Source organism: Melanerpes formicivorus, unplaced genomic scaffold (genome assembly GCF_026170545.1).
Source record: "Melanerpes formicivorus ecotype bairdi unplaced genomic scaffold, bMelFor1.0.p_v2 SCAF_37, whole genome shotgun sequence".
NCBI classification, from domain to species: domain Eukaryota; kingdom Metazoa; phylum Chordata; class Aves; order Piciformes; family Picidae; genus Melanerpes; species Melanerpes formicivorus.
Window position 1 is genome coordinate 7,380,028 of NW_027142389.1, and position 65,057 is coordinate 7,445,084.

General features: G+C 50.8%; 2 long non-coding RNA genes across 3 annotated transcripts; both read left to right on the forward strand.

Annotated features, from left to right (window-relative positions):
• The first annotated feature begins 15,527 nt into the window (after positions 1-15,527).
• LOC137450684 (uncharacterized) lies at positions 15,528-17,252 on the forward strand. 2 transcript variants are annotated; one of them, XR_010989620.1, is made up of 4 exons: positions 15,528-15,555; positions 16,036-16,168; positions 16,271-16,438; positions 17,106-17,252. It is a non-coding gene; the product is annotated as an uncharacterized lncRNA (long non-coding RNA). The 2 variants fall into 2 exon arrangements; XR_010989619.1 differs by having other exon boundaries at positions 16,036-16,438.
• Positions 17,253-23,503: 6,251 nt separating this feature from the next.
• On the forward strand, positions 23,504-25,561 carry LOC137450782 (uncharacterized). The gene is made up of 4 exons (XR_010989637.1): positions 23,504-24,290; positions 24,415-24,656; positions 24,768-25,036; positions 25,317-25,561. It is a non-coding gene; the product is annotated as an uncharacterized lncRNA (long non-coding RNA).
• The last annotated feature ends 39,496 nt before the right edge of the window (positions 25,562-65,057 follow it).

The following is a 65,057-nucleotide window of genomic DNA, read 5'->3' on the forward strand; positions in this document are numbered from 1 at the left end:
TACTGTATGCCTTAATTACATGTACGCCAGTAGAAAATGCCCAATTGAGATGTGCCAAGTGTGCCTTCTGATTAGACTATATAACTTTGCTGTATAATGTAATAAATGTCTTCAGCTGCTTACATCTGGCCCAAAAAGCACTGCTCGAAGTAAAACATCGATACTACAACAAATGGTCACCCCGGACAGAGGTAAGCGACAGGGGAAACTGAGGGTCGGTGCCTCCTGTTGAGGAGCACGTATGGGTAATCAAAGAACAAAAGAAGATAACTTGATACTCAGAGTCATTTACTTACATCTTGGAGGGAAAAAAAAAGTAGAATGAAAAGACATGGGAGCAGGGAGGGATGGCATCGTTCAGGGCAGCAACAAAAGTAAACAAAATTGTTACATCTTCCCTTACAACACAGGGACTAATTAAAGATTCTTTAGATCAATTAGCAGAGCATTATAAAGCTGTTACAATAGTAATGCCATTTCACCAGAACAAAGCTCTTTGACATCTACGCCCCCCAGCCCCGCTCCCCCACCATGGCCACTAAGCTCACCTGCTCCCGTGGAGCTGCAGTCACTGGCACCTGGCCAATAGCAACAGCAGCCCACTCCCCCCCTGCTGCTGGACACCCCCCCACTAACTCTTAAAAGTTTTTCCATGTGTTTTAATTGTTGTGGCCGGTTGACGCTGCCCCCTTAAGAAAGGGAATATGGTGGATGGAAGTTGGTAAACGGAAGGAATAGTCTAAACTAATTTCATTGGAAGAGTGGGAGGAAGCACCTTCTGAACAGGGAGTGAACTGGACATTTCCAGGACTTTTCTATGTCTTGCTTCCGCCTTTCCACGGTGCAGCAGCTCTCTGTCTCTGTGCTGGGCTTTCTGCCAAGGCCTAGGCCTTGAAGTCCAGATACCAGGCCTGTATTAACTCCTTTCCAATTAACACAAACTGCTTCTAACATTTTTTTTTTCTCCTCTCTTTTCTCTCTCTTTCTATCCCACTCTGGGAAGGGGGGGGGAGAGAGGGGAGAGCGGAGGTGGGGAACCCCCTCTCTGCCGAGGGGGGTTACTCTCATTTCTGTGTTACTCTGTTGTATATCTTTGTATATATTGTAGATATTGTAAATTTGTAAACATTCCCCTGCATACCTTACATTGCTTTGTAAATATAGCTCCACTGCTTTGCTAATTCAGCTTGTGAGTTTTTTTTTCCTTTCCCTTCAATTTTTTTTTCCCTTTTACCTTACAAGGGGGAAGGGAGGAGGCTTCTCGGCCTTACCCTTCCAAACCCACTACATTTTTTTATTGGCGTACCCAACGTGCGGCAGATAATTAGTTTAATTTATTACTTGATTGATTTAGTGTTTTCTAGCTGAATTAGCAAACATGAAGGTATTGTGGTTTGTGGAGCGATTATTCTTTTCAATTTTTGGGGCTCTGGTTTACAGATATTGTTTGGGTTTGATTTTGGATTACCTGGGCAAATATTTGGTGCGGACAATTTATATGTGGGTTATGTATAGAGTTAAATTATGGTATGGAAAATGTATTAATTTCCTATGGCCAGTGAGATACAGGAATGTTACCTCCACCACTCTCCCACTTGAGATAAAGGGTTTTAAGATTCCACCGTAGGAAAGAGTAACTTTAGGTGATGCCTGGGATCCAAAGGTGATTTATTTCATGTGTATAATTCTGCTGCTGGTGATAACTAATGTGTATTCTCTGTATTCCTGGTGTCGGGAGAGAAAGGTGTCCAGAGCTTGTTTTGTTATTAAAACTAGATCAAAAAGAAAACGCCGTGGCTCTCGATCAGTCCCAGAGTCATCTAGTGACGAGGACTGTGGAGAATCTGTGTCAGCTAAAAAGAAGGCTAAAAAGTTAATTGGTAAAGCAGCTCTAAATGACTTTGCTGATTCTAGCAAGCAGCCAAGGGCATCGGCTGGTATCAACATGGCACCTACTCCTTCTCCTTCTTCTTCTTCTCCGTCGGCCATTAACGGAGCAACATCACTTCCGCCCACTCCCTCGGTGGGACCGGAAGTCACTGCCCCATCAGCTGATTTATCTCAGGACCTGTCAGCTTCTATTAAGGTGGCTGTAAATTCAAACACAGCTCCAGTTAAGGTGGCTCCTTTAAAGACTAGAGGTGGAAAGGCCAAAGATGGAGAAGAAGAGGAGGAGACTGATCCTGGTGAGGGGCCCTCTACTCTAAAAGATCCTGCTCAGGAGGAAGAGAAGGTTTGTTTTAAAGATCTAGCTAACCTAGTGAGATCAAAGCAGGATAGAGATGAAGTTAGGAAGGCAGCTGGCAAAGGTGGTTCTCAGCTTAAAGAGATCCTTAGGAGAATGACAGCAGGATTATATGGACAAAGAATTCAGGGAGATGAGGAACAAGATGATATTACAGACTGTTCATCACCACGGGAGGAATTGCGAAATGTCCGTAAAGATTTCACCAGGGCAGATAAGGAGCCAGTTCTAGCTTGGCTTAGTAGGTGTTATGATACAGGTGCTTCAGCTCTAACAGTTGGAGACAAGTCAGCAGCTCAGTTAGGAACTCTCTCAAGGGACAATGGAATAGATAGACATCTAGGCGAAGCTCTCGGTAAGGTTAATCTGTGGATACGCCTTTTAATGGCGGTTGCCCTGAGATACCCTTCCCGCGATGACCTTCCATGGAACCCTAAACCCTGGACTACCATAGATGAGGGAATTAAGCGCTTGAGAGAATTTGCTGTTAGAGAGCTACTCTATGGTGAACATGAAACTCTGAATCCTGATGACATTCCTGTGGGTATTGGTCTTGCTAAAAAGATCATCAAACTTGCTCCTTCTAATTATACAAACATTCTGGCAAGCAGAATTGTGTCAAGAAGTTATGGTGGAGCTTCTCCTACGGTTGGCCAATTCAGTGATCAAATGAGACAATTGGAGGATAGCATGACACGTGGTTCTTTGGTTTCAGCCATTGAAACTCTGTCTGGAAAAATTGAGAATTGCATGAAGGATCTGAAAGATTCCATATACCAATTGGCACAGAAGGATAATTTCAATTCTTCCTCCAGGTGGATACAACTTTCATCTGTGAGGAATACACGTCCTCCAAGGAGGTCATTCCAAAACAGGTTATTCCAAAACAGGTCATTCCAAAACAGACCACCAAGGCAATCACGTAGAACTATTTGGATAACTCTGCGTGATCAGTTTGGTGAGAACATGAACCGCTGGGATGGCCAACCAACTTCTAATCTTTTCAGGAGACTGAGGGAATTGCAAAGTGGCAGAACCCGAGGTAGTAATACCAGAAGGGTAGCTGTTACTTCCACAGTTCCCCAGAACGACTCTTATGGCTCCAACAGTGGCTCCAGTTATAACATGCAAAGTTATAACCCTGCAAACTATGTGCAATGCACATGTGCGCATGTTCCCCATAACTAGGGGTGCCCTGCCTCCCGCCAGGGGGAGGAGAGGGATAACAGAGATAATAGAATCTATTGGGATGTGTACATCCAGTGGCCTGGCACTTCACAATTTCAGAAGTACAGGGCCTTGGTTGACACAGGAGCTCAGTGCACCATAATACCATCAAATTATCAGGGATCAGAGTCTATAACTATTCTGGGAGTCACTGGTGGATCTCAAGAGTTAAGTAAGGTAGAGGTTAACATAAGTTTAACTGGTAAACAATGGAGGAAGCATACAGTTGTGACCGGACCTGACGCACCTTGTATTTTGGGAATTGATTTTCTGAGAGAAGGGCGTTTCAAAGACCCTAGAGGTTACAAATGGGCTTTTGGAGTAGCTTCTATAGAAATTGATGGACAAAAATTGAAGCTGTCTGCCAGACCTGAACTTTCTGATGAATCTGCAGTTGTGGGACAACATAAGATACAGGACATTAAATTGCCGGTTGCTTCTCAGACTGTGCATCACAGACAATACAGAACCAACCGTGACTCTTTGTTGCCCATTCAGAATCTGATTCGTCAGTTGGAGAGTCAGAAAGTCGTCAGCAAAACTCATTCGCCTTTCAACAGTCCAGTGTGGCCTGTGCGGAAGCAGAATGGAGACTGGCGTCTGACGGTAGACTACCGAGCCCTGAATGAAGTGACACCACCTATGAGTGCAGCAGTACCAGACATGATGGAGCTACAGTATGAGCTGGAATCCAAAGAGGCCAAATGGTATGCTACCATAGACATTGCTAATGCATTTTTCTCTATTCCCATAGCAGAAGAATGCAGGCCTCAGTTTGCTTTCACCTGGAGAGGAATCCAGTACACTTTCAACAGGCTGCCAATGGGCTGGATCCACAGCTCAAGCATCTGTCATGCAGTGATCCACGATGCTCTGGAGAAAGGCGGTGCTCCAGAACACATCCAGTTCATCGATGATATCATCGTCTGGGGTAAAACTGCTGAGGAAGTCTTCGAGAAAGGTAACAAAGTCATTGACATTCTTCTGAATGCAGGTTTTGCCATCAAGCGAGACAAGGTGAAAGGACCTACCACAGAGATTCAGTTTCTGGGAGAGCGCTGGCAGGATGGACGTCGACACATTCCAGTGGATGTGGTAAATAGAGTCTCCACCATGGCAAGTCCCACAAACAAGCAAGAGACCCTACGTTTCTTAGGGATAGTGGGATTTTGGAGACTGCACATTCCTGGATACAGTCAGATTGTGAAACCTCTGTATGATGTGACTCGAAAGAGAAACCATTTCCACTGGGGACCTGAACAACAAGCAGCCTTTGACCAGATAAAGCAAGAGGTGATTCAAGCAATGGGTCTGGGACCCGTCCGAGATGGTCCAGACATTAAGAACATTTTGTACACGGCTGCAAGTGACAATGGTCCAACCTGGTGCTTGTGGCAAAAAGCTCCAGGTGAGACACGTGGACGACCTCTTGGTTTCTGGAGTCGAGGTTACAGAGGTTCAGAGGCTAACTATACTCCAACAGAGAAAGAAATTTTAGCTGCCTATGAAGGAGTGAAAGCATCTTCTGAAGTGATTGGAACTGAATCACAACTTCTCTTAGCTCCCAGATTACCAGTTTTGAATTGGATGTTCAAAGGCAAAGGCTCCACACCACATCATGCCACAGACTCAACATGGTCTAAGTGGATGGCTCTGATAACACAGAGAGCTCGAATGGGAAATCTTGAAAGACCTGGTCTAGTGGAGGTGATCTCAAGTTGGCCTGAAGGTATCAACTGTGCTAAACCTCCGGAGGAGAAAGTAACTCGTGCTGAGGAAGCTCCTCCTTACAATGACCTCTCTGATGACGAAAAGAAATACGCTTTGTTCACAGACAGTTCCTGTCGTCTTGTTGGAAACAATCGAAGGTGGAAGTCTGCAGTGTGGAGTCCAACACGCCGAGTTGCAGAAGCAAAAGATGGAGAAGGAGAATCCAGTCAGTTCGCAGAGGTAAAAGCTGTCCAGCTAGCTCTCGACGTAGGTCAACGTGAGAGATGGCCAAAGCTTTATCTCTACACCGACTCATGGATGGTAGCCAATGCTCTATGGGTTTGGCTAAAGAACTGGAAGAAGAGTGGTTGGCAGAGAAAAGGAAAACCCATTTGGGCAGCCAACCTGTGGCAGGACATTGCTGATCGAATCGAGAGAATTCCAGTGAAAGTGAGACACATCGATGCTCACATTCCTAAGAGCAAAGCTACTGAGGAACAGCAACACAACCATCAGGCAGATCTAGCTGCAAGAGTTTCTCAAGTAGACATGGACTCTAATCTTGATCTCGACTGGAAACACCGAGGTGAGATATTCTTAGCTCGGTGGGCTCACGATTCGTCAGGACATGAAGGCAGAGATGCGACATACCAATGGGCTCGTGACAGATCCATAGACATTTCCATGGATGCTATCACACAAGTCATCCATGACTGTGACATTTGTGCCGCTATTAAGCAGGCAAAACGACTTAAGCCCTTGTGGTATGGTGACAGATGGTCCAAGTACAAGTATGGTGAAGCTTGGCAGATTGACTACATCACTCTACCACATTCTCGTTCTGGTAAGCAATACGTGCTTACTATGGTAGAGGCAAACACTGGATGGTTGGAAACTTATCCAGTTCCACATGCAACTGCACACAACACCATTCTCGGTCTGGAGAGACAGATCCTGTGGAGACACGGAACTCCGGAGAGGATCGAGTCAGACAACGGAACTCATTTCAAGAACAACCTTGTAAAGAGCTGGGCAAAAGAGCACGGTATTGAGTGGATATTCCACATTCCCTACTATGCACCAGCTTCAGGGAAGATTGAACGCTACAACGGTTTGTTGAAGACCACTCTTAAAGCCATGGGGGGTGGATCTTTGAAAAACCGGGAAAAACATTTAGCACAAGCAACCTGGCTGGTAAATAGTAGAGGTTCAGTGAACCGAGCTGGACCTGCACATTCAGATTTGCTACGGAAAGTAGAAGGTGATAGAGTTCCTGTTGTTAGAGAAAAGAATCTGTTAGGTAAAACTGTTTGGGTATTTTCACCCTCAGGAGAGGCTAAACCTGTCCGAGGGGTGGTTTCAGCTGAAGGTCCGGGTCACACTTATTGGGTAATGCAAGAGAATGGTGAAATTCAGTGTATTCCACAAAGAAATTTAACTTTAGCTGAAAGAGGTTAATTTCAAACTGTTGTACAGCTACATTGCGTCCAAAGGAAGAATCAACGAGGAATCTACGGTGCACAAACCCTGAGATCCCTGAGAGCCCTGAGTCAACTAAGAGACCCTGAGAATCCCCGTTTCCCTTTTCTTCGCTTCATCGGTGAAGAAATGAACTGTTTTCCATTTTTCTCATTTTCTGATTTTCTTGGACTTTTGAATCATCTACATCTGAGCATAGCCGGAATGGACTATGAACTTTACTCACGAACTGTAAATATCATTTTGGATTGGATGGACAGTGTGAACAGCCAATGAAATTGTTTAGAAGGGGTGGACTGTGGCCGGTTGACGCTGCCCCCTTAAGAAAGGGAATATGGTGGACGGAAGTTGGTAAACGGAAGGAATAGTCTAAACTAATTTCATTGGAAGAGTGGGAGGAAGCACCTTCTGAACTGGGAGTGAACTGGACATTTCCAGGACTTTTCTATCAGTCTTGCTTCCGCCTTTCCACGGTGCAGCAGCTCTCTGTCTCTGTGCTGGGCTTTCTGCCAAGGCCTCGGCCTTGAAGTCCAGATACCAGGCCTGTATTAACTCCTTTCCAATTAACACAAACTGCTTCTAACATTTTTTTTTTCCTCTCTTTTCTCTCTCTTTCTATCCCACTCTGGGAAGGGGGGGGGAGAGAGGGGAGAGCGGAGGTGGGGAACCCCCTCTCTGCCGAGGGGGGTTACTCTCATTTCTGTGTTACTCTGTTGTATATCTTTGTATATATTGTAGATATTGTAAATTTGTAAACATTCCCCTGCATACCTTACATTGCTTTGTAAATATAGCTCCACTGCTTTGCTAATTCAGCTTGTGATGTTTTTTTTCCTTTCCCTTCAATTTTTTTTTCCCTTTTACCTTACAAGGGGGAAGGGAGGAGGCTTCTCGGCCTTACCCTTCCAAACCCACCACAATTGTGGACAGAAGGGACACTTTAGGCAAAAAGCATGACTTGGGAGAAGATGACTGTCCTAGAAGCCTGTAAGAAACACTGATTGCCAGATACTTTTGTGTACTTTAGGAACTGCTGCTGTAAGTTGTATGCACTGACATCCAGCAATATGGAGTGGAGAAGAGACAGTGGCATCTGTTACAAGCACCTCGAGTTTTAGGCTCAAAAACATCAATGTAGCTCAAAATTGCTGCTATCACCTCCTATGGAAGTCTCCATGCCTTCAGGGAATCCTACATTTGACCTCGAGGCTGCCTGGAAGGGCAGCTGGTGTGAATTCGGTGGCTTTCTTCCCACCCCCCTTTTCCCCCCCTCTCTTTGTCCCTATGGTGCCTTTGCTAGCCAGCCACCTCCCCCCCCCCATTTCTCCCCCCCCCCCTTCTGATAACCTCTCTAGTCTATGAAAGTTGTGTTCTGATTTAAAGCAACAATGATTATTTCATTATTTCATTATTTCTGATTGTGATGTGTTTTAGAGATTTTGTTTTTTCTGTTTTCAATAGTTGTTTTACCTGTAAGCATAATGAATAGTAAGTATTTAGTATTTATAAGTATTAAGTAATTAGTGATTGTACTAAGGTATAAGCATTTAGTAATGAGCTCAAACTTTCGTTTTTCTGTGAGTTCAAATTTTAACTTTTGGTTCAAACCTTTTTTTTTTTTTTTCGTGCTATGGCATTTTGAAAGAGCTCTAACTTTTTATTAGTTTCTTTTTAGACATTGATTTGATAATTTAATTTTAACATAGTTCTTTCAGTTCTTTAGAGATTTTTGGTGTTAGCATAAGAGTTTGATATAGGGATATTATAGAATGAGATTTTTTTTTTTTGTTTGTATTCAAAATCGTTTTAAGAGAGGGATTATATATTAAAACAAAAAGGATGCATATTTTATAACTAAGGTTTTAGTAATGCCAGCAAAAAATAGCTAACCCATGTCAACACCCGGGAACATCACTTCTGCAACGCAGTACCGCAATCATCTCAACAAACAACAGCACAAGAATCACAAGGATGGGACAAATAGCATTTCACATGAAGCTGAAAATCAGCAGACCTACCTAACACAGGTCACAATGTCTGTTACGATAATCTGAGATCAAAAGCATCAATCGGGAGAATGTACCATAAAGCTATGTGTATTAGGACTGAATATCACAATTGCTTAATTGTTGTGTGGTTAGAGAATATGTTGTCATGGACTTGTATGTTAACTCACCAGTTTGTATTAATTTTAAATAGTTAGTCTGATTATAACACAAAATACATTTGCATTTTAGGTTATAAAAAACAAGGGAGAATTCAGGTGTTACATCCCCCCCAAAAAAATGGCTAAAGTATACTACATTCTCAAACTTTCATTTCATGTGCGGTTTCAAGCGTGATTTAACAAAGTTTATGGAGGATATAAGAATTCTGGAAGTTTTAGCTAGGAGAAATTTGAAAGAAGAACAAACAACATTAGGCCAAAGATAGTATCTATAGGACTCGGTGCCTTAGCAAAACCAAAGTATCAAAAGAGCAGCATTGTTAGGATGAGTAAGGATGGATTGTTAGGTTACGGTCAATTTTATACCGGGCAGAACCGTGAATAGTCAAGATGTCACCTTTGACCCGGCAAAGAAGCCTTTTCACTTTTGCTGTTTACGTGCAAGATTTTTCTTTACTTATGGAGATGGAGCCTGGCCAGCTTTATCTTTATAGATCAAGGAGAATCTTGCTAACATAAAACAACTTAGGATTTTTGAGCGTCTTAGACAAGAGAAGATGTAACATACCTTTAAAGCATATTGTAAAAGACAGTGGTGCGGATAGGGTTTGCTGTGTTTGTAGATCATTGTGTCTTGATCCTTGTGTATGACGTATTTGGGCCTGATGAAGTCATCTCTGTTGGTAAGAGGAGTGAAGTGTGAAAACTTGAACTAGTAAGATCTAAGTCGTTGACAGATTAAGCAGTTAACAAAGAAGTAAGTTCTTTGAAGTAAGGGAGTAAGTAGGATGAAACTTTGAAAAAAGCAACTGTTCTGTTGGGTTAGGGTGGGGGGTTGGGGTTGGGGTTAGGGTTGGGGTTAATGGTTAGGGGGTTAGGGTAGGGTTGGGGGGGTTAGGGTTAGGGGGTTAGGGGTTAGGCTTAGGGGTTAGGGAGTTAGGGTGGGGGGTTAGGGGCAGGGCTTGGGGGTGGGGTTAGTACCTGAGGGTTAGGGGTTAGGGTTTAGGGGGTTAGGGGGTTGGGGTTAGGACCAGTGCTCCCAGTCCCCCCTCCCCACCCCCCCAGGGGCTCCCAGTCCCCCCCCAGTCCCCCTCCCAGCACTCCCAGTCCCCCTGATCCCCCTCCCAGCCCATCCCTGTACCTCCCAGCGGCTCCCAGTGCCTCGAACTGGTGCCGGTGAATGAGGGGGGCGGGGGGCAGGAAGGGGAGGGGCCAGGAGCTAGGGGGCAGGGCCAGGAACTAGGGGGCGGGGATCCGTGGGGCAGGGTCCCCGTGGGGTGGGGCAGGGGTGCAGGCCCTGGGGTTCTCCCATTGGCTCGCTGGCTGCAGCGGACCCCTGAGGACCCCAGCGAGGGGAGGGGCAGGGGGATGGTTTTTGGGGGGGGGGGCGCGGGGGAGGGTCAAAAGGGTTTGAGGGGGTCCAGGAGGGGCTCCTAAGGGTTGGGGAGGGGTCCCAGGAGGGTCTGAAGGGGATCCCAGAAGGGCAGAAAAAGGTGGGATGGGAATTGGGGGGAGGGGCTGGGTCTGGGGGGGCTCTGGGAGGTCCGTAAGGGTCTGCAGGGGTCCGCCAGACTCCGCGGGGGTCCCCAGGGGTCTGGAATGGTCCTTAAGAGTCCATAGGGGTCCGCGGGGGTCTCTTACGGGCCCCTGCAGACCCTTGGGGACCCCCACATATCCCTCCAGACCCTAGGGGACCCCTGCAGACCCCCCCAGAACCCTGCGGACCCCCCCCCCGAACCCTGCGGACAGCCAAGGACCCTGACAGACCCTTGGGGACCCCTCAGGACCCCCACGGTCCTTTAGGGACCCCCAAAAGGGAGAGGGCAGAGGGGGGGAGGTGGGATGGGCACTGCTCCCGGGGATGCCGGCGCCGGGGTCCCGGGGGCGTGAAAGGGGAATTGGGGGGGGCCCTCTGGAGGGTCCCAAAGGAGCTGGGGAGGGGCTGTGAGGGTTAGGGGTCTCTGGGGTTTGAGGTTTTGGGGTCCTGCAGGATTCGGGGAGGTCTCACTGTGGTTTTCGGCGTCCCTGCAGCCCCGGGACCCCCCCCGGGACCCCTCTCTCCCCCTGGGCCCCCCCCAGCCACATCGTGAGCGGTTAGCAGCGCAGCTGTGCCGCCACCCGGTGGCTCAGTGCTGTCCCCGCGCGTCACGGTCGGCACTGCAGATGGGCAGCGGCGAGTGCTGCCTCCAGGAGGCCGAGGGCTGAGCCGCGCCGGGGGGGCTCTGCGCTCCTAGCAGCGACAGCTTCCCCCAGAGGAGCTCTGAGGCCAGCTCCAAGGTTCGGTTTGGGTTCTCCTGGGGATCTCAGACCCCACTGCTCTGATTTCACAGCTGTGTTTCCTTCCCTGCCTAGGGGACAGGATGCCCTCACTCCTGGAGAGAGAGAGGCACAGCCTGAGAGGCCTGGAGCTGTGTGGGCTGTAGATGCTCTTCACCAGCTGGGAGCCATCCCCCCAGGAGTCTTCCACCAGAGAGCCTTCTGCGGGGTGCCACGGTAAGCAGGGTGCAGGTGAAGGGGTCCAGAGCAGGGCAGCAGGGCTGGGCAGGGGGCTGGGGCACAGAGCCCTGGGCAGGGGGCTGGGGCACAGAGTCCTGTGAGGAGAGGCTGAGGAAGCTGGGGTTGCTTAGCCAGGAGAAGAGGAGGCTCAGGGGAGACCTTCTTGCTCTCTACACCTACCTGAAGGGAGGTTGTAGACAGGTGGGGGTTGGGCTCTCCTCCCAGGCACCCAGCACCAGAACAAGAGGACACAGCCTCAAGCTGTGCCAGGGGAGGTTTAGGCTGGAGGTGAGGAGGAAGTTCTTCCCAGCAAGAGAGGTTGGCCCTGGGGATGTGCTGCCCAGGGGGGTGTGGTGGAGTCTCCCTCCCTGGAGATGTCCAGGAGGGGCCTGGGTGGGGCCCTTGGTGCCATGGTCGAGTTGATCAGATGGGGCTGGGTGGGAGGTTGGACTCGAGGACCTCTGAGGCCTTTTCCAACCTCATTAATTCTCTTCCCATCCTATTTCATCTTCCCCTGGGTGGGAGGTTGGACCTGACGCTCCCCGAGGCCCGTCCCAGCCTGGTTCGTGCTGCTTCTGCGTGTTCAGGACAGGGATTCCCTGCTCAGTCTCTCTGCTCAGGGATTCCTCCTCTTCAGAGGTGTGAGAGAGGCTTCCCAGCCAGCCTGAACTATTTCCCCCTCTGCATTTGCCCCCCTGAACAGAAGCACAGGGGGGGAGATGCAGTCCTGTCCTGGCTGTTCTCGCCGGCATTGTGCTTCTCCCTGCCCACCCTGCCCCTTCCTGGGGGCTGCCTGCTCAGAGCTGACAGGTGAGGGGAAGCAGTTCCAGATCTGCCTCACGGCTGTTCCCTCCTTCCCTTCTTTCTGGAGGGAGGCAGTGAGGGGGAGGAGAGGCTCTGCAGATGAGGCACAGCAGCAGCAGAGGGCTATGGAGGGAGGAGAGCAGACTCCAGGGGCCTCCAGGTCAGAGCCGTGCGGTTAGCATCACAGCTCCTGCTCCATCACCACCACCACCACTTGTGCCCCCAGCCCAGCACCAGGGGCAAGGCCCTCACCAGCCAGGACACCACCCAGAGGAGCTCAGCCCCAGCAGGAAGCCCCAGCCAGCACCCCTGGATGGGATTGGGGCGGTCATCACCCCTGGCCCTGACAGCCAGGGGGCTGCCAGGACCCCAACCTTCTGTCACCACCACCATCACTCAGCGTGCACCAGAGACACTCACCAGGGATGCAAGGAGGATCCTCAGCCCAGGCAGGCTCATCCTAGGGGAGCTGCTCTTCCTGGGGGAGGAGATTAAATAGGGGAGTGGGTGGGAGGGGCCAGGTGGCCACACCTGGGGTGGGAGGAGACTCCAGCTGAGCCCAGGTGCCGATGGTTTGAGGGGATGAAGAGGGGAAGTGGGGCAGGTGAGGGACTTCAAGGGTGTCAGGGAGTGACAGGGCTGGGGGGCATGGAACAAAACCCAGAAGGGGGGAGGTTCCGATTGGATGCCAGGAGGAAGCTCTTCCCCATCAGGGTGGTGAGGCTCTGGCACAGGTTGCCCAGGGAGGTGGTGGTAGCCTCACCCATGGGCGATTTGGAGGCCAGGCTGGAGGTGGCTCTGGGCAGCCCGATCCAGGGTGAGGCATCCCTGCCCATGGCAGGGGGGTTGGAACTGGCCGATCCCTGAGGCCCCCTCCCCTCCCCTCCCTTCCCCTCTTCTCCTCTCCCTTCCCCTTTCCTTCTCAGAGCCCAGGCCTGGACGCCTGGCAGGCTGCTGAGCAGCCCTGATGCCTGCAAGCCGCCGTCCGCTCTGGGGGGAAAGAGACGCTCTCGCTCTCCTTGGCCAAGGCTGGTTCTCTTTCTGGCTCACACAAGGACTCCACAGGTCAGGTGATGAGGTGAGATGGATCTGAGACACGTCGTGGAGCCACTTGTGTAAGCATCTTGAGTCTTGCCGAGAGGTTGTTGCTTGTTCCTGCAGAGAAAGGAGTGCTGGGTGTGTTGCGGTGCATCTTCCATCCAGCTGTGCTCTACAGTCTCTCTGGGACCGAGCGCCGGCTCTGTGCAGTGCCTCCGGGGGAGGGGTGAAGGGCACTGGGAGCGTAGGAAAGCAGAAAGGGTCCCAGGAGGGTTTCAGGACAAGGGAGAACAACAGGCTGCTGATACTGGAAGGATGGCCTGGTGATAAAAAAGAGCGGACTGCAGTACACAGCCTGAAGCGTGAGGCAGGGGGACGCTTGCCTCCCTGCTGGAGAAGATCAACCTGATACGGGATGAAGATAACGATGGAGCAAACTCAGAGAGCAGCAGTGGTGCAGGAGTGCCAGGGAAGTGCTCGGGCTGCTGGATTTCCCCTCTGTAAACTGCCTGTTCTGTACCAATAAATGATTCCTGCTGCAGCAATAAATGATTCCTGCTGCACCAGTAAATGATTCCTGCTGCACCAGTAAGTGATTCCTGCTGCACCAATAAGTGATTCCTGCTGCAGCAATAAATGATTCCTGCTGCACCAATAAATGATTCCTGCTGCACCAATAAATGATTCTTGCTGCACCAGTAAGTGATTCCTGCTGCACCAATAAATGATTCCTGCTGCACCAATAAATGATTCCTGCTGCACCAGTAAGTGATTCCTGCTGCACCAATAAATGATTCCTGCTGCACCAGTAAATGATTCCTGCTGCACCAATAAATGATTCCTGCTGCACCAATAAATGATTCCTGCTGCACCAGTAAGTGATTCCTGCTGCACCAGTAAGTGATTCCTGCTGCACCAATAAGTGATTCCTGCTGCAGCAATAAATGATTCCTGCTGCACCAATAAATGATTCCTGCTGCACCAGTAAGTGATTCCTGCTGCACCAGTAAGTGATTCCTGTTGCACCAATAAATGATTCCTGCTGCACCAGTAAATGATTCCTGCTGCACCAGTAAGTGATTCCTGCTGCACCAATAAATGATTCCTGCTGCACCAGGGGGGTCCCTGCATGCATTCCCACACGGGAGTCTCCTGTGCCTAGCAGGAGAAAACTCTGCTCTCTTTCTGCTCCATGTCAGTCTAGGAAGTAGCTTTCGGGGTAGCCTGTGGGGCACCGGAGCACCGCAGCAGGCCGCATGGCTTCAGGAGGATCCAAGGGCGGCTGCGTCTGAGGCACAAAGGCAGCAGCGAGGAACCTGCCTGCGGCCTCCGATGGAGGCCTCGGGTGGAGCATCGCTGCCCAGGGGTCCAACCCAAACTGGGTGTGAGAGACATCGACCTCTGGCACATTCCCCACTGTGGGGGCAGCCACCAGCCGGCAGCACGGGGGCTGGAGTAGCTGCAGCTGTTTGTGGGGGACCCTTCCCTGCCCCCCTTCATTGCTGCAGCAGAGCTCCCCTTCGGGGGGAGAGGGGATGTGTACACAACTGACTAGGAAAGGACCGAGCTGCTGGCTGGGCAGTTTGCTTCACATTCTGCCTTTTGGGGGGGAGAATCAAAGGGAGCGGGGGGATTCTGGGCGGACATGGGGCAGGGGGATGCTGCAGCAGAGGAGCAGGTGAGGGCTGGGGGCACCCCCCTAAACCGCTGACAAGTCTCGGAGGGGACCACAGAACATTTCACAGCGTCAGTGCCGTGAGAGGCGATGCGGAGCAGACCCTCTCCAGCTGGAGAGGGAGGAGTTGGAGCGACTGCTGTGTCACAAAACTTTGGAAACGACCCCCCGTCTCCCCTCTCTGTTTTAAAGGCTGTGAGAATCGTAATGAAGTCACACAGGGGCTTGAGCTATAAGCACAGCCTGCGGCCGTACCCATCATAAACAGAGGCTTTTACCTGCGCGCGGTGTAGGGTTTCGATTTAAATGCCAAAACATCCCGAACGGGGCCGGGCCGAGCTGCTGCCCACGCCCAGGGCAGTGCTCAGGGCCGCCCCCGCGTGCGTCACGGGCGGCACCGCCGCCGTGCCGCGGCGCGTGCCGCCCCGAGGGCGCTCAGCGCTGCAGCGAACCGCGCTGAACGCTTGAAATGCTGGAAAGTTGTTAGGGGGAGAAGGGAAAAGGGAGAGAGAGCCTGACTCGATCGCTGACATGGGTACAACTCCTGCGCCGCAGCGAGGCTCCAGTCCCGCCAGGGCGATAGCGTCGCGATCGTTGCCATGGGTTCAGCGCATGCGTCGCAGCGAGGGTTGTTCGCGCGCACGGGGCTGGCGGCTTTAAAACGGCGCTCACTGGGCCGCCGGGGCTATCGGGTTCCTGCTCGCTCCGTGCTAGGTGAGTGCCTGCCTCCACAGCTCTCCGGGGCTTTCCTCTGGCAGCTGCAGGACCGCACTCTGGCTTTGCTTGCAGGGGGGTTCCCGGAGCCGAGCCGGGACCGTTTGGGAGCCGCGACGGGGCAGGGGACTCGCGCACTACCGGCCGGGGCTGGGGCCGGGGCGAGCGGGCGGGGCGGGCCGGCCGGGGCGAGCGGGCGGGGCGGGGCGGGCCGGCCGGGGCGAGCGGGCGGGGCGGGGCGGGCCGGCCGGGGCGAGCGGGCGGGGCGGGGCGGGCCGGCCGGGGCGAGCGGGCGGGGCGGGCGGGCCGGGGCGAGCGAGCGGGCGGGCGGGCCGGGGCGAGCGAGCGAGCGGGAGGGCCGGGGCGAGCAGCAGTCAGGAAGAGTCAGGAGGGGTCTTTTCCCGGTAATAGTAAGTGCTCTTCTAGCGTGGCACCTGTCGTCTTTGTGTTCCTCCCCGTAACTCCAAGTTCCCTTCCTAGTGCTCTCACTGCCTTTCCAAGTCTCCCAGTAACTCCCCCACAGCTCTGCGAGTTAAATGAATGCCAGAGAAAAATGAGATGCCTGTGCAGTGTTTTTCTAGGGTGCAGGGAAACCTACTCACAGCTTTACAACGTGAGTAACTGAGAGCTAAGCTTTGCTTTTTGCTCCACTCCTTACCGTTTGACTCTTTGCTTTCCACTTGGTCGACCAAGCAAGGCTGATGTCACTTCACAGTCGCTACCCCGTTGGTGCCTGCCTGCGAGTGCCAGGACCCTTCCTGGAACCACAGGACAGAAGGAGGGTTTGTCTCTCTTGCGGTGCCCTGAGCAGGAGTCGTACCAACACAGGCTCAGAAAGCTGAAACCATCGAAAGATTGAATTAGAGAGCAACAGGCATTAGAGGTTGGTTGATGGCCAGGGAGAAATGCACCGACTGCAAGGCAATGGGGGCGTAGTAAATCCTGGGGAACAGGGAACACGCTCGGAGACGCAGAGCCACGCAACAGCTCTCACAGAGAGGCGCAGCAAAAACTCAGCTGCGTCCCGAAGGCGCAAACCCTACCAAGAAGGGCGTCCGTGGGTCGGGGCTATCAGAAGCAGGGCAGCCCCTCAGCTGTCTCTGTCTTTCCTACCGCGATGCCACGTGGGGGTGGGCGATTGTGGGGGGGTTACAGACCATTGCAAAAACAGGGCGGAGGGCTTGCCAGCGCCGGGCAAACCAACCCCAGGGGCGGCTGCTGCCAAGAGGCCTGGTCACACCTAGCGGAGCATGTTGGAAACTGGGGACATTCAGCGTATCCCGCAGCAGAATGTGACTCCGGCTGAGAGAGGATGAACTCAGAGGGGGCAACACACATCAATGCATTATAGTCACTGTGCGAATAGTTAGAAGTCAGTCTAACCTCTTTCCCTCCTGGCTTAACACCAGCCTGGCGTCCAGGACTCAACATACGCACTGCACAGCAACCCACAGAGCTCCTGGGTCATCCCACCTGTACTTGTTCCTGCTGTCCCTGCAGCAATGGACTGTTCCTGATTTTTTTTTTTTTTTCCTCTTTTCCTTTCAAAGTCAGACTGATTCCTGATTCTTCTCCACATCCCTGCCCAGTTCCAGCACCAGAGAGACTGCCCTGAGAGAGAACGAGCCGGGATAACCAGGGACTCGCCTCGAGGAGTCGAATACCACGTGCCAAGAGTGGATGACAGGGCTGTGACAGGGGAGCGGGAGGGGAACGGAGGGGTGGCTTGTGGCGGGTGAAGGCCCATTCTGAAGACAGGGTGGAGGGCTTGCGAGTGTTCTACTAAACTCTCTGCTTCCCAGCTGACTCCAAATTATTTCTTGCTGGATTTGGTCCTTTCCTTTTTTTTTTTCCCCCCTCTGTTGGGAGGGAGGAGGGGGGGAGCAGGAGAGAGATTCTCAGCCTCGACACCATCCAAGCTCTGAGCTCCCAGGTAAGGGTCAAATCGCTGCAGCGACGACACAGCCGAGGAGCGGGCGAGCGAGGGGCGGGGGCAGCCTCTCCCAAACGCTGCCGGCGGACTGCTTGCCCGAACGTTCCCGGGGGGGACGGAAACCCATGACAAAACGTAAGTATTAGCGTGAGGTATTGTAGCGGAGGAAAAGCCATGCTGTTCCTCCAGAGGTTGCAGAGCAGTAGTAACGTGTACGCCAAAAGGTTTCCAATGGCCCTGAGCGGCAAATTAAAACCGCACAACACACACAAAGGAGACCCCACTGGTTTTATATTCAGTTGTTTAATTTGAATGGAAAGGCCTCTGAAGAGAGGCCAGCTGAGTCGCTCCCCACGCACCCGGAGGAGATGCCCCCCCCGACCGGTCAGCGTCCCCCCCCCACTTCAGGGGGTTTGTGGGCATCTATGGTGGGTGTGGGGGGTATCAAAGAGGAATTCAGGGACATGTGGGAGCCAATGGAGGGTCACCTGGGGGCACTTCAGTTGGATGGTTAGGGTTAGTTGGGGGGGGGGAGTGGGGGCTGGCTTGCTGGCAGCCTCTGGTGTGTGTGGGGGGTTGGCCAGCTTGGCAGCGGCGGCCTCTGTTATTGGGCGGGGGGGTTGGCTGGCTTGGCGGCGGCAGCAGTGTCTGTTGTTGGTTGGGGGGTTGGCCGGCTTGGCAGCGGCGGCTTCTGTTGGGTGGGGGGCGGGATGCGTGGCTGGCTTGGCCACAGCCTTTGTTGTTGGGTGGGGGGGTGTTGGCTGGTTTGGTGGCAGCCCATGATTTTGGGTGTGTGTGGGGGGGTGGCTGGCTTTTTGGCGGCAGCTTCTGTTATTGGGTGGGGTGTGTGGGGGGGGGCTTGGCCTGGCGGTGGCCTCTGTTATTGGTTGGGGGGGTGGGATGCGTGGCTGGTTTGGCGGTGGCCTCTGTTATTGGGTGGGGATGGGGGGGGTCGCTGGCTTGGCGGCGTCACCCTCCATTTTTTTGGGGGGTTGGGGGGTGGCTGGCTGCAGCAGCTTCTGTTGCTGGGGGGTATGGGGGGATTCGCTGGTGCGGCGGCGGCCTCTGTTTTTTTGGGGGCTTTGGGGGCGCCTGGCTTGGGGGCGGCAGCTTCTCTTGCTGGGGTGGGGGGGGTTGACTGGCTTGGCGGCAGCGGCTTATGTGGTTGGTTGGGGAGGGTGGCTGGCTTTTTGGCGGCGGTCTCTGTTGGTGTTGGGTGGGTGGGGGGGTGGCTGGCTTGGTGGTGGCAGTGTCTGTTGTTGTTTGGGGGGTTGGCTGGCATGGCAGTGGCAGCCTCTGTTGGGTGGGGGGTGGGATGTGTGGCTGCCTCGGCAGCGGCCTCTGTTGTGTGTGTGGGGTAGGGGTGTTGGCTGGTTTGGCGGCAGCCCATGTTTTTGGGTGTGGGGGTGTGGCTGGCTTTTTGGCGGTGGCCTCTGTTATTGGGTGGGGGTAGGCTTGGTGGCAGCGCCCTCTGGTTTTTGGGGGGGTTAGGGGGTGGCCGGCTTGGTGGCGGCAGCTTCTGTTGCAGGGCTGGGGGGTGGCTGGCTTGGCAGCGGCGGCCTCTGTTGTGACTGGGGTGGGTGGGATGCGTGGCTGGCTTGTCAGCCGCCTCTGTGTTTTGGGGGGTGTGGGGGGGTGGCCAGCTTGGCGAAGGCAGCTTCTGTTGCTGGGGTGGGATGCGTCGCTGGCTTGGCGGCAGCTTCTGTTGCTGGGGGGCATGGGGTGGTTGCTTGTCTTGGCGGCGGCCTATGTGGCTAGGTGGGGGGGCTGTGGCTGGCTTGGTGGCGGCCTCTGTAGTTTGGGGGGGTTGAGGGGTGGCTGGCGCGGCGGCGGCAGCTTCTGTTGCTGGGGGGCATGAGGGGATTTGCTGGCTTGGCGGCAGCGTCCTCTGTGGTTGGGGGGGTGGCTGGCTTTTTGGCGGCGGCCTCTGTTGGTGTTGGGTGGGTGGGGGGGTGGCTGGCTTTGCAGCGACGGCCTCTGTTATGGGGTGGTGGGCAGGCTGCCTTGGCGGCGGCAGTGTCTTGTTGGTTGGGGGTTTGGCTGGCTTGGCAGCGGCAGCCTCTGTTGGGCAGGGGGTGGGATGCGTGGCTGCCTTGGCAGCGGCCTCTGTTGTTGGGTGGGGGGGTAGGAGTGTTGGCTGGTTTGGTGGCAGCCCATGTGTTTGGGTGTGTGTGGGGTGGCTGGCTTTTTGGCGGCAGCCTCTGTTACTGGGTGGGCTGTGGGGGGGGGGGCTGGCTTGGCTTGGTGGCTGTGGCCTTTGTGGTTGGGGGGGGGGCTGGCTTGGCGGCGGTGGCCTGTGTTGGGAGGGGGGGGGGACTGGCTTGGTGGCAGCGGCCTCTGTTGTGACTGGGGTGGGTGGGATGCGTGGCTGGTTTGGCGGCGGCCTCTGTTATTGGGTGGGGGTTGGGGGGGTGGCTGGCATGGTGGCGGCGCCCTCTGTGGTTTGGGGGGGTTGGGGGGTGGCTGGCGCGGCGGCGGCAGCTTCTGTTGCTGGGGGTCATGAGGGGATTTGCTGGCTTGGCGGCAGCGTCCTCTGTGGTTGGGGGGGTGGCTGGCTTTTTGGCGGCGGCCTCTGTTGGCGTTGGGTGGGTGGGGGGGGTGGCTGGCTTTGCAGCGACGGCCTCTGTTATGGGGTGGTGGGCAGGCTGCCTTGGCGGCGGCAGCGTCTGTTGTTGGTTGGGGGTTTGGCTGGCTTGGCAGCGGCGGCCTCTGTTGGGTGGGGGGTGGGATGCGTGGCTGCCTTGGCAGTGGCCTCTGTTGTTGGGTGGGGGGTAGGGGTGTTGGCTGGTTTGGTGGCAGCCCTTGTTTTTGGGTGTGTGTGGGGTGGCTGGCTTTTTGGCGGTTGCCTCTGTTACTGGGTGGGCCGTGGGGGGGTGCTGGCTTGGCTTGGTGGCGGTGGCCTCTGTTGTGACTGGGGTGGGTGGGTGGGATGCGTGGCTGGTTTGGCGGCGGCCATTGTTATTGGGTGGGAGTTTGGGGGGCAGGCTTGGTGGCAGCGCCCTCTGTTTTTTGGGGGGGTTAGTGGGTGGCCGGCTTGGCGGCGGCAGCTTCTGTTCCTGGGGGGTGTGGGGCAATTTGCTGGCTTGGTGGCAGCGGCCTCTGTTTTTTGGGGGGCTTAGGGGATGGCCGGCTTGGTGGCGGCAGCTTCTGTTGCGGGGCTGGGGGGTGGCTGGCTTGGCAGCAGCGGCCTCTGTTGTGACTGGGGTGGGTGGGATGCGTGGCTGGCTTGTCAGTGGCCTCTGTTTTTTGGGGGGTGTGGGGGGTGGCCAGCTTGGTGACGGCAGCTTCTGTTGCTGGGGGGCATGGGGTGGTTGCTTGTCTTGGCAGCGGCCTGTGTGGCTGGGTGGGGGGGCTGTGTCTGGCTTGGTGGCGGCGGCCTCTGCTGTGACTGGGGTGGGTGGGATGCGTGGCTGGTTTGGTGGCGGCCTCTGTTATTGGGTGGGGGTTGGGGGGGTGGCTGGTGTGGTGGCAGCGCCCTCTGTGGTTTGGGGGGGTTGAGGGGTGGCTGGTGCAGCAGCGGCAGCTTCTGTTGCTGGGGTGGTGTGGGGGTTGGCTGGCTTGGTGGCAGCGGCCTATGTGGTTGGTTGGGGGGGTGGCTGGCTTTTTGGCGGCGGCCTCTGTTGGTTGTGGGTGGGTAGGGGGGTGGCTGGCTTTTTGGCAGTGGTCTCTGTTACTGGGTGGGCCGTGGGGGGGGGCTGGCTTGGCTTGGCGGCGGCCCCTGTTATTGGGTGGGGGTGTGGGGGAGTGGGGGGGTGTCTGTCTTGGCGGCGGCGGCCTATGTGGTTGGGTGGGGGGGCTGTGGCTGACTTGGTGGCGGCGGCCTCTGTGTTTTGGGGGGCTTGGGGGCTGCCTGGCTTGGCAGCGTCCGCTTCTGTTGCTGGGGTGGGGGGGGTTGGCTGGCTTGGCGGCAGCTTCTGTTGCTGGGGGGCATGAGGGGATTTGCTGGCTTGGCGGCAGCGTCCTCTGTGGTTGGGGGGGGTGGCTGGCTTTTTGGCGGCAGCCTCTGTTGGTGTTGGGTGGGTGGGGGGGGTGGCTGGCTTTGCAGCGACAGCCTCTGTTATGGGGTGGTGGGCCGGCTGCCTTGGCGGCGGCAGCGTCTGTTGTTGGTTGGGGGTTTGGCTGGCTTGGCAGCCGCGGCCTCTGTTGGGTGGGGGGTGGGATGCGTGGCTGCCTTGGCAGTGGCCTCTGTTGTTGGGTACGGGGTAGGGGTGTTGGCTGGTTTGGTGGCAGCCCATGTTTTTGGGTGTGTGTGGGGTGGCTGGCTTTTTGGCGGTGGCCTCTGTTACTGGGTGGGCCGTGGGGGGGTGCTGGCTTGGCTTGGTGGCTGTGCCCTCTGTGGTTGGGGGGGGGGGGGGCTGGCTTGGCGGTGGTGGCCTGTGTTGGGTGTGGGGGGACTGGCTTGGTGGCGGCGGCCTCTGTGACTGGGGTGGGTGGGATGCGTGGCTGGTTTGGCGGCGGCCTCTGTTATTGGGTGGGGGTTGGGGGGGTGGCTGGCATGGTGGTGGCGCCCTCTGGTTTTTGGGGGGGTTAGTGGATGGCCGGCTTGGCGGCGGCAGCTTCTGTTGCTGGGGGGTGTGGGGCAATTTGCTGGCTTGGTGGCAGCGGCCTCTGTTTTTTGGGGGGGTTAGGGGATGGCCGGCTTGGTGGCGGCAGCTTCTGTTGCTGGGGTGGGATGCGTCGCTGGCTTGGCAGCAGCTTCTGTTGCTGGGGGGTATGGGGTGGTTGCTTGTCTTGGCGGCGGCCTATGTGGCTGGGTGGGGGGGCTGTGGCTGGCGCGGCGGCGGCCTCTGTTGTGACTGGGGTGGGTGGGATGCGTGGCTGGTTTGGTGTCAGCATCTGTTATTGGGTGGGGGTTGGGGGGGTGGCTGGCGTGGTGGCGGTGCCCTCTGTGGTTTGGGGGGGTTGAGGGGTGGCTGGTGCGGCAGTGGCAGCTTCTGTTGCTGGGGTGGGGGGGGGGTTGGCTGGCTTGGCGGCAGCAGCCTCTGTGGTTGGTTGGGGGGGTGGCTGGCTTTTTGGCGGTGGGCTCTGTTGGTTGTGGGTGGGTAGGGGGGTGGCTGGCTTTTTGGCAGTGGCCTCTGTTACTGGGTGGGCCGTGGGGTGGGGGCTGGCTTGGCTTGGCGGCGGCCCCTGTTATTGGGTGGTGGAGTGGGGGGGTGGCTGGCTTGGCAGCAGCGGCCTCTGTTATGGGGTGGTGGGCTGGCTGCCTGGCGGCAGCAGCATTTTTTGTTGGTTGGGGGTTTGGCTGGCTTGGCAGCAGCGGCCTCTGTTGGGCGGGGAGTGGGATGCGTGGCTGCCTTGGCAGCGGCCTCTGTTGTTGGGTGGGGGATAGGGGTGGTGGCTGATTTGGCGGCAGCCCATGTTTTTGGGTGTGTGGGGGGTGGCTGGCTTTTTGGCAGCGGCCTCTGTTACTGGGTGGGCCGTGGAGGGGGGCTGGCTTGGCTTGGTGGCGGTGGCCTCTGTGGTTGGGGGGGGGGCTGGCTTGGCGGCGGTGGCCTCTGTGGTTGGGGGGGGGGCTGGCTTGGCGGTGGTGGCCTGTGTTGGGAGGGGGGGGGACTGGCTTGGTGGCGGCGGCCTCTGTTGTGACTGGGGTGGGTGGGATGCGTGGCTGGTTTGGCGGCGGCCTCTGTTATTGGGTGGGGGTTGGGGGTGGCTGGCTTGGTGGTGGCGCCCTCTGTGGTTTGGGGGGGGTTGGGGGGTGGCCGGCTTGGCGGCAGCAGCTTCTGTTGCTGGGGTGGGGGTTTGGCTGGCTTGGCGGCAGCTTCTGTTGCTGGGGGGGGGGGTGGGGGGGTTGCTTGTCTTGCCGGCGGCCTATGTGTTTGGGTGGGTGGGGGGGCTGGCTTGGCGGCGGCCTCAGTTTGGGGGGCGTGGCTTGGTGGCGGTGGCCTCAGTTGGATCCAACTGAAAGGTCCTTTTGGAGCCCCTCCAGAGCCTCCCCATATACCTCTCTGTGTGCCCGAATTCCCCTTTGATACCCGCAGATCCACCTTAGATGCTAGCAGGCCCCTTAAGAGCGGGGGCAGCACTGACCAGGTAGGGGATTCTCACCCCTGTGTGTGGGGGGAGGCTTCACTGGGCTCTCCTCAGAGGTTACTTCCATTCAAATTAAAGAGACCAAAACCCAAAGAAACCTCAGGACAAAGAATAAAGGCAAAAGAAACAAAGGATCCCCCCCCCAACACACACTGAGGAGGGTTCCCCCTCTTTAATTCCTTGAGACCCATTTCGTAGTTCTGTTTTCAAACTGCTTTGCTCTGCTTGCAATCGGCTTCTACCTGCTAGCAGCCTTTGTGTGTAACGGAAGAGACGCAGCGGGGGTGAGTTCAGAGCCTTGTTACCTGGCACTTAGTGCCAGTCCTGACTACCTATATGAACAGGAGAGATTGGCAGTCTTAGGGCGAGTCGGCTCGGCTCTCTGTGAAGCCGGAGGATTTCCTTCCCCCGAACAGACGGCGGCTCCGCCCAGCCGGGCTGCCTCTCACCAGGCGCGCCGGGGCTCGGCTCCCCCGGGCGCCAGCCGGCTCCGCCGAGGTCTGCTCTCAGCTCGTCTTCCTTTAGCTTCCGTGGGTTCCCTTCGTCTGGCTGAGCTCCGCACCAGGTTAGTGCCAGCCTCTGTCGCTGTCCGCGGTTCCCGTGTAGGTGCTCCGAAGGTTCGATACGCCTGAATGTTCTAGGAGGGGATTAAAAGCCCTAAGACTTCACATAAGTCGCTGGTAAGAAAAGGAGGAAAACTATCTGCAGAAACCAGGAAAACGTGCAGCAGACTTCTGGGAAATAGTCCAACCTCCTCTTTCACAGAAGTAAGGTGAGTTTGTGAAACCGCTCGGCTCCGAGACCTTTAGGAGAGATCCCACAGCCGTCCAGGGCTGTAGCGAGCCCTATAGAACTCCGGCAGTTACCCGAGCCGTGGCGTTCGTCTTTTCCCCCAGATCGGTTTCCGAGGACCGCGGCGGGACCCCTCTCCGTCGGGCCGCGGGGCCCGCCGAGGTGCAGGACCTCTCCGGGCGCCCCCTTAGAGGCTTCTCAGGCAGAGCTCTTTTAACTCAGTCAGATCACCCCAGGAAGAGACAAGAGCCTTCAGGCAGGAAAAGGACTGCTGGCAAGGGAAAGGGGTAACGTGTAAGCCCTAAGGGGGCGTCCCACAAGGGAGAAAGGCAAATCGCTGCCACAGGTAAGAGCCCTCGGGGTGGAACCAGGGGGTTCCACTAAGCATTCCAATGGGGGAGACTGCAAAGGTTTTCATATAGCAATTGACCCTCTTCTTTACTATCCATGTAAACAGGAAAGTTTCAGTTTTAGGGTGAGTCGGCGTAGCGCTTTCAGCGAAGGAAAAGATTTTTCCTCGCCTCAGCCGGCGGCGACTCAAACTCCCCGCGGCAGCTCACCCGCGGGGCCCCCCGAGACGAGGAGAGGCGAACCGAGGCGAACGGAACCGGACGGAACCGGCGCGGGGCTCCCCGAGGCGAGGCGGAAGGAACCGGCACGTTGGGGGCTTGGCGGGGCTCAGCTCCTCGCTCAGATTCTTCCCGGTTTCCTCGGGCTCCCTTCCAGGTAAGCGCCAGCCTCTGCCGCTCTCGGGGGTTCTTACGTAGCAGCTCATTGGAAACGCTTGCACGTTCTCGGAGGGGATTAAAATCCCTAAGAGGCCAGCTAACCCTGACACCCCTCTCTTGCAACTTCATAGCTCTGCTGTTTAACTAGGCGCAGCAGTCTGGTATTAATTTGTCTGAAAAGAGGCTTTGAAATGCGCTGCATGGGGTTCTGAAAGACGTAAACTTACAGTGCGTATCTCTAGTACACAACAGCTCACGGATTTTCCTTTGCGTTGTAGGGTTTTTGAACACTCACCGGTTTCGGCGTCGGGTTGGTTTTTCTCGGAACGGAAAACCTTCCGAGCGGAGGCCGGCGGGGCGCTTCCCACGCGCGGCGGCAAGAGACGCCCCCCCGACCGCTCAGCGTAAGTCCGCCGCTTTCAATCGATTCCCCTTTGGTAGGTACGTTGCCAAAATTGGCTTTGCTCTACGCGCAAATCGCTTTTCCGTTCCGGCATCACTTGCATCTCAGAGAGGAGATCCGGTGGGGGGGGGGGGGTAACTTCAGAGCCTCTTTACCGTCGCAATGAATACCATTCCTGAATATCTCTATAGAGAGGAGAGGATTGTAGTTGGATTTATAGTCTCGGGGCGAGTCGCCTCGGCGCTCTCAGGCAAACGAGAGGGTTTTCTTCCCCTAAAAGGGCGGCTCGGCGCGGCTCGGCGGCTCGGCTCGGCGCGGCTCGGCGGCTCGGCTCGGCGCGGCTCGGCGGCTCGGCTCGGCGCGGCTCGGCGGCTCGGCTCGGCGCGGCTCGGCGGCTCGGCTCGGCGCGGCTCGGCGGCTCGGCTCGGCGCGGCTCGGCGGCTCGGCGCGGCTCGGCGGCTCGGCGCGGCTCGGCGGCTCGGCGCGGCTCGGCGGCTCGGCGGCTCGGCTCGGCGCGGCGCGGCTCGGCGGCTCGGCTCGGCGCGGCTCGGCGGCTCGGCGCGGCTCGGCGGCTCGGCTCGGCTCGGCTCGGCGGCTCGGCTCGGCGGCTCGGCTCGGCGGCTCGGCTCGGCGGCTCGGCGCGGCTCGGCGGCTCGGCTCGGCGCGGCTCGGCGGCTCGGCTCGGCGCGGCTCGGCGGCTCGGCTCGGCGGCTCGGCTCGGCGCGGCTCGGCGGCTCGGCGCGGCTCGGCGGCTCGGCTCGGCGCGGCTCGGCGCGGCTCGGCGGCTCGGCGCGGCTCGGCGCGGCTCGGCGGCTCGGCTCGGCTCGGCGCGGCTCGGCGGCTCGGCTCGGCTCGGCGCGGCTCGGCGGCTGCGAAGTATCTACTTAGCAATCGATCCCATTCTTTCCTGTCGATGTAAACAGTTGTTTTATTTTTTCAGTCGGTTTTCAGTCGTAGGGTATGTGTTGCGCAATCGGCGGGCGAGGGGGAAAACGGTTCCTATCGGCATGTAAACTAAGGGGCCAAAAAATCCCAGATGACGTAAAAAAGCCCAAAGCAAAGCGACGACCCTCGCGGCACAAACGAAGACCCCCCGTTCCTGAGCAATCGTTACACATTTCATAGATGTTTTCAAGCCGTGCGTTACCGTATTTGGAATTCGTTTTTACATTACGGAAGCCTTGGTATTTAACAGGACAGATCCAACGGGGGCAATTGCAAAGCTTCTTATGTAGCAATTGGTAATACTCTTGACTATCCACAGAAAAAGCAGGTATTTTTAGCAGGATTTTCTGTTGACGAAACGACGCGGGGCTCTCTGAAACGAAGAGACGAAACATTGCAATGCTGGCCTGAAATGAAATGGTGTGGGGCTCTCTGAAATCAGACCAGGTGAAATGGTGCAATGCTGGCCTGAAATGAAGTGGTGTGGGGCTCTCTGAAATGAGACCAGGTGAAATGGAGCAATGCTGGCCTGAAATGAACTGGTTGTGGGGGCTCTCTGGACTGACAAGAGGTGAAATGTTGCAATGCTGGCCTGAAATGAAGTGGTGTGGGGGCCCTCTGAAATGACAAGAGGTGAAATGGTGCAATGCTGGCCTGAAATGAAACGATGTGGGGGCTCTCTGAAATGAGACCAGGTGAAATGGTGCAATGCTGGCCTGAAATGAACTGGTGTGGGGCTCTCTGAAATGAGACCAGGTGAAATGTTGCAATGCTGGCCTGAAATGAAACAGTATGGGGGCTCTCTGAAATGAGACCAGGTGAAATGGTGCAATGCTGGCCTGAAATGAAATGGACTGGGGGCTCTCTGAAATGAAATCATCAAATGGTGCAATGCTGGCCAGAATTGAAATGGTGTGGGGGCTCTCTGAAATGAGACCAGGTGAAATGGTGCAATGCTGGCCTGAAATGAAACGGTGTAGGGGCTCTCTGAAATGAGACCAGGTGAAATGGTGCAATGCTGGCCAGAAATGAAATGGACTGGGGGCTCTCTGAAATGAAATGATCAAATGGTGCAATGCTGGCCTGAAATGAAACGGTATGGGGGCTCTCTGAAATGAGACCAGGTGAAATGGTGCAATGCTGGCCAGAAATGAAACGGAGTGGGGCTCTCTGAAATGAAATGATCAAATGGTGCAATGCTGGCCAGAAATGAAACAGTATGGGGGCTCTGTGAAATGAAATGATCAAATGGTGCAATGCTGGCCTGAAATGAAATGGTATGGGGGCTCTCTGAAATGAAATGATCAAATGGTGCAATGCTGGCCTGAAATGAAATGGACTGGGGGCTCTCTGAAATGAAATGATCAAATGGTGCAATGCTGGCCTGAAATGAAATGGACTGGGGGCTCTCTGAAATGAAATGATCAAATGGTGCAATGCTGGCCTGAAATGAAATGGACTGGGGGCTCTCTGAAATGAAATGATCAAATGGTGCAATGCTGGCCTGAAATGAAACGGTATGGGGGCTCTCTGAAATGAAATGATCAAATGGTGCAATGCTGGCCTGAAATGAAACGGTATGGGGGCTCTCTGAAATGAAATGATCAAATGGTGCAATGCTGGCCTGAAATGAAATGGACTGGGGGCTCTCTGAAATGAAATGATCAAATGGTGCAATGCTGGTCTGAAATGAAACGGTGTGGGGGCTCTCTGAAATGAAATGATCAAATGGTGCAATGCTGGCCAGAAATGAAACGGTATGGGGGCTCTCTGAAATGAAATGATCAAATGGTGCAATGCTGGCCTGAAATGAAATGGACTGGGGGCTCTCTGAAATGAGACCAGGTGAAATGGTGCAATGCTGGCCAGAAATGAAACGGTATGGGGGCTCTCTGAAATGAAATGATCAAATGGTGTAATGCTGGCCAGAAATGAAATGGACTGGGGGCTCTCTGAAATGAAATGATCAAATGGTGCAATGCTGGCCTGAAATGAAATGGACTGGGGGCACTCTGAAATGAGACCAGGTGAAATGGTGCAATGCTGGCCAGAAATGAAACGGTATGGGGGCTCTCTGAAATGAAATGATCAAATGGTGCAATGCTGGCCAGAAATGAAACGGTATGGGGGCTCTCTGAAATGAAATGATCAAATGGTGCAATGCTGGCCAGAAATGAAACGGTATCAGGGCTCTCTGAAATGAAATGATCAAATGGTGCAATGCTGGCCAGAAATGAAACGGTATGGGGGCTCTCTGAAATGAAATGATCAAATGGTGCAATGCTGGCCTGAAATGAAATGGACTGGGGGCACTCTGAAATGAGACCAGGTGAAATGGTGCAATGCTGGCCAGAAATGAAACGGTATGGGGGCTCTCTGAAATGAAATGATCAAATGGTGCAATGCTGGCCTGAAATGAAACGGTATGGGGGCTCTCTGAAATGAAATGATCAAATGGTGTAATGCTGGCCAGAAATGAAACGGTATGGGGGCTCTCTGAAATGAAATGATCAAATGGTGCAATGCTGGCCTGAAATGAAATGGACTGGGGGCACTCTGAAATGAGACCAGGTGAAATGGTGCAATGCTGGGCAGAAATGAAACGGTATGGGGGCTCTCTGAAATGAGACCAGGTGAAATGGTGCAATGCTGGCCAGAAATGAAACGGTATGGGGGCTCTCTGAAATGAAATGATCAAATGGTGTAATGCTGGCCTGAAATGAAATGGACTGGGGGCTCTCTGAAATGAGACCAGGTGAAATGGTGCAATGCTGGCCAGAAATGGAACGGTATGGGGTCTCTCTGAAATGAGACCAGGTGAAATGGTGCAATGCTGGCCTGAAATGAAATGGACTGGGGGCTCTCTGAAATGAAATGATCAAATGGTGTAATGCTGGCCTGAAATGAAATGGACTGGGGGCTCTCTGAAATGAGACCAGGTGAAATGGTGCAATGCTGGCCAGAAATAAAACGGTATGGGGGCTCTCTGAAATGAAATGATCAAATGGTGTAATGCTGGCCTGAAATGAAATGGACTGGGGGCTCTCCGAAATGAAATGATCAAATGGTGCAATGCTGGCCAGAAATGAAACGGTATGGGGGCTCTCTGAAATGAAATGATCAAATGGTGCAATGCTGGCCAGAAATGAAACGGTATCAGGGCTCTCTGAAATGAAATGATCAAATGGTGCAATGCTGGCCAGAAATGAAACGGTATGGGGGCTCTCTGAAATGAAATGATCAAATGGTGCAATGCTGGCCTGAAATGAAATGGACTGGGGGCTCTCTGAAATGAAATGATCAAATGGTGCAATGCTGGCCAGAAATGGAACGGTATGGGGGCTCTCTGAAATGAAATGATCAAATGGTGCAATGCTGGCCAGAAATGGAACGGTATGGGGGCTCTCTGAAATGAGACCAGGTGAAATGGTGCAATGCTGGCCTGAAATGAAACGGTATGGGGGCTCTCTGAAATGAAATGATCAAATGGTGCAATGCTGGCCAGAAATGAAACGGTATGGGGGCTCTCTGAAATGAAATGATCAAATGGTGCAATGCTGGCCAGAAATGAAACGGTATCAGGGCTCTCTGAAATGAAATGATCAAATGGTGCAATGCTGGCCAGAAATGAAACGGTATGGGGGCTCTCTGAAATGAAATGATCAAATGGTGCAATGCTGGCCTGAAATGAAATGGACTGGGGGCTCTCTGAAATGAAATGATCAAATGGTGCAATGCTGGCCAGAAATGAAACGGTATCAGGGCTCTCTGAAATGAAATGATCAAATGGTGCAATGCTGGCCAGAAATGAAATGGACTGGGGGCTCTCTGAAATGAGACCAGGTGAAATGGTGCAATGCTGGCCAGAAATGAAACGGTATGGGGGCTCTCTGAAATGAGACCAGGTGAAATGGTGCAATGCTGGCCAGAAATGAAACGGTATGGGGGCTCTCTGAAATGAGACCAGGTGAAATGGTGCAATGCTGGCCAGAAATGAAACGGTATGGGGGCTCTCTGAAATGAGACCAGGTGAAATGGTGCAATGCTGGCCAGAAATGAAACGGTATGGGGGCTCTCTGAAATGAAATGATCAAATGGTGTAATGCTGGCCTGAAATGAAATGGACTGGGGGCACTCTGAAATGAAATGATCAAATGGTGCAATGCTGGCCTGAAATGAAATGGACTGGGGGCTCTCTGAAATGAAATGATCAAATGGTGCAATGCTGGCCAGAAATGAAACGGTATGGGGGCTCTCTGAAATGAAATGATCAAATGGTGCAATGCTGGCCAGAAATGAAACGGTATCAGGGCTCTCTGAAATGAAATGATCAAATGGTGCAATGCTGGCCAGAAATGAAACGGTATGGGGGCTCTCTGAAATGAAATGATCAAATGGTGCAATGCTGGCCAGAAATGAAACGGTATCAGGGCTCTCTGAAATGAAATGATCAAATGGTGCAATGCTGGCCAGAAATGAAACGGTATGGGGGCTCTCTGAAATGAAATGATCAAATGGTGCAATGCTGGCCTGAAATGAAATGGACTGGGGGCTCTCTGAAATGAAATGATCAAATGGTGCAATGCTGGCCAGAAATGAAACGGTATCAGGGCTCTCTGAAATGAAATGATCAAATGGTGCAATGCTGGCCTGAAATGAAATGGACTGGGGGCTCTCTGAAATGAGACCAGGTGAAATGGTGCAATGCTGGCCAGAAATGAAACGGTATGGGGGCTCTCTGAAATGAGACCAGGTGAAATGGTGCAATGCTGGCCAGAAATGAAACGGTATGGGGGCTCTCTGAAATGAGACCAGGTGAAATGGTGCAATGCTGGCCAGAAATGAAACGGTATGGGGGCTCTCTGAAATGAGACCAGGTGAAATGGTGCAATGCTGGCCAGAAATGAAACGGTATGGGGGCTCTCTGAAATGAGACCAGGTGAAATGGTGCAATGCTGGCCAGAAATGAAACGGTATGGGGGCTCTCTGAAATGAAATGATCAAATGGTGCAATGCTGGCCTGAAATGAAATGGACTGGGGGCTCTCTGAAATGAAATGATCAAATGGTGCAATGCTGGCCTGAAATGAAATGGACTGGGGGCTCTCTGAAATGAGACCAGGTGAAATGGTGCAATGCTGGCCAGAAATGAAATGGACTGGGGGCTCTCTGAAATGAAATGATCAAATGGTGCAATGCTGGCCAGAAATGAAACGGTATGGGGGCTCTCTGAAATGAAATGATCAAATGGTGCAATGCTGGTCAGAAATGAAACGGTATCAGGGCTCTCTGAAATGAAATGATCAAATGGTGCAATGCTGGCCTGAAATGAAATGGACTGGGGGCTCTCTGAAATGAAATGATCAAATGGTGCAATGCTGGCCTGAAATGAAATGGACTGGGGGCTCTCTGAAATGAGACCAGGTGAAATGGTGCAATGCTGGCCAGAAATGAAACGGTATGGGGGCTCTCTGAAATGAAATGATCAAATGGTGCAATGCTGGCCAGAAATGAAACGGTATGGGGGCTCTCTGAAATGAAATGATCAAATGGTGCAATGCTGGCCAGAAATGAAACGGTATGGGGGCTCTCTGAAATGAAATGATCAAATGGTGCAATGCTGGCCAGAAATGAAATGGACTGGGGGCTCTCTGAAATGAAATGATCAAATGGTGCAATGCTGGCCTGAAATGAAATGGACTGGGGGCTCTCTGAAATGAGACCAGGTGAAATGGTGCAATGCTGGCCAGAAATGAAACGGTATCAGGGCTCTCTGAAATGAAATGATCAAATGGTGTAATGCTGGCCTGAAATGAAATGGTATGGGGGCTCTCTGAAATGAAATGATCAAATGGTGTAGTGCTGGTCTGAAATGAAATGGACTGGGGGCTCTCTGAAATGAAATGATCAAATGGTGTAATGCTGGCCTGAAATGAAACGGTATGGGGGCTCTCTGAAATGAAATGATCAAATGGTGTAATGCTGGCCTGAAATGAAACGGTATGGGGGCTCTCTGAAATGAAATGATCAAATGGTGTAATGCTGGTCTGAAATGAAATGGACTGGGGGCTCTCTGAAATGAAATGATCAAATGGTGTAATGCTGGCCTGAAATGAAACGGTATGGGGGCTCTCTGAAATGAAATGATCAAATGGTGTAATGCTGGCCTGAAATGAAACGGTATGGGGGCTCTCTGAAATGAAATGATCAAATGGTGCAATGCTGGCCAGAAATGAAACGGTATGGGGGCTCTCTGAAATGAAATGATCAAATGGTGCAATGCTGGCCTGAAATGAAATGGACTGGGGGCTCTCTGAAATGAAATGATCAAATGGTGCAATGCTGGCCTGAAATGAAATTGACTGGGGGCTCTCTGAAATGAGACCAGGTGAAATGGTGCAATGCTGGCCAGAAATGAAATGGACTGGGGGCTCTCTGAAATGAAATGATCAAATGGTGCAATGCTGGCCAGAAATGAAACGGTATGGGGGCTCTCTGAAATGAAATGATCAAATGGTGCAATGCTGGCCAGAAATGAAACGGTATCAGGGCTCTCTGAAATGAAATGATCAAATGGTGCAATGCTGGCCTGAAATGAAATGGACTGGGGGCTCTCTGAAATGGAATGATCAAATGGTGCAATGCTGGCCTGAAATGAAATGGACTGGGGGCTCTCTGAAATGAGACCAGGTGAAATGGTGCAATGCTGGCCAGAAATGAAACGGTATCAGGGCTCTCTGAAATGAAATGATCAAATGGTGTAATGCTGGCCTGAAATGAAACGGTATGGGGGCTCTCTGAAATGAAATGATCAAATGGTGTAATGCTGGCCTGAAATGAAACGGTATGGGGGCTCTCTGAAATGAAATGATCAAATGGTGCAATGCTGGCCAGAAATGAAACGGTATGGGGGCTCTCTGAAATGAAATGATCAAATGGTGCAATGCTGGCCTGAAATGAAATGGACTGGGGGCTCTCTGAAATGAAATGATCAAATGGTGCAATGCTGGCCTGAAATGAAATGGACTGGGGGCTCTCTGAAATGAGACCAGGTGAAATGGTGCAATGCTGGCCAGAAATGAAATGGACTGGGGGCTCTCTGAAATGAAATGATCAAATGGTGCAATGCTGGCCAGAAATGAAACGGTATGGGGGCTCTCTGAAATGAAATGATCAAATGGTGCAATGCTGGCCAGAAATGAAACGGTATCAGGGCTCTCTGAAATGAAATGATCAAATGGTGCAATGCTGGCCTGAAATGAAATGGACTGGGGGCTCTCTGAAATGGAATGATCAAATGGTGCAATGCTGGCCTGAAATGAAATGGACTGGGGGCTCTCTGAAATGAGACCAGGTGAAATGGTGCAATGCTGGCCAGAAATGAAACGGTATCAGGGCTCTCTGAAATGAAATGATCAAATGGTGCAATGCTGGCCAGAAATGAAACGGTATCAGGGCTCTCTGAAATGAGACCAGGTGAAATGGTGCAATGCTGGCCAGAAATGAAACGGTATGGGGGCTCTCTGAAATGAAATGATCAAATGGTGCAATGCTGGCCTGAAATGAAATGGACTGGGGGCACTCTGAAATGAAATGATCAAATGGTGCAATGCTGGCCTGAAATGAAATGGACTGGGGGCTCTCTGAAATGAAATGATCAAATGGTGCAATGCTGGCCAGAAATGAAACGGTATGGGGGCTCTCTGAAATGAAATGATCAAATGGTGCAATGCTGGCCAGAAATGAAATGGACTGGGGGCTCTCTGAAATGTAATGATCAAATGGTGCAATGCTGGCCAGAAATGAAACGGTATCAGGGCTCTCTGAAATGAGACCAGGTGAAATGGTGCAATGCTGGCCAGAAATGAAACGGTATCAGGGCTCTCTGAAATGAAATGATCAAATGGTGCAATGCTGGCCAGAAATGAAACGGTATGGGGGCTCTCTGAAATGAAATGATCAAATGGTGTAATGCTGGCCTGAAATGAAACGGTATGGGGGCTCTCTGAAATGAAATGATCAAATGGTGCAATGCTGGCCTGAAATGAAATGGACTGGGGGCACTCTGAAATGAGACCAGGTGAAATGGTGCAATGCTGGCCAGAAATGAAACGGTATCAGGGCTCTCTGAAATGAAATGATCAAATGGTGCAATGCTGGCCAGAAATGAAACGGTATGGGGGCTCTCTGAAATGAAATGATCAAATGGTGTAATGCTGGCCTGAAATGAAACGGTATGGGGGCTCTCTGAAATGAAATGATCAAATGGTGCAATGCTGGCCTGAAATGAAATGGACTGGGGGCACTCTGAAATGAGACCAGGTGAAATGGTGCAATGCTGGCCAGAAATGAAACGGTATCAGGGCTCTCTGAAATGAAATGATCAAATGGTGCAATGCTGGCCTGAAATGAAACGGTATGGGGGCTCTCTGAAATGAAATGATCAAATGGTGTAATGCTGGCCTGAAATGAAACGGTATGGGGGCTCTCTGAAATGAAATGATCAAATGGTGCAATGCTGGCCTGAAATGAAATGGACTGGGGGCTCTCTGAAATGAAATGATCAAATGGTGCAATGCTGGCCAGAAATGAAATGGACTGGGGGCTCTCTGAAATGAAATGATCAAATGGTGCAATGCTGGCCTGAAATGAAATGGACTGGGGGCACTCTGAAATGAGACCAGGTGAAATGGTGCAATGCTGGCCAGAAATGAAACGGTATCAGGGCTCTCTGAAATGAAATGATCAAATGGTGCAATGCTGGCCTGAAATGAAACGGTATGGGGGCTCTCTGAAATGAAATGATCAAATGGTGTAATGCTGGCCTGAAATGAAACGGTATGGGGGCTCTCTGAAATGAAATGATCAAATGGTGCAATGCTGGCCTGAAATGAAATGGACTGGGGGCTCTCTGAAATGAAATGATCAAATGGTGCAATGCTGGCCTGAAATGAAATGGACTGGGGGCACTCTGAAATGAGACCAGGTGAAATGGTGCAATGCTGGCCAGAAATGAAACGGTATCAGGGCTCTCTGAAATGAAATGATCAAATGGTGCAATGCTGGCCTGAAATGAAACGGTATGGGGGCTCTCTGAAATGAAATGATCAAATGGTGTAATGCTGGCCTGAAATGAAACGGTATGGGGGCTCTCTGAAATGAAATGATCAAATGGTGCAATGCTGGCCTGAAATGAAATGGACTGGGGGCTCTCTGAAATGAAATGATCAAATGGTGCAATGCTGGCCAGAAATGAAATGGACTGGGGGCTCTCTGAAATGAAATGATCAAATGGTGCAATGCTGGCCAGAAATGAAACGGTATGGGGGCTCTCTGAAATGAAATGATCAAATGGTGCAATGCTGGCCAGAAATGAAACGGTATCAGGGCTCTCTGAAATGAGACCAGGTGAAATGGTGCAATGCTGGCCAGAAATGAAACGGTATCAGGGCTCTCTGAAATGAAATGATCAAATGGTGCAATGCTGGCCAGAAATGAAACGGTATGGGGGCTCTCTGAAATGAAATGATCAAATGGTGCAATGCTGGCCAGAAATGAAACGGTATCAGGGCTCTCTGAAATGAGACCAGGTGAAATGGTGCAATGCTGGCCAGAAATGAAACGGTATCAGGGCTCTCTGAAATGAAATGATCAAATGGTGCAATGCTGGCCTGAAATGAAATGGACTGGGGGCACTCTGAAATGAGACCAGGTGAAATGGTGCAATGCTGGCCAGAAATGAAACGGTATCAGGGCTCTCTGAAATGAAATGATCAAATGGTGCAATGCTGGCCTGAAATGAAATGGACTGGGGGCACTCTGAAATGAGACCAGGTGAAATGGTGCAATGCTGGCCAGAAATGAAACGGTATCAGGGCTCTCTGAAATGAAATGATCAAATGGTGCAATGCTGGCCAGAAATGAAACGGTATCAGGGCTCTCTGAAATGAGACCAGGTGAAATGGTGCAATGCTGGCCAGAAATGAAACGGTATCAGGGCTCTCTGAAATGAAATGATCAAATGGTGCAATGCTGGCCTGAAATGAAATGGACTGGGGGCTCTCTGAAATGAAATGATCAAATGGTGCAATGCTGGCCTGAAATGAAACGGTATGGGGGCTCTCTGAAATGAAATGATCAAATGGTGCAATGCTGGCCAGAAATGAAACGGTATGGGGGCTCTCTGAAATGAAATGATCAAATGGTGCAATGCTGGCCAGAAATGAAACGGTATGGGGGCTCTCTGAAATGAAATGATCAAATGGTGCAATGCTGGCCTGAAATGAAATGGACTGGGGGCTCTCTGAAATGAAATGATCAAATGGTGCAATGCTGGCCTGAAATGAAACGGTATGGGGGCTCTCTGAAATGAAATGATCAAATGGTGCAATGCTGGCCTGAAATGAAACGGTATGGGGGCTCTCTGAAATGAAATGATCAAATGGTGCAATGCTGGCCAGAAATGAAATGGACTGGGGGCTCTCTGAAATGAAATGATCAAATGGTGCAATGCTGGCCTGAAATGAAACGGTATGGGGGCTCTCTGAAATGAAATGATCAAATGGTGCAATGCTGGCCTGAAATGAAATGGACTGGGGGCTCTCTGAAATGAAATGATCAAATGGTGCAATGCTGGCCAGAAATGAAACGGACTGGGGGCTCTCTGAAATGAAATGATCAAATGGTGCAATGCTGGCCTGAAATGAAACGGTATGGGGGCTCTCTGAAATGAAATGATCAAATGGTGCAATGCTGGCCTGAAATGAAATGGACTGGGGGCTCTCTGAAATGAAATGATCAAATGGTGCAATGCTGGCCTGAAATGAAATGGACTGGGGGCACTCTGAAATGAGACCAGGTGAAATGGTGCAATGCTGGCCAGAAATGAAACGGTATCAGGGCTCTCTGAAATGAAATGATCAAATGGTGCAATGCTGGCCTGAAATGAAACGGTATGGGGGCTCTCTGAAATGAAATGATCAAATGGTGTAATGCTGGCCTGAAATGAAACGGTATGGGGGCTCTCTGAAATGAAATGATCAAATGGTGCAATGCTGGCCTGAAATGAAACGGTATGGGGGCTCTCTGAAATGAAATGATCAAATGGTGCAATGCTGGCCTGAAATGAAATGGACGGGGGGCTCTCTGAAATGAAATGATCAAATGGTGCAATGCTGGCCAGAAATGAAACGGACTGGGGGCTCTCTGAAATGAAATGATCAAATGGTGCAATGCTGGCCTGAAATGAAACGGTATGGGGGCTCTCTGAAATGAAATGATCAAATGGTGCAATGCTGGCCTGAAATGAAATGGACTGGGGGCTCTCTGAAATGAAATGATCAAATGGTGCAATGCTGGCCTGAAATGAAATGGACTGGGGGCACTCTGAAATGAGACCAGGTGAAATGGTGCAATGCTGGCCAGAAATGAAACGGTATCAGGGCTCTCTGAAATGAAATGATCAAATGGTGCAATGCTGGCCTGAAATGAAACGGTATGGGGGCTCTCTGAAATGAAATGATCAAATGGTGTAATGCTGGCCTGAAATGAAACGGTATGGGGGCTCTCTGAAATGAAATGATCAAATGGTGCAATGCTGGCCAGAAATGAAATGGACTGGGGGCTCTCTGAAATGAAATGATCAAATGGTGCAATGCTGGCCAGAAATGAAACGGTATGGGGGCTCTCTGAAATGAAATGATCAAATGGTGCAATGCTGGCCAGAAATGAAACGGTATCAGGGCTCTCTGAAATGAGACCAGGTGAAATGGTGCAATGCTGGCCAGAAATGAAACGGTATCAGGGCTCTCTGAAATGAAATGATCAAATGGTGCAATGCTGGCCAGAAATGAAACGGTATGGGGGCTCTCTGAAATGAAATGATCAAATGGTGCAATGCTGGCCAGAAATGAAACGGTATGGGGGCTCTCTGAAATGAAATGATCAAATGGTGCAATGCTGGCCTGAAATGAAATGGACTGGGGGCTCTCTGAAATGAAATGATCAAATGGTGCAATGCTGGCCAGAAATGAAACGGACTGGGGGCTCTCTGAAATGAAATGATCAAATGGTGCAATGCTGGCCTGAAATGAAACGGTATGGGGGCTCTCTGAAATGAAATGATCAAATGGTGCAATGCTGGCCTGAAATGAAATGGACTGGGGGCTCTCTGAAATGAAATGATCAAATGGTGCAATGCTGGCCTGAAATGAAATGGACTGGGGGCTCTCTGAAATGGAATGATCAAATGGTGCAATGCTGGCCAGAAATGAAACGGTATGGGGGCTCTCTGAAATGAAATGATCAAATGGTGCAATGCTGGCCAGAAATGAAACGGTATGGGGGCTCTCTGAAATGAAATGATCAAATGGTGCAATGCTGGCCTGAAATGAAATGGACTGGGGGCTCTCTGAAATGAAATGATCAAATGGTGCAATGCTGGCCTGAAATGAAACGGTATGGGGGCTCTCTGAAATGAAATGATCAAATGGTGCAATGCTGGCCAGAAATGAAACGGTATCAGGGCTCTCTGAAATGAGACCAGGTGAAATGGTGCAATGCTGGCCAGAAATGAAACGGTATGGGGGCTCTCTGAAATGAAATGATCAAATGGTGCAATGCTGGCCAGAAATGAAACGGTATGGGGGCTCTCTGAAATGAAATGATCAAATGGTGCAATGCTGGCCTGAAATGAAATGGACTGGGGGCACTCTGAAATGAGACCAGGTGAAATGGTGCAATGCTGGCCTGAAATGAAACGGTATCAGGGCTCTCTGAAATGAAATGATCAAATGGTGCAATGCTGGCCAGAAATGAAACGGTATCAGGGCTCTCTGAAATGAAATGATCAAATGGTGCAATGCTGGCCAGAAATGAAACGGTATCAGGGCTCTCTGAAATGAGACCAGGTGAAATGGTGCAATGCTGGCCAGAAATGAAACGGTATGGGGGCTCTCTGAAATGAAATGATCAAATGGTGCAATGCTGGCCTGAAATGAAATGGACTGGGGGCTCTCTGAAATGAAATGATCAAATGGTGCAATGCTGGCCTGAAATGAAACGGTATCAGGGCTCTCTGAAATGAGACCAGGTGAAATGGTGCAATGCTGGCCAGAAATGAAACGGTATCAGGGCTCTCTGAAATGAAATGATCAAATGGTGCAATGCTGGCCAGAAATGAAACGGTATCAGGGCTCTCTGAAATGAAATGATCAAATGGTGCAATGCTGGCCAGAAATGAAACGGTATGGGGGCTCTCTGAAATGAAATGATCAAATGGTGCAATGCTGGCCAGAAATGAAACGGTATCAGGGCTCTCTGAAATGAGACCAGGTGAAATGGTGCAATGCTGGCCAGAAATGAAACGGTATCAGGGCTCTCTGAAATGAAATGATCAAATGGTGCAATGCTGGCCAGAAATGAAACGGTATGGGGGCTCTCTGAAATGAAATGATCAAATGGTGCAATGCTGGCCAGAAATGAAACGGTATGGGGGCACTCTGAAATGAGACCAGGTGAAATGGTGCAATGCTGGCCAGAAATGAAACGGTATCAGGGCTCTCTGAAATGAAATGATCAAATGGTGCAATGCTGGCCAGAAATGAAACGGTATGGGGGCTCTCTGAAATGAAATGATCAAATGGTGCAATGCTGGCCTGAAATGAAATGGACTGGGGGCTCTCTGAAATGAAATGATCAAATGGTGCAATGCTGGCCTGAAATGAAATGGACTGGGGGCACTCTGAAATGAAATGATCAAATGGTGCAATGCTGGCCAGAAATGAAACGGTATCAGGGCTCTCTGAAATGAAATGATCAAATGGTGCAATGCTGGCCTGAAATGAAATGGACTGGGGGCTCTCTGAAATGAAATGATCAAATGGTGCAATGCTGGCCTGAAATGAAATGGACTGGGGGCACTCTGAAATGAAATGATCAAATGGTGCAATGCTGGCCAGAAATGAAACGGTATCAGGGCTCTCTGAAATGAAATGATCAAATGGTGCAATGCTGGCCAGAAATGAAACGGTATGGGGGCTCTCTGAAATGAAATGATCAAATGGTGCAATGCTGGCCAGAAATGAAACGGTATGGGGGCTCTCTGAAATGAAATGATCAAATGGTGCAATGCTGGCCAGAAATGAAACGGTATGGGGGCACTCTGAAATGAGACCAGGTGAAATGGTGCAATGCTGGCCAGAAATGAAACGGTATCAGGGCTCTCTGAAATGAAATGATCAAATGGTGCAATGCTGGCCAGAAATGAAACGGTATGGGGGCTCTCTGAAATGAAATGATCAAATGGTGCAATGCTGGCCTGAAATGAAATGGACTGGGGGCACTCTGAAATGAGACCAGGTGAAATGGTGCAATGCTGGCCAGAAATGAAACGGTATCAGGGCTCTCTGAAATGAAATGATCAAATGGTGCAATGCTGGCCAGAAATGAAACGGTATCAGGGCTCTCTGAAATGAAATGATCAAATGGTGCAATGCTGGCCAGAAATGAAATGGACTGGGGGCTCTCTGAAATGAAATGATCAAATGGTGCAATGCTGGCCTGAAATGAAACGGTATGGGGGCTCTCTGAAATGAAATGATCAAATGGTGCAATGCTGGCCAGAAATGAAACGGTATCAGGGCTCTCTGAAATGAGACCAGGTGAAATGGTGCAATGCTGGCCAGAAATGAAACGGTATCAGGGCTCTCTGAAATGAAATGATCAAATGGTGCAATGCTGGCCAGAAATGAAACGGTATCAGGGCTCTCTGAAATGAAATGATCAAATGGTGCAATGCTGGCCAGAAATGAAACGGTATGGGGGCTCTCTGAAATGAAATGATCAAATGGTGCAATGCTGGCCAGAAATGAAACGGTATGGGGGCTCTCTGAAATGAAATGATCAAATGGTGCAATGCTGGCCTGAAATGAAATGGACTGGGGGCACTCTGAAATGAGACCAGGTGAAATGGTGCAATGCTGGCCAGAAATGAAACGGTATCAGGGCTCTCTGAAATGAAATGATCAAATGGTGCAATGCTGGCCTGAAATGAAATGGACTGGGGGCTCTCTGAAATGAAATGATCAAATGGTGCAATGCTGGCCTGAAATGAAACGGTATGGGGGCTCTCTGAAATGAAATGATCAAATGGTGCAATGCTGGCCTGAAATGAAACGGTATGGGGGCTCTCTGAAATGAAATGATCAAATGGTGCAATGCTGGCCAGAAATGAAACGGTATGGGGGCTCTCTGAAATGAAATGATCAAATGGTGCAATGCTGGCCTGAAATGAAATGGACTGGGGGCTCTCTGAAATGAAATGATCAAATGGTGCAATGCTGGCCAGAAATGAAACGGTATCAGGGCTCTCTGAAATGAAATGATCAAATGGTGCAATGCTGGCCTGAAATGAAATGGACTGGGGGCTCTCTGAAATGAAATGATCAAATGGTGCAATGCTGGCCTGAAATGAAACGGTATGGGGGCTCTCTGAAATGAAATGATCAAATGGTGCAATGCTGGCCAGAAATGAAACGGTATGGGGGCTCTCTGAAATGAAATGATCAAATGGTGCAATGCTGGCCAGAAATGAAACGGTATCAGGGCTCTCTGAAATGAAATGATCAAATGGTGCAATGCTGGCCAGAAATGAAACGGTATCAGGGCTCTCTGAAATGAGACCAGGTGAAATGGTGCAATGCTGGCCAGAAATGAAACGGTATCAGGGCTCTCTGAAATGAAATGATCAAATGGTGCAATGCTGGCCAGAAATGAAACGGTATCAGGGCTCTCTGAAATGAAATGATCAAATGGTGCAATGCTGGCCAGAAATGAAACGGTATGGGGGCTCTCTGAAATGAAATGATCAAATGGTGCAATGCTGGCCAGAAATGAAACGGTATCAGGGCTCTCTGAAATGAGACCAGGTGAAATGGTGCAATGCTGGCCAGAAATGAAACGGTATCAGGGCTCTCTGAAATGAAATGATCAAATGGTGCAATGCTGGCCAGAAATGAAACGGTATGGGGGCTCTCTGAAATGAAATGATCAAATGGTGCAATGCTGGCCAGAAATGAAACGGTATGGGGGCACTCTGAAATGAGACCAGGTGAAATGGTGCAATGCTGGCCAGAAATGAAACGGTATCAGGGCTCTCTGAAATGAAATGATCAAATGGTGCAATGCTGGCCAGAAATGAAACGGTATGGGGGCTCTCTGAAATGAAATGATCAAATGGTGCAATGCTGGCCTGAAATGAAATGGACTGGGGGCTCTCTGAAATGAAATGATCAAATGGTGCAATGCTGGCCTGAAATGAAATGGACTGGGGGCTCTCTGAAATGAAATGATCAAATGGTGCAATGCTGGCCTGAAATGAAACGGTATCAGGGCTCTCTGAAATGAGACCAGGTGAAATGGTGCAATGCTGGCCAGAAATGAAACGGTATCAGGGCTCTCTGAAATGAAATGATCAAATGGTGCAATGCTGGCCTGAAATGAAACGGTATCAGGGCTCTCTGAAATGAAATGATCAAATGGTGCAATGCTGGCCAGAAATGAAACGGTATGGGGGCTCTCTGAAATGAAATGATCAAATGGTGCAATGCTGGCCAGAAATGAAACGGTATCAGGGCTCTCTGAAATGAGACCAGGTGAAATGGTGCAATGCTGGCCAGAAATGAAACGGTATCAGGGCTCTCTGAAATGAAATGATCAAATGGTGCAATGCTGGCCAGAAATGAAACGGTATGGGGGCTCTCTGAAATGAAATGATCAAATGGTGCAATGCTGGCCTGAAATGAAACGGTATGGGGGCTCTCTGAAATGAAATGATCAAATGGTGCAATGCTGGCCAGAAATGAAACGGTATGGGGGCTCTCTGAAATGAAATGATCAAATGGTGCAATGCTGGCCAGAAATGAAACGGTATGGGGGCTCTCTGAAATGAAATGATCAAATGGTGCAATGCTGGCCTGAAATGAAATGGACTGGGGGCACTCTGAAATGAGACCAGGTGAAATGGTGCAATGCTGGCCAGAAATGAAACGGTATCAGGGCTCTCTGAAATGAAATGATCAAATGGTGCAATGCTGGCCTGAAATGAAATGGACTGGGGGCTCTCTGAAATGAAATGATCAAATGGTGCAATGCTGGCCTGAAATGAAACGGTATGGGGGCTCTCTGAAATGAAATGATCAAATGGTGCAATGCTGGCCTGAAATGAAACGGTATGGGGGCTCTCTGAAATGAAATGATCAAATGGTGCAATGCTGGCCAGAAATGAAACGGTATGGGGGCTCTCTGAAATGAAATGATCAAATGGTGCAATGCTGGCCTGAAATGAAATGGACTGGGGGCTCTCTGAAATGAAATGATCAAATGGTGCAATGCTGGCCAGAAATGAAACGGTATCAGGGCTCTCTGAAATGAAATGATCAAATGGTGCAATGCTGGCCTGAAATGAAATGGACTGGGGGCTCTCTGAAATGAAATGATCAAATGGTGCAATGCTGGCCTGAAATGAAACGGTATGGGGGCTCTCTGAAATGAAATGATCAAATGGTGCAATGCTGGCCAGAAATGAAACGGTATGGGGGCTCTCTGAAATGAAATGATCAAATGGTGCAATGCTGGCCAGAAATGAAACGGTATCAGGGCTCTCTGAAATGAAATGATCAAATGGTGCAATGCTGGCCAGAAATGAAACGGTATCAGGGCTCTCTGAAATGAGACCAGGTGAAATGGTGCAATGCTGGCCAGAAATGAAACGGTATCAGGGCTCTCTGAAATGAAATGATCAAATGGTGCAATGCTGGCCAGAAATGAAACGGTATCAGGGCTCTCTGAAATGAAATGATCAAATGGTGCAATGCTGGCCAGAAATGAAACGGTATGGGGGCTCTCTGAAATGAAATGATCAAATGGTGCAATGCTGGCCAGAAATGAAACGGTATCAGGGCTCTCTGAAATGAGACCAGGTGAAATGGTGCAATGCTGGCCAGAAATGAAACGGTATCAGGGCTCTCTGAAATGAAATGATCAAATGGTGCAATGCTGGCCAGAAATGAAACGGTATGGGGGCTCTCTGAAATGAAATGATCAAATGGTGCAATGCTGGCCAGAAATGAAACGGTATGGGGGCACTCTGAAATGAGACCAGGTGAAATGGTGCAATGCTGGCCAGAAATGAAACGGTATCAGGGCTCTCTGAAATGAAATGATCAAATGGTGCAATGCTGGCCAGAAATGAAACGGTATGGGGGCTCTCTGAAATGAAATGATCAAATGGTGCAATGCTGGCCTGAAATGAAATGGACTGGGGGCTCTCTGAAATGAAATGATCAAATGGTGCAATGCTGGCCTGAAATGAAATGGACTGGGGGCTCTCTGAAATGAAATGATCAAATGGTGCAATGCTGGCCAGAAATGAAACGGTATCAGGGCTCTCTGAAATGAGACCAGGTGAAATGGTGCAATGCTGGCCAGAAATGAAACGGTATCAGGGCTCTCTGAAATGAAATGATCAAATGGTGCAATGCTGGCCAGAAATGAAACGGTATGGGGGCTCTCTGAAATGAAATGATCAAATGGTGCAATGCTGGCCAGAAATGAAACGGTATGGGGGCTCTCTGAAATGAAATGATCAAATGGTGCAATGCTGGCCTGAAATGAAATGGACTGGGGGCACTCTGAAATGAGACCAGGTGAAATGGTGCAATGCTGGCCAGAAATGAAACGGTATCAGGGCTCTCTGAAATGAAATGATCAAATGGTGCACTGCTGGCCAGAAATGAAACGGTATGGGGGCTCTCTGAAATGAAATGATCAAATGGTGCAATGCTGGCCAGAAATGAAACGGTATGGGGGCTCTCTGAAATGAAATGATCAAATGGTGCAATGCTGGCCTGAAATGAAATGGACTGGGGGCTCTCTGAAATGAAATGATCAAATGGTGCAATGCTGGCCTGAAATGAAATGGACTGGGGGCACTCTGAAATGAAATGATCAAATGGTGCAATGCTGGCCAGAAATGAAACGGTATCAGGGCTCTCTGAAATGAAATGATCAAATGGTGCAATGCTGGCCAGAAATGAAACGGTATGGGGGCTCTCTGAAATGAAATGATCAAATGGTGCAATGCTGGCCTGAAATGAAATGGACTGGGGGCACTCTGAAATGAGACCAGGTGAAATGGTGCAATGCTGGCCAGAAATGAAACGGTATCAGGGCTCTCTGAAATGAAATGATCAAATGGTGCAATGCTGGCCAGAAATGAAACGGTATCAGGGCTCTCTGAAATGAAATGATCAAATGGTGCAATGCTGGCCAGAAATGAAATGGACTGGGGGCTCTCTGAAATGAAATGATCAAATGGTGCAATGCTGGCCTGAAATGAAACGGTATGGGGGCTCTCTGAAATGAAATGATCAAATGGTGCAATGCTGGCCAGAAATGAAACGGTATCAGGGCTCTCTGAAATGAGACCAGGTGAAATGGTGCAATGCTGGCCAGAAATGAAACGGTATCAGGGCTCTCTGAAATGAAATGATCAAATGGTGCAATGCTGGCCAGAAATGAAACGGTATCAGGGCTCTCTGAAATGAAATGATCAAATGGTGCAATGCTGGCCAGAAATGAAACGGTATGGGGGCTCTCTGAAATGAAATGATCAAATGGTGCAATGCTGGCCAGAAATGAAACGGTATGGGGGCTCTCTGAAATGAAATGATCAAATGGTGCAATGCTGGCCTGAAATGAAATGGACTGGGGGCACTCTGAAATGAGACCAGGTGAAATGGTGCAATGCTGGCCAGAAATGAAACGGTATCAGGGCTCTCTGAAATGAAATGATCAAATGGTGCAATGCTGGCCTGAAATGAAATGGACTGGGGGCTCTCTGAAATGAAATGATCAAATGGTGCAATGCTGGCCTGAAATGAAACGGTATGGGGGCTCTCTGAAATGAAATGATCAAATGGTGCAATGCTGGCCTGAAATGAAACGGTATGGGGGCTCTCTGAAATGAAATGATCAAATGGTGCAATGCTGGCCTGAAATGAAATGGACGGGGGGCTCTCTGAAATGAAATGATCAAATGGTGCAATGCTGGCCTGAAATGAAATGGACTGGGGGCACTCTGAAATGAGACCAGGTGAAATGGTGCAATGCTGGCCAGAAATGAAACGGTATCAGGGCTCTCTGAAATGAAATGATCAAATGGTGCAATGCTGGCCTGAAATGAAATGGACTGGGGGCTCTCTGAAATGAAATGATCAAATGGTGCAATGCTGGCCTGAAATGAAACGGTATGGGGGCTCTCTGAAATGAAATGATCAAATGGTGCAATGCTGGCCTGAAATGAAACGGTATGGGGGCTCTCTGAAATGAAATGATCAAATGGTGCAATGCTGGCCAGAAATGAAACGGTATGGGGGCTCTCTGAAATGAAATGATCAAATGGTGCAATGCTGGCCTGAAATGAAATGGACTGGGGGCTCTCTGAAATGAAATGATCAAATGGTGCAATGCTGGCCAGAAATGAAACGGTATCAGGGCTCTCTGAAATGAAATGATCAAATGGTGCAATGCTGGCCTGAAATGAAATGGACTGGGGGCTCTCTGAAATGAAATGATCAAATGGTGCAATGCTGGCCTGAAATGAAACGGTATGGGGGCTCTCTGAAATGAAATGATCAAATGGTGCAATGCTGGCCAGAAATGAAACGGTATGGGGGCTCTCTGAAATGAAATGATCAAATGGTGCAATGCTGGCCAGAAATGAAACGGTATCAGGGCTCTCTGAAATGAAATGATCAAATGGTGCAATGCTGGCCAGAAATGAAACGGTATCAGGGCTCTCTGAAATGAGACCAGGTGAAATGGTGCAATGCTGGCCAGAAATGAAACGGTATCAGGGCTCTCTGAAATGAAATGATCAAATGGTGCAATGCTGGCCAGAAATGAAACGGTATCAGGGCTCTCTGAAATGAAATGATCAAATGGTGCAATGCTGGCCAGAAATGAAACGGTATGGGGGCTCTCTGAAATGAAATGATCAAATGGTGCAATGCTGGCCAGAAATGAAACGGTATCAGGGCTCTCTGAAATGAGACCAGGTGAAATGGTGCAATGCTGGCCAGAAATGAAACGGTATCAGGGCTCTCTGAAATGAAATGATCAAATGGTGCAATGCTGGCCAGAAATGAAACGGTATGGGGGCTCTCTGAAATGAAATGATCAAATGGTGCAATGCTGGCCAGAAATGAAACGGTATGGGGGCACTCTGAAATGAGACCAGGTGAAATGGTGCAATGCTGGCCAGAAATGAAACGGTATCAGGGCTCTCTGAAATGAAATGATCAAATGGTGCACTGCTGGCCAGAAATGAAACGGTATGGGGGCTCTCTGAAATGAAATGATCAAATGGTGCAATGCTGGCCAGAAATGAAACGGTATGGGGGCTCTCTGAAATGAAATGATCAAATGGTGCAATGCTGGCCTGAAATGAAATGGACTGGGGGCTCTCTGAAATGAAATGATCAAATGGTGCAATGCTGGCCTGAAATGAAATGGACTGGGGGCACTCTGAAATGAAATGATCAAATGGTGCAATGCTGGCCAGAAATGAAACGGTATCAGGGCTCTCTGAAATGAAATGATCAAATGGTGCAATGCTGGCCAGAAATGAAACGGTATGGGGGCTCTCTGAAATGAAATGATCAAATGGTGCAATGCTGGCCTGAAATGAAATGGACTGGGGGCACTCTGAAATGAGACCAGGTGAAATGGTGCAATGCTGGCCAGAAATGAAACGGTATCAGGGCTCTCTGAAATGAAATGATCAAATGGTGCAATGCTGGCCAGAAATGAAACGGTATCAGGGCTCTCTGAAATGAAATGATCAAATGGTGCAATGCTGGCCAGAAATGAAATGGACTGGGGGCTCTCTGAAATGAAATGATCAAATGGTGCAATGCTGGCCTGAAATGAAACGGTATGGGGGCTCTCTGAAATGAAATGATCAAATGGTGCAATGCTGGCCAGAAATGAAACGGTATCAGGGCTCTCTGAAATGAGACCAGGTGAAATGGTGCAATGCTGGCCAGAAATGAAACGGTATCAGGGCTCTCTGAAATGAAATGATCAAATGGTGCAATGCTGGCCAGAAATGAAACGGTATCAGGGCTCTCTGAAATGAAATGATCAAATGGTGCAATGCTGGCCAGAAATGAAACGGTATGGGGGCTCTCTGAAATGAAATGATCAAATGGTGCAATGCTGGCCAGAAATGAAACGGTATGGGGGCTCTCTGAAATGAAATGATCAAATGGTGCAATGCTGGCCTGAAATGAAATGGACTGGGGGCACTCTGAAATGAGACCAGGTGAAATGGTGCAATGCTGGCCAGAAATGAAACGGTATCAGGGCTCTCTGAAATGAAATGATCAAATGGTGCAATGCTGGCCTGAAATGAAATGGACTGGGGGCTCTCTGAAATGAAATGATCAAATGGTGCAATGCTGGCCTGAAATGAAACGGTATGGGGGCTCTCTGAAATGAAATGATCAAATGGTGCAATGCTGGCCTGAAATGAAACGGTATGGGGGCTCTCTGAAATGAAATGATCAAATGGTGCAATGCTGGCCAGAAATGAAACGGTATGGGGGCTCTCTGAAATGAAATGATCAAATGGTGCAATGCTGGCCTGAAATGAAATGGACTGGGGGCTCTCTGAAATGAAATGATCAAATGGTGCAATGCTGGCCAGAAATGAAACGGTATCAGGGCTCTCTGAAATGAAATGATCAAATGGTGCAATGCTGGCCTGAAATGAAATGGACTGGGGGCTCTCTGAAATGAAATGATCAAATGGTGCAATGCTGGCCTGAAATGAAACGGTATGGGGGCTCTCTGAAATGAAATGATCAAATGGTGCAATGCTGGCCAGAAATGAAACGGTATGGGGGCTCTCTGAAATGAAATGATCAAATGGTGCAATGCTGGCCAGAAATGAAACGGTATCAGGGCTCTCTGAAATGAAATGATCAAATGGTGCAATGCTGGCCAGAAATGAAACGGTATCAGGGCTCTCTGAAATGAGACCAGGTGAAATGGTGCAATGCTGGCCAGAAATGAAACGGTATCAGGGCTCTCTGAAATGAAATGATCAAATGGTGCAATGCTGGCCAGAAATGAAACGGTATCAGGGCTCTCTGAAATGAAATGATCAAATGGTGCAATGCTGGCCAGAAATGAAACGGTATGGGGGCTCTCTGAAATGAAATGATCAAATGGTGCAATGCTGGCCAGAAATGAAACGGTATCAGGGCTCTCTGAAATGAGACCAGGTGAAATGGTGCAATGCTGGCCAGAAATGAAACGGTATCAGGGCTCTCTGAAATGAAATGATCAAATGGTGCAATGCTGGCCAGAAATGAAACGGTATGGGGGCTCTCTGAAATGAAATGATCAAATGGTGCAATGCTGGCCAGAAATGAAACGGTATGGGGGCACTCTGAAATGAGACCAGGTGAAATGGTGCAATGCTGGCCAGAAATGAAACGGTATCAGGGCTCTCTGAAATGAAATGATCAAATGGTGCAATGCTGGCCAGAAATGAAACGGTATGGGGGCTCTCTGAAATGAAATGATCAAATGGTGCAATGCTGGCCTGAAATGAAATGGACTGGGGGCTCTCTGAAATGAAATGATCAAATGGTGCAATGCTGGCCTGAAATGAAATGGACTGGGGGCTCTCTGAAATGAAATGATCAAATGGTGCAATGCTGGCCTGAAATGAAACGGTATCAGGGCTCTCTGAAATGAGACCAGGTGAAATGGTGCAATGCTGGCCAGAAATGAAACGGTATCAGGGCTCTCTGAAATGAAATGATCAAATGGTGCAATGCTGGCCTGAAATGAAACGGTATCAGGGCTCTCTGAAATGAAATGATCAAATGGTGCAATGCTGGCCAGAAATGAAACGGTATGGGGGCTCTCTGAAATGAAATGATCAAATGGTGCAATGCTGGCCAGAAATGAAACGGTATCAGGGCTCTCTGAAATGAGACCAGGTGAAATGGTGCAATGCTGGCCAGAAATGAAACGGTATCAGGGCTCTCTGAAATGAAATGATCAAATGGTGCAATGCTGGCCAGAAATGAAACGGTATGGGGGCTCTCTGAAATGAAATGATCAAATGGTGCAATGCTGGCCAGAAATGAAACGGTATGGGGGCACTCTGAAATGAGACCAGGTGAAATGGTGCAATGCTGGCCAGAAATGAAACGGTATCAGGGCTCTCTGAAATGAAATGATCAAATGGTGCAATGCTGGCCAGAAATGAAACGGTATGGGGGCTCTCTGAAATGAAATGATCAAATGGTGCAATGCTGGCCAGAAATGAAACGGTATGGGGGCTCTCTGAAATGAAATGATCAAATGGTGCAATGCTGGCCTGAAATGAAATGGACTGGGGGCACTCTGAAATGAGACCAGGTGAAATGGTGCAATGCTGGCCAGAAATGAAACGGTATCAGGGCTCTCTGAAATGAAATGATCAAATGGTGCACTGCTGGCCAGAAATGAAACGGTATGGGGGCTCTCTGAAATGAAATGATCAAATGGTGCAATGCTGGCCTGAAATGAAATGGACTGGGGGCTCTCTGAAATGAAATGATCAAATGGTGCAATGCTGGCCTGAAATGAAATGGACTGGGGGCACTCTGAAATGAAATGATCAAATGGTGCAATGCTGGCCTGAAATGAAACGGAGTGGGTCCCCGGCTCTGCTGAGATCAGCTCTTTGCTCAGATTTTTCCTGGTTTCTTTGGGCTCCCTTCAGGTAAGTGCCAACCTTTGCTGCTCTCTGGGGTTCTTCTGTATCAACCTGGAATGTTTGAAATGGCTGCATGGTCTTGGAGCGGATTAAGACCCCTAGCAGGCCAGCTCACGCTGACCCCTCTGCTCCAACTCCCTAGCTGTCTTGTTTAACGAGGTGTGCAAGTGTGGTATTCATGTGTCTGAAAAGAGGCTTTGAAATGAGCTACATGGGGTTCTGGAATACGTAATCTTACAGTGTGTCTTTGCAATACAAAAGGAGTGCTTTTTCCTTTGTGTGTGTTGTAGGGTTATTAAATATTCACTGATTAGGGTGTGTCTGTTTTTCGTTTGGTTATTAGAATGGAAAACCTTCAGAACAGAAGCTGTCTGAGCTCCTTCCCATGCACAGCGGTAACAAATTGTGCTGCTGCCGAACTCTGTAAACTAATTAACTGCGCGGCTGCTGAACTCTGTAAATGAACTGTGTTGCTGCTGAACCTTGTAAACTGACTCTGTTGGTCCTAAACCCTGTGTCCCTTAGGAACATAATGAATTGTAGGAGGGCTTGTGTGGAGGCAGGGGAGGTTCCTCCTATGTTTGACACCCTGTTGATACTTAGAGCGGGCGAGTGAGAGCGGGCATGACTGAGACGTAGAAAATAGCTACACCGCGAGTGGGAGTACAGATCCGTGGTTCCACGTCTTTGTGAGGAGCGTGGCCAGAGACGGACGAAGTGAAAGGTGTCAATGGGAGTACGGCCAGTCATGGAATCTGGAGCAGTCGTCCTTGTTGCACTTCATTGTGGTTTGGTGTAGGATGCGTATATGGTTTCCAGTACTAATAAACTAAGACACAAAATCAGGGCAAGGAAGTAGCGACATCCTTCTGAAAACAAATGAAGGAAGGTCCCCTGCCTAAGGGAAGAACATGGCATATTTCTAAACCGTGCATTGTAGTACATGCAATTTGTTTTTACATGCTAGAAACCATTGCAGGTAAGTGAGGAGAAGGACAGGGGTGCTAGCTAAAGCTTTCTAAATGCCCAGGAATAGCATTTGTGAGTATGGAGGTAGGGAGGAGAGATTATTCAGGGGGAGATTAGGGGAAGGGGTGGATGGGCAACTTAGGGTCTGGGTGAGGATTGCGTTTGAGGTCGGGGGTGAACGATAGTGTGGTGGTCAGGGGGTTTAGGGTTTGCGTCGCGGACGGCATGAGGGTGCAGGGGCCGGCGGACTTAGGGGTAGGGGTTAGGGTTAGGGTTAGGGTTAGGGTTAGGGTTAGGGTTAGGGTTAGGGTTAGGGTTAGGGTTAGGGTTAGGGTTAGGGTTAGGGTTAGGGTTAGGGTTAGGGTTAGGGTTAGGGTTAGGGTTAGGGTTAGGGTTAGGGTTAGGGTTAGGGTTAGGGTTAGGGTTAGGGTTAGGGTTAGGGTTAGGGTTAGGGTTAGGGTTAGGGTTAGGGTTAGGGTTAGGGTTAGGGTTAGGGTTAGGGTTAGGGTTAGGGTTAGGGTTAGGGTTAGGGTTAGGGTTAGGGTTAGGGTTAGGGTTAGGGTTAGGGTTAGGGTTAGGGTTAGGGTTAGGGTTAGGGTTAGGGTTAGGGTTAGGGTTAGGGTTAGGGTTAGGGTTAGGGTTAGGGTTAGGGTTAGGGTTAGGGTTAGGGTTAGGGTTAGGGTTAGGGTTAGGGTTAGGGTTAGGGTTAGGGTTAGGGTTAGGGTTAGGGTTAGGGTTAGGGTTAGGGTTAGGGTTAGGGTTAGGGTTAGGGTTAGGGTTAGGGTTAGGGTTAGGGTTAGGGTTAGGGTTAGGGTTAGGGTTAGGGTTAGGGTTAGGGTTAGGGTTAGGGTTAGGGTTAGGGTTAGGGTTAGGGTTAGGGTTAGGGTTAGGGTTAGGGTTAGGGTTAGGGTTAGGGTTAGGGTTAGGGTTAGGGTTAGGGTTAGGGTTAGGGTTAGGGTTAGGGTTAGGGTTAGGGTTAGGGTTAGGGTTAGGGTTAGGGTTAGGGTTAGGGTTAGGGTTAGGGTTAGGGTTAGGGTTAGGGTTAGGGTTAGGGTTAGGGTTAGGGTTAGGGTTAGGGTTAGGGTTAGGGTTAGGGTTAGGGTTAGGGTTAGGGTTAGGGTTAGGGTTAGGGTTAGGGTTAGGGTTAGGGTTAGGGTTAGGGTTAGGGTTAGGGTTAGGGTTAGGGTTAGGGTTAGGGTTAGGGTTAGGGTTAGGGTTAGGGTTAGGGTTAGGGTTAGGGTTAGGGTTAGGGTTAGGGTTAGGGTTAGGGTTAGGGTTAGGGTTAGGGTTAGGGTTAGGGTTAGGGTTAGGGTTAGGGTTAGGGTTAGGGTTAGGGTTAGGGTTAGGGTTAGGGTTAGGGTTAGGGTTAGGGTTAGGGTTAGGGTTAGGGTTAGGGTTAGGGTTAGGGTTAGGGTTAGGGTTAGGGTTAGGGTTAGGGTTAGGGTTAGGGTTAGGGTTAGGGTTAGGGTTAGGGTTAGGGTTAGGGTTAGGGTTAGGGTTAGGGTTAGGGTTAGGGTTAGGGTTAGGGTTAGGGTTAGGGTTAGGGTTAGGGTTAGGGTTAGGGTTAGGGTTAGGGTTAGGGTTAGGGTTAGGGTTAGGGTTAGGGTTAGGGTTAGGGTTAGGGTTAGGGTTAGGGTTAGGGTTAGGGTTAGGGTTAGGGTTAGGGTTAGGGTTAGGGTTAGGGTTAGGGTTAGGGTTAGGGTTAGGGTTAGGGTTAGGGTTAGGGTTAGGGTTAGGGTTAGGGTTAGGGTTAGGGTTAGGGTTAGGGTTAGGGTTAGGGTTAGGGTTAGGGTTAGGGTTAGGGTTAGGGTTAGGGTTAGGGTTAGGGTTAGGGTTAGGGTTAGGGTTAGGGTTAGGGTTAGGGTTAGGGTTAGGGTTAGGGTTAGGGTTAGGGTTAGGGTTAGGGTTAGGGTTAGGGTTAGGGTTAGGGTTAGGGTTAGGGTTAGGGTTAGGGTTAGGGTTAGGGTTAGGGTTAGGGTTAGGGTTAGGGTTAGGGTTAGGGTTAGGGTTAGGGTTAGGGTTAGGGTTAGGGTTAGGGTTAGGGTTAGGGTTAGGGTTAGGGTTAGGGTTAGGGTTAGGGTTAGGGTTAGGGTTAGGGTTAGGGTTAGGGTTAGGGTTAGGGTTAGGGTTAGGGTTAGGGTTAGGGTTAGGGTTAGGGTTAGGGTTAGGGTTAGGGTTAGGGTTAGGGTTAGGGTTAGGGTTAGGGTTAGGGTTAGGGTTAGGGTTAGGGTTAGGGTTAGGGTTAGGGTTAGGGTTAGGGTTAGGGTTAGGGTTAGGGTTAGGGTTAGGGTTAGGGTTAGGGTTAGGGTTAGGGTTAGGGTTAGGGTTAGGGTTAGGGTTAGGGTTAGGGTTAGGGTTAGGGTTAGGGTTAGGGTTAGGGTTAGGGTTAGGGTTAGGGTTAGGGTTAGGGTTAGGGTTAGGGTTAGGGTTAGGGTTAGGGTTAGGGTTAGGGTTAGGGTTAGGGTTAGGGTTAGGGTTAGGGTTAGGGTTAGGGTTAGGGTTAGGGTTAGGGTTAGGGTTAGGGTTAGGGTTAGGGTTAGGGTTAGGGTTAGGGTTAGGGTTAGGGTTAGGGTTAGGGTTAGGGTTAGGGTTAGGGTTAGGGTTAGGGTTAGGGTTAGGGTTAGGGTTAGGGTTAGGGTTAGGGTTAGGGTTAGGGTTAGGGTTAGGGTTAGGGTTAGGGTTAGGGTTAGGGTTAGGGTTAGGGTTAGGGTTAGGGTTAGGGTTAGGGTTAGGGTTAGGGTTAGGGTTAGGGTTAGGGTTAGGGTTAGGGTTAGGGTTAGGGTTAGGGTTAGGGTTAGGGTTAGGGTTAGGGTTAGGGTTAGGGTTAGGGTTAGGGTTAGGGTTAGGGTTAGGGTTAGGGTTAGGGTTAGGGTTAGGGTTAGGGTTAGGGTTAGGGTTAGGGTTAGGGTTAGGGTTAGGGTTAGGGTTAGGGTTAGGGTTAGGGTTAGGGTTAGGGTTAGGGTTAGGGTTAGGGTTAGGGTTAGGGTTAGGGTTAGGGTTAGGGTTAGGGTTAGGGTTAGGGTTAGGGTTAGGGTTAGGGTTAGGGTTAGGGTTAGGGTTAGGGTTAGGGTTAGGGTTAGGGTTAGGGTTAGGGTTAGGGTTAGGGTTAGGGTTAGGGTTAGGGTTAGGGTTAGGGTTAGGGTTAGGGTTAGGGTTAGGGTTAGGGTTAGGGTTAGGGTTAGGGTTAGGGTTAGGGTTAGGGTTAGGGTTAGGGTTAGGGTTAGGGTTAGGGTTAGGGTTAGGGTTAGGGTTAGGGTTAGGGTTAGGGTTAGGGTTAGGGTTAGGGTTAGGGTTAGGGTTAGGGTTAGGGTTAGGGTTAGGGTTAGGGTTAGGGTTAGGGTTAGGGTTAGGGTTAGGGTTAGGGTTAGGGTTAGGGTTAGGGTTAGGGTTAGGGTTAGGGTTAGGGTTAGGGTTAGGGTTAGGGTTAGGGTTAGGGTTAGGGTTAGGGTTAGGGTTAGGGTTAGGGTTAGGGTTAGGGTTAGGGTTAGGGTTAGGGTTAGGGTTAGGGTTAGGGTTAGGGTTAGGGTTAGGGTTAGGGTTAGGGTTAGGGTTAGGGTTAGGGTTAGGGTTAGGGTTAGGGTTAGGGTTAGGGTTAGGGTTAGGGTTAGGGTTAGGGTTAGGGTTAGGGTTAGGGTTAGGGTTAGGGTTAGGGTTAGGGTTAGGGTTAGGGTTAGGGTTAGGGTTAGGGTTAGGGTTAGGGTTAGGGTTAGGGTTAGGGTTAGGGTTAGGGTTAGGGTTAGGGTTAGGGTTAGGGTTAGGGTTAGGGTTAGGGTTAGGGTTAGGGTTAGGGTTAGGGTTAGGGTTAGGGTTAGGGTTAGGGTTAGGGTTAGGGTTAGGGTTAGGGTTAGGGTTAGGGTTAGGGTTAGGGTTAGGGTTAGGGTTAGGGTTAGGGTTAGGGTTAGGGTTAGGGTTAGGGTTAGGGTTAGGGTTAGGGTTAGGGTTAGGGTTAGGGTTAGGGTTAGGGTTAGGGTTAGGGTTAGGGTTAGGGTTAGGGTTAGGGTTAGGGTTAGGGTTAGGGTTAGGGTTAGGGTTAGGGTTAGGGTTAGGGTTAGGGTTAGGGTTAGGGTTAGGGTTAGGGTTAGGGTTAGGGTTAGGGTTAGGGTTAGGGTTAGGGTTAGGGTTAGGGTTAGGGTTAGGGTTAGGGTTAGGGTTAGGGTTAGGGTTAGGGTTAGGGTTAGGGTTAGGGTTAGGGTTAGGGTTAGGGTTAGGGTTAGGGTTAGGGTTAGGGTTAGGGTTAGGGTTAGGGTTAGGGTTAGGGTTAGGGTTAGGGTTAGGGTTAGGGTTAGGGTTAGGGTTAGGGTTAGGGTTAGGGTTAGGGTTAGGGTTAGGGTTAGGGTTAGGGTTAGGGTTAGGGTTAGGGTTAGGGTTAGGGTTAGGGTTAGGGTTAGGGTTAGGGTTAGGGTTAGGGTTAGGGTTAGGGTTAGGGTTAGGGTTAGGGTTAGGGTTAGGGTTAGGGTTAGGGTTAGGGTTAGGGTTAGGGTTAGGGTTAGGGTTAGGGTTAGGGTTAGGGTTAGGGTTAGGGTTAGGGTTAGGGTTAGGGTTAGGGTTAGGGTTAGGGTTAGGGTTAGGGTTAGGGTTAGGGTTAGGGTTAGGGTTAGGGTTAGGGTTAGGGTTAGGGTTAGGGTTAGGGTTAGGGTTAGGGTTAGGGTTAGGGTTAGGGTTAGGGTTAGGGTTAGGGTTAGGGTTAGGGTTAGGGTTAGGGTTAGGGTTAGGGTTAGGGTTAGGGTTAGGGTTAGGGTTAGGGTTAGGGTTAGGGTTAGGGTTAGGGTTAGGGTTAGGGTTAGGGTTAGGGTTAGGGTTAGGGTTAGGGTTAGGGTTAGGGTTAGGGTTAGGGTTAGGGTTAGGGTTAGGGTTAGGGTTAGGGTTAGGGTTAGGGTTAGGGTTAGGGTTAGGGTTAGGGTTAGGGTTAGGGTTAGGGTTAGGGTTAGGGTTAGGGTTAGGGTTAGGGTTAGGGTTAGGGTTAGGGTTAGGGTTAGGGTTAGGGTTAGGGTTAGGGTTAGGGTTAGGGTTAGGGTTAGGGTTAGGGTTAGGGTTAGGGTTAGGGTTAGGGTTAGGGTTAGGGTTAGGGTTAGGGTTAGGGTTAGGGTTAGGGTTAGGGTTAGGGTTAGGGTTAGGGTTAGGGTTAGGGTTAGGGTTAGGGTTAGGGTTAGGGTTAGGGTTAGGGTTAGGGTTAGGGTTAGGGTTAGGGTTAGGGTTAGGGTTAGGGTTAGGGTTAGGGTTAGGGTTAGGGTTAGGGTTAGGGTTAGGGTTAGGGTTAGGGTTAGGGTTAGGGTTAGGGTTAGGGTTAGGGTTAGGGTTAGGGTTAGGGTTAGGGTTAGGGTTAGGGTTAGGGTTAGGGTTAGGGTTAGGGTTAGGGTTAGGGTTAGGGTTAGGGTTAGGGTTAGGGTTAGGGTTAGGGTTAGGGTTAGGGTTAGGGTTAGGGTTAGGGTTAGGGTTAGGGTTAGGGTTAGGGTTAGGGTTAGGGTTAGGGTTAGGGTTAGGGTTAGGGTTAGGGTTAGGGTTAGGGTTAGGGTTAGGGTTAGGGTTAGGGTTAGGGTTAGGGTTAGGGTTAGGGTTAGGGTTAGGGTTAGGGTTAGGGTTAGGGTTAGGGTTAGGGTTAGGGTTAGGGTTAGGGTTAGGGTTAGGGTTAGGGTTAGGGTTAGGGTTAGGGTTAGGGTTAGGGTTAGGGTTAGGGTTAGGGTTAGGGTTAGGGTTAGGGTTAGGGTTAGGGTTAGGGTTAGGGTTAGGGTTAGGGTTAGGGTTAGGGTTAGGGTTAGGGTTAGGGTTAGGGTTAGGGTTAGGGTTAGGGTTAGGGTTAGGGTTAGGGTTAGGGTTAGGGTTAGGGTTAGGGTTAGGGTTAGGGTTAGGGTTAGGGTTAGGGTTAGGGTTAGGGTTAGGGTTAGGGTTAGGGTTAGGGTTAGGGTTAGGGTTAGGGTTAGGGTTAGGGTTAGGGTTAGGGTTAGGGTTAGGGTTAGGGTTAGGGTTAGGGTTAGGGTTAGGGTTAGGGTTAGGGTTAGGGTTAGGGTTAGGGTTAGGGTTAGGGTTAGGGTTAGGGTTAGGGTTAGGGTTAGGGTTAGGGTTAGGGTTAGGGTTAGGGTTAGGGTTAGGGTTAGGGTTAGGGTTAGGGTTAGGGTTAGGGTTAGGGTTAGGGTTAGGGTTAGGGTTAGGGTTAGGGTTAGGGTTAGGGTTAGGGTTAGGGTTAGGGTTAGGGTTAGGGTTAGGGTTAGGGTTAGGGTTAGGGTTAGGGTTAGGGTTAGGGTTAGGGTTAGGGTTAGGGTTAGGGTTAGGGTTAGGGTTAGGGTTAGGGTTAGGGTTAGGGTTAGGGTTAGGGTTAGGGTTAGGGTTAGGGTTAGGGTTAGGGTTAGGGTTAGGGTTAGGGTTAGGGTTAGGGTTAGGGTTAGGGTTAGGGTTAGGGTTAGGGTTAGGGTTAGGGTTAGGGTTAGGGTTAGGGTTAGGGTTAGGGTTAGGGTTAGGGTTAGGGTTAGGGTTAGGGTTAGGGTTAGGGTTAGGGTTAGGGTTAGGGTTAGGGTTAGGGTTAGGGTTAGGGTTAGGGTTAGGGTTAGGGTTAGGGTTAGGGTTAGGGTTAGGGTTAGGGTTAGGGTTAGGGTTAGGGTTAGGGTTAGGGTTAGGGTTAGGGTTAGGGTTAGGGTTAGGGTTAGGGTTAGGGTTAGGGTTAGGGTTAGGGTTAGGGTTAGGGTTAGGGTTAGGGTTAGGGTTAGGGTTAGGGTTAGGGTTAGGGTTAGGGTTAGGGTTAGGGTTAGGGTTAGGGTTAGGGTTAGGGTTAGGGTTAGGGTTAGGGTTAGGGTTAGGGTTAGGGTTAGGGTTAGGGTTAGGGTTAGGGTTAGGGTTAGGGTTAGGGTTAGGGTTAGGGTTAGGGTTAGGGTTAGGGTTAGGGTTAGGGTTAGGGTTAGGGTTAGGGTTAGGGTTAGGGTTAGGGTTAGGGTTAGGGTTAGGGTTAGGGTTAGGGTTAGGGTTAGGGTTAGGGTTAGGGTTAGGGTTAGGGTTAGGGTTAGGGTTAGGGTTAGGGTTAGGGTTAGGGTTAGGGTTAGGGTTAGGGTTAGGGTTAGGGTTAGGGTTAGGGTTAGGGTTAGGGTTAGGGTTAGGGTTAGGGTTAGGGTTAGGGTTAGGGTTAGGGTTAGGGTTAGGGTTAGGGTTAGGGTTAGGGTTAGGGTTAGGGTTAGGGTTAGGGTTAGGGTTAGGGTTAGGGTTAGGGTTAGGGTTAGGGTTAGGGTTAGGGTTAGGGTTAGGGTTAGGGTTAGGGTTAGGGTTAGGGTTAGGGTTAGGGTTAGGGTTAGGGTTAGGGTTAGGGTTAGGGTTAGGGTTAGGGTTAGGGTTAGGGTTAGGGTTAGGGTTAGGGTTAGGGTTAGGGTTAGGGTTAGGGTTAGGGTTAGGGTTAGGGTTAGGGTTAGGGTTAGGGTTAGGGTTAGGGTTAGGGTTAGGGTTAGGGTTAGGGTTAGGGTTAGGGTTAGGGTTAGGGTTAGGGTTAGGGTTAGGGTTAGGGTTAGGGTTAGGGTTAGGGTTAGGGTTAGGGTTAGGGTTAGGGTTAGGGTTAGGGTTAGGGTTAGGGTTAGGGTTAGGGTTAGGGTTAGGGTTAGGGTTAGGGTTAGGGTTAGGGTTAGGGTTAGGGTTAGGGTTAGGGTTAGGGTTAGGGTTAGGGTTAGGGTTAGGGTTAGGGTTAGGGTTAGGGTTAGGGTTAGGGTTAGGGTTAGGGTTAGGGTTAGGGTTAGGGTTAGGGTTAGGGTTAGGGTTAGGGTTAGGGTTAGGGTTAGGGTTAGGGTTAGGGTTAGGGTTAGGGTTAGGGTTAGGGTTAGGGTTAGGGTTAGGGTTAGGGTTAGGGTTAGGGTTAGGGTTAGGGTTAGGGTTAGGGTTAGGGTTAGGGTTAGGGTTAGGGTTAGGGTTAGGGTTAGGGTTAGGGTTAGGGTTAGGGTTAGGGTTAGGGTTAGGGTTAGGGTTAGGGTTAGGGTTAGGGTTAGGGTTAGGGTTAGGGTTAGGGTTAGGGTTAGGGTTAGGGTTAGGGTTAGGGTTAGGGTTAGGGTTAGGGTTAGGGTTAGGGTTAGGGTTAGGGTTAGGGTTAGGGTTAGGGTTAGGGTTAGGGTTAGGGTTAGGGTTAGGGTTAGGGTTAGGGTTAGGGTTAGGGTTAGGGTTAGGGTTAGGGTTAGGGTTAGGGTTAGGGTTAGGGTTAGGGTTAGGGTTAGGGTTAGGGTTAGGGTTAGGGTTAGGGTTAGGGTTAGGGTTAGGGTTAGGGTTAGGGTTAGGGTTAGGGTTAGGGTTAGGGTTAGGGTTAGGGTTAGGGTTAGGGTTAGGGTTAGGGTTAGGGTTAGGGTTAGGGTTAGGGTTAGGGTTAGGGTTAGGGTTAGGGTTAGGGTTAGGGTTAGGGTTAGGGTTAGGGTTAGGGTTAGGGTTAGGGTTAGGGTTAGGGTTAGGGTTAGGGTTAGGGTTAGGGTTAGGGTTAGGGTTAGGGTTAGGGTTAGGGTTAGGGTTAGGGTTAGGGTTAGGGTTAGGGTTAGGGTTAGGGTTAGGGTTAGGGTTAGGGTTAGGGTTAGGGTTAGGGTTAGGGTTAGGGTTAGGGTTAGGGTTAGGGTTAGGGTTAGGGTTAGGGTTAGGGTTAGGGTTAGGGTTAGGGTTAGGGTTAGGGTTAGGGTTAGGGTTAGGGTTAGGGTTAGGGTTAGGGTTAGGGTTAGGGTTAGGGTTAGGGTTAGGGTTAGGGTTAGGGTTAGGGTTAGGGTTAGGGTTAGGGTTAGGGTTAGGGTTAGGGTTAGGGTTAGGGTTAGGGTTAGGGTTAGGGTTAGGGTTAGGGTTAGGGTTAGGGTTAGGGTTAGGGTTAGGGTTAGGGTTAGGGTTAGGGTTAGGGTTAGGGTTAGGGTTAGGGTTAGGGTTAGGGTTAGGGTTAGGGTTAGGGTTAGGGTTAGGGTTAGGGTTAGGGTTAGGGTTAGGGTTAGGGTTAGGGTTAGGGTTAGGGTTAGGGTTAGGGTTAGGGTTAGGGTTAGGGTTAGGGTTAGGGTTAGGGTTAGGGTTAGGGTTAGGGTTAGGGTTAGGGTTAGGGTTAGGGTTAGGGTTAGGGTTAGGGTTAGGGTTAGGGTTAGGGTTAGGGTTAGGGTTAGGGTTAGGGTTAGGGTTAGGGTTAGGGTTAGGGTTAGGGTTAGGGTTAGGGTTAGGGTTAGGGTTAGGGTTAGGGTTAGGGTTAGGGTTAGGGTTAGGGTTAGGGTTAGGGTTAGGGTTAGGGTTAGGGTTAGGGTTAGGGTTAGGGTTAGGGTTAGGGTTAGGGTTAGGGTTAGGGTTAGGGTTAGGGTTAGGGTTAGGGTTAGGGTTAGGGTTAGGGTTAGGGTTAGGGTTAGGGTTAGGGTTAGGGTTAGGGTTAGGGTTAGGGTTAGGGTTAGGGTTAGGGTTAGGGTTAGGGTTAGGGTTAGGGTTAGGGTTAGGGTTAGGGTTAGGGTTAGGGTTAGGGTTAGGGTTAGGGTTAGGGTTAGGGTTAGGGTTAGGGTTAGGGTTAGGGTTAGGGTTAGGGTTAGGGTTAGGGTTAGGGTTAGGGTTAGGGTTAGGGTTAGGGTTAGGGTTAGGGTTAGGGTTAGGGTTAGGGTTAGGGTTAGGGTTAGGGTTAGGGTTAGGGTTAGGGTTAGGGTTAGGGTTAGGGTTAGGGTTAGGGTTAGGGTTAGGGTTAGGGTTAGGGTTAGGGTTAGGGTTAGGGTTAGGGTTAGGGTTAGGGTTAGGGTTAGGGTTAGGGTTAGGGTTAGGGTTAGGGTTAGGGTTAGGGTTAGGGTTAGGGTTAGGGTTAGGGTTAGGGTTAGGGTTAGGGTTAGGGTTAGGGTTAGGGTTAGGGTTAGGGTTAGGGTTAGGGTTAGGGTTAGGGTTAGGGTTAGGGTTAGGGTTAGGGTTAGGGTTAGGGTTAGGGTTAGGGTTAGGGTTAGGGTTAGGGTTAGGGTTAGGGTTAGGGTTAGGGTTAGGGTTAGGGTTAGGGTTAGGGTTAGGGTTAGGGTTAGGGTTAGGGTTAGGGTTAGGGTTAGGGTTAGGGTTAGGGTTAGGGTTAGGGTTAGGGTTAGGGTTAGGGTTAGGGTTAGGGTTAGGGTTAGGGTTAGGGTTAGGGTTAGGGTTAGGGTTAGGGTTAGGGTTAGGGTTAGGGTTAGGGTTAGGGTTAGGGTTAGGGTTAGGGTTAGGGTTAGGGTTAGGGTTAGGGTTAGGGTTAGGGTTAGGGTTAGGGTTAGGGTTAGGGTTAGGGTTAGGGTTAGGGTTAGGGTTAGGGTTAGGGTTAGGGTTAGGGTTAGGGTTAGGGTTAGGGTTAGGGTTAGGGTTAGGGTTAGGGTTAGGGTTAGGGTTAGGGTTAGGGTTAGGGTTAGGGTTAGGGTTAGGGTTAGGGTTAGGGTTAGGGTTAGGGTTAGGGTTAGGGTTAGGGTTAGGGTTAGGGTTAGGGTTAGGGTTAGGGTTAGGGTTAGGGTTAGGGTTAGGGTTAGGGTTAGGGTTAGGGTTAGGGTTAGGGTTAGGGTTAGGGTTAGGGTTAGGGTTAGGGTTAGGGTTAGGGTTAGGGTTAGGGTTAGGGTTAGGGTTAGGGTTAGGGTTAGGGTTAGGGTTAGGGTTAGGGTTAGGGTTAGGGTTAGGGTTAGGGTTAGGGTTAGGGTTAGGGTTAGGGTTAGGGTTAGGGTTAGGGTTAGGGTTAGGGTTAGGGTTAGGGTTAGGGTTAGGGTTAGGGTTAGGGTTAGGGTTAGGGTTAGGGTTAGGGTTAGGGTTAGGGTTAGGGTTAGGGTTAGGGTTAGGGTTAGGGTTAGGGTTAGGGTTAGGGTTAGGGTTAGGGTTAGGGTTAGGGTTAGGGTTAGGGTTAGGGTTAGGGTTAGGGTTAGGGTTAGGGTTAGGGTTAGGGTTAGGGTTAGGGTTAGGGTTAGGGTTAGGGTTAGGGTTAGGGTTAGGGTTAGGGTTAGGGTTAGGGTTAGGGTTAGGGTTAGGGTTAGGGTTAGGGTTAGGGTTAGGGTTAGGGTTAGGGTTAGGGTTAGGGTTAGGGTTAGGGTTAGGGTTAGGGTTAGGGTTAGGGTTAGGGTTAGGGTTAGGGTTAGGGTTAGGGTTAGGGTTAGGGTTAGGGTTAGGGTTAGGGTTAGGGTTAGGGTTAGGGTTAGGGTTAGGGTTAGGGTTAGGGTTAGGGTTAGGGTTAGGGTTAGGGTTAGGGTTAGGGTTAGGGTTAGGGTTAGGGTTAGGGTTAGGGTTAGGGTTAGGGTTAGGGTTAGGGTTAGGGTTAGGGTTAGGGTTAGGGTTAGGGTTAGGGTTAGGGTTAGGGTTAGGGTTAGGGTTAGGGTTAGGGTTAGGGTTAGGGTTAGGGTTAGGGTTAGGGTTAGGGTTAGGGTTAGGGTTAGGGTTAGGGTTAGGGTTAGGGTTAGGGTTAGGGTTAGGGTTAGGGTTAGGGTTAGGGTTAGGGTTAGGGTTAGGGTTAGGGTTAGGGTTAGGGTTAGGGTTAGGGTTAGGGTTAGGGTTAGGGTTAGGGTTAGGGTTAGGGTTAGGGTTAGGGTTAGGGTTAGGGTTAGGGTTAGGGTTAGGGTTAGGGTTAGGGTTAGGGTTAGGGTTAGGGTTAGGGTTAGGGTTAGGGTTAGGGTTAGGGTTAGGGTTAGGGTTAGGGTTAGGGTTAGGGTTAGGGTTAGGGTTAGGGTTAGGGTTAGGGTTAGGGTTAGGGTTAGGGTTAGGGTTAGGGTTAGGGTTAGGGTTAGGGTTAGGGTTAGGGTTAGGGTTAGGGTTAGGGTTAGGGTTAGGGTTAGGGTTAGGGTTAGGGTTAGGGTTAGGGTTAGGGTTAGGGTTAGGGTTAGGGTTAGGGTTAGGGTTAGGGTTAGGGTTAGGGTTAGGGTTAGGGTTAGGGTTAGGGTTAGGGTTAGGGTTAGGGTTAGGGTTAGGGTTAGGGTTAGGGTTAGGGTTAGGGTTAGGGTTAGGGTTAGGGTTAGGGTTAGGGTTAGGGTTAGGGTTAGGGTTAGGGTTAGGGTTAGGGTTAGGGTTAGGGTTAGGGTTAGGGTTAGGGTTAGGGTTAGGGTTAGGGTTAGGGTTAGGGTTAGGGTTAGGGTTAGGGTTAGGGTTAGGGTTAGGGTTAGGGTTAGGGTTAGGGTTAGGGTTAGGGTTAGGGTTAGGGTTAGGGTTAGGGTTAGGGTTAGGGTTAGGGTTAGGGTTAGGGTTAGGGTTAGGGTTAGGGTTAGGGTTAGGGTTAGGGTTAGGGTTAGGGTTAGGGTTAGGGTTAGGGTTAGGGTTAGGGTTAGGGTTAGGGTTAGGGTTAGGGTTAGGGTTAGGGTTAGGGTTAGGGTTAGGGTTAGGGTTAGGGTTAGGGTTAGGGTTAGGGTTAGGGTTAGGGTTAGGGTTAGGGTTAGGGTTAGGGTTAGGGTTAGGGTTAGGGTTAGGGTTAGGGTTAGGGTTAGGGTTAGGGTTAGGGTTAGGGTTAGGGTTAGGGTTAGGGTTAGGGTTAGGGTTAGGGTTAGGGTTAGGGTTAGGGTTAGGGTTAGGGTTAGGGTTAGGGTTAGGGTTAGGGTTAGGGTTAGGGTTAGGGTTAGGGTTAGGGTTAGGGTTAGGGTTAGGGTTAGGGTTAGGGTTAGGGTTAGGGTTAGGGTTAGGGTTAGGGTTAGGGTTAGGGTTAGGGTTAGGGTTAGGGTTAGGGTTAGGGTTAGGGTTAGGGTTAGGGTTAGGGTTAGGGTTAGGGTTAGGGTTAGGGTTAGGGTTAGGGTTAGGGTTAGGGTTAGGGTTAGGGTTAGGGTTAGGGTTAGGGTTAGGGTTAGGGTTAGGGTTAGGGTTAGGGTTAGGGTTAGGGTTAGGGTTAGGGTTAGGGTTAGGGTTAGGGTTAGGGTTAGGGTTAGGGTTAGGGTTAGGGTTAGGGTTAGGGTTAGGGTTAGGGTTAGGGTTAGGGTTAGGGTTAGGGTTAGGGTTAGGGTTAGGGTTA